The sequence below is a fragment of the Macaca mulatta genome, chromosome 15, assembly GCF_049350105.2.
Source record: "Macaca mulatta isolate MMU2019108-1 chromosome 15, T2T-MMU8v2.0, whole genome shotgun sequence".
NCBI lineage: Eukaryota > Metazoa > Chordata > Mammalia > Primates > Cercopithecidae > Macaca > Macaca mulatta.
In genome coordinates, this window is record NC_133420.1 from 87,880,536 (window position 1) to 87,952,624 (window position 72,089).

Below are 72,089 nucleotides of genomic sequence, written 5' to 3' on the forward strand. Positions count from 1 at the left end.
ATTAATTAAAAACAATGACTACAATTCATGTTTTCCATAATTCCCCGCTAATGAACCTGGCACATGTTCATGCATACCCTGTTCTTTATCCATACACTGAAGTCCTTTTACTTTGCCAAGCCATCTGTAGTCCCAAAGCCTTGTTTATACCATTTACTTCTTGTATTATTTTGTGCTTCTCAAACTGGTGTGCATATTCCTGCAATTTTGGAAGTACAAAACTGAGTATAATTATTTAATGAAGTGGCAGGATAAATATAATGTTATGTCTTAGAATATCAATTTATGTCCAATATTTGAAGAAAAAAGAATAACATGTAAATAATTTTAAATATTTATAAACAACTTCAGATGCACAATATAATACAAAGTGTGAATCATTTTCAAAGTGATAAATGAAATTTTCATAAAATTTCAAATTTACAGGGAGCTATCTGAGCTAAACTTTGACATTGTTCTATGATTGGGGTACTTTGGAGGAAGATTTGTAAAGAGCTTGAAATTTAGTGGAATAACTAAGGGCTTTGAAAGTACCCAGATTTTGTTATGATCAAGGATCTATTTCTCACTAATTGTAAGATAATTTACCTTTCTGAATTTTAGTTCCTTTATTTATAAAATGATAATAGCTGAGCGTGGTGACGTGCACCTGTAATCCCAGCAAACTCGGGAGTCTAAGGCACAAGAATCGCTTGAACCTGAGAGGCAGAGGTTGCAGTGAGCCGAGAGAGTGCCACTGCAGTCCAGCCTGGACAACAGAGTGAGACTCTGTCTCAAAAATAAATAAATAAATAAATAAATAAATAAATAATGATGATAATAATTAATTCAGCAGGTTACTCTGAGCATTAAATATGATGATGAGTGTAAAGTGCCTAGCACATAGTAGACAAAGTATAACTGAGTCTCAAGAAATAATTTATAGAGAATGTCTAAGAAATGATGACTATCCTGTCATCAATATTAATATTGTGTTTATTTCTAAACTAGAACTTTTATAGCTATAGGTTTTCTTTGGGCATTACATTGAGAAAATTTAAAGAACCAAATGTAATAAGAAAGTATATTATACAATAGCTCACATTTAGATGCAAGTTCAAACTCAGTTTTATTTTAACTGAAAGAACTACCATCTGCTTGGTGTCCACAGTCTCTTAGCAAAGGATTAGAGGTTTCAGGTCAATGCTTAAGGGACACAAATGTCCATGATAGGATAAATAGAAGGCTACCACCAGATTTAGCACTCTTGTCAAATACTCTAGTGGAAAGGCCAAGGTTCAAGTGTCACAGAACAAAACTCCTCTCACATTAAGTGCCTGTCTCTTAAGCAAGGCTCTTGAGAGCATTTCATTTCCTTAGAAAGGAGTAGTACAAATCTTTCTACACTTACCATGAGAAAAAAGAGAAATGTCAGGTGATCAAACTAATAAATGAACTGAATAAAATTTTTTTTAAAAAAGGCAAAAGGAGGCTGTCATGCCTAAACATTTCTGAAAACAATTAGTAATAAACATGTTCTAATCAACTCACATGGGGGAAAAAATGCTGTCAAGGATACCCAAATAATTTATTAAAATACATATATAAATATTTTCCTTAGTGTAAAGAATGTTTTAAGTATTTCCATAAACTTTTAAAAAAGAACCATAAAAATTTAGATTGATTAGTTGTTTCTTAAATTGTTTCTCTTGCTTTTTTTTGTGAAATTGGCATAATTCCAAACAGGTAATTTTACCTTCATTTGAAACGGTAATTAATTCTCTGAGAACTTAGAGAAACCATTGTCTTTACTGCTTGATAGTCAGAATCATAAGAAAATGATCTGAAACACAATAATATGATATAAAATAAAATTGTTCTTTGAGTGGGTTTATTTCTTGAACATGCATTTTAAATGAGGACATCATTGAGTATAACAATGACATCCACTGGTAACGTGGAGTAAATTGATTTCCCTCAGTCACTTAACCAACTGAACTATAATTACAAGTGCAGTCCATTAACTGCAAGGGTTTAAATTCTTTCTTCTTGTTGTATATATTCAACAAGGTATGTACGTGAAATTATCATACTAAACAACTGTTAAAGAAAATAATTGCTAGGATTAAAAATTCTTCATTCATTGGGGGTATATTCTGAACGAGGTTTTATGGGATAGAAAAGAACATTACTGGATAGAATACCTGAAAAGAATATTCCTTTTTAATCTCAATGCATCCAGAAGCATGTTTATTCTTTCCAGGAGAAACAGATATTTTGGCGTATTTGTTTGCTTTAAGAAAGGCACAAATATATTTCAAAGAAGAGCTTTCTGACATTACTCTATGATTCACAAAACAACCTCATAACTATGGTCTGGGTATTTAAAAAATACAAGAATTTTCATCAGAAATATCTGCCTTTATGAAAGCTAGTTATATTGGTGGGTTTCCCTAATTTTTTATTTGTTTACTATCTACATTCCAGATGGAATGGTTATTTTGTCATCAAATTCTGGTGTTTTTTTATATTTTTTAATTAAGGTCAAAATAACAATTGCATTCTTTACTCATCAAATTCTTTACTTTTCTCTTTTTGAAAGCATTCACATGCGATGTTACTCATTTAATTAATGCACTGCATGTAGCAGAATGAGCCTTCAAAACGATGCCAAGATAATTGTAGTACCCACTTTCTGAAACTTGGTCCTTAGTCACTTTCTAAATCTGTATTATGATAATAGTTAACATATTATCTTTTTAATTACATAATCTGTGAAATATTTACATGAATATATAATTTATCTCCTTTTATTATATACATGATTGCTGCTGTATTTTTACTTCAGGTTTTTGGGTAAATGTAACTGGTAACATGAAGTTCCAAGTTACACTTATAATTCTTCAATTATTTCTTGAAACCAAGGTATGCCCTTTGCTAGTAAAAGATACAAAAGACTTGAGTGATACTTACTCTTCTCCTGGACATCCTATAACTGAAATACTGTGATCTAAAGTTGGTTCTTATTGATACATTTTATGTTAGAAGATAAGGAAGTAACAAAGGGAAGAAAAAATATTTAATACAGATATTCAAACATATTTATTAAAAATAGGAAAGTAATTAGATAGCAATTATAGTTTTCATTTCCCTAACTGGTCACCTGTTGTTTTTTATAAAAATCTTAACCCACTACCTGTTCTATATTTTCTTTGCCCTCACCAAGCACCTCAGTGGGTCTTGGTCATTTGCCTGGTAGGACCACCAAAACTTTGATTTTTGAAGGGTCTGAATCGTTAGCAGTCCTGCTTAAATTGGGTTGTAGTTTTTCATTGACTTCAATCACAGGACATGGTAGTACTGAGATACTCTAAGGAATGTCCTATATTTCAGACATAATCTTCCTATGTCCTTTGTATGGTAGCATGCTAATTCCTTTTGGTAATCTGAATCCACCATCCCAGCCAGCAGAGTAACTCTTTTCTGTGCCAATTGATTGAAAGGCATGAAAAGCTCCAAGTGACCATGTGGCAGTCTTAACTTACAGCTTAATTAAAGTATTATTATGTCTCATAGAGGAAGCATTCCTTCCTTTTGAATGCTAGGTTGTCTCAACCATCCAGACCACTAAGGTATGTGGTAATGAGGAATGGAGGTAAAAATTGTGCTAGTGTGTCACTAGAAATAGTAGTAAGTGATGCCACTTTCATTTCCATTGTGAAGCAGGTTCACTGTGCATTGGTTACAAACTTGTTTATGTCTCATGAGACAGAATACAACCATAAACAACAAGTTACTTGAAGCAGATGTATTACTCACAGATAGGCAGCAAAGTACAGCAGAAACCTAGAATTCATTGTGAACAGGTGACTCAAGGCTCAGGAAAGCTGCCCAGGGCAGACAGAGTCCTGACTATGCATGTCTCATTTGCGCCTCAGTTGAGAGACCAAGGAAAGCAACCCACTGTAGGGTTTACACCTCAGGGCAACCTGATGCACTAGGCAAAAGCTTTGAAGGACATATTTTTATGAGGGCTGCAACTGAGCCCATGTTGTTTGTCAGGCACCCCTTATCTCAGGGTGTTGCACTCCCAGCACATTCCACGGTTATTCTTGATAAAGACAAGCTAGAAAAGAGATAGAACTGAATCGATCCAAGGTACCCAAATAACTGTACTGCATTCACCCCTTGACTCTTGGATGAGAGAATCCTTGTAATGAGAGAAACAGCCCCATATATTGGACACAAATTTAGAGCACATACACCCATCTGGAGCATACTGTCCGAGCCTTGGAAGGTATTAGCATTGCACAATTTTATCAAGCTAGCTGTTTCAGGATAAGAAATGTGATAATATAAGTGAATTCCTTGTGCATAGACCTATTGTCACATTTCACAGCAAGTAGAATTAATATTGTTTTGCAAGGTAACTACTTCAGAGAAGGCTACTACAGGCAAAGTAGTGTTACCCTTTCTGACAGAAGTAGAAGAGCTACTTCTACTAGTAAAAATAAGACTAAATAGAATTTAAAGGTTCATTGTCTTCAGTTTCATTGACATTTTCCCATATGTGTCCATTCCATTTATCAGGATCCCATTCCTTACCAATTAGTGACTTTCTTTAATAAAACACACTGTCACAGGATTCTTAGGGTGCCCCTTTTCAGGCTGGAAAGCTCTGTGGCTGGTTGCACCTTTGCCAAAGTTTTGATTAGGCCTACTGGGCTCATTCTACCCACTCGGCCTGGCAGGCTGCACTCAGCTCATGTTACTGGCCTGGATCCCATGCATGCCAATGGAGAGCCAGGCATGGAACGGTGAGGTGAGGGGTGTGTAAGTGAGCAAGTGCATAGCCAGGCATGCTGGCTGTTCAGGGTGGGCAGCAACAAACACCAGCATGGGTGCCAGCTTCCTGTGAGGCTGAGGCTGGACCAGGTATCTCTCAAGCACATTTCACAGTTGGCACTGGGGAACACAGTGACGCCAAGAAATTTGAAGACACTGGGAACTGCAGAGCCCCAAAGAGGGTATCACAGTCCTGGCTTGGGTAGCTCCTAGGTTTGAGCTCTCCAGAGGGCCTCAGATCTTCTTTCCTTCTCTCTTCTATCTTTCTTGTTGCCTGTAACATGGTGAGCAAGGGGCATGTTCTAGCCCTGTTTGTGTTACAGCTCTTCCAGCCCCACCATTCGGTAGGTCCTGAGCTCTTGTCCCGCATCCAGGAAGAATGAGGTATGTGAACAAGTGGAGGGTAAGCAAGGCAAAGAGATGCTTTATTGAGTGACAGAACAGCTCAGAGGAGATCCACAGTGGGTAGCTTCTTTCCACAGCTCAGAGGAGATCCACAGTGGGTAGGTTCTTTCCTCACCTAGCTGAGTCTGGAGGTTTTATGGGCTTCAGAGGGGAGGAAGTGCATGGTCATTGGTCCATGGGTGGCCATCTGTAGGCCCAGAGAAAGCACCAGAAGTTCTCATTCTGGTCCACAGAACTGGCAGCACAGCCCACAGGCCTTAGGCTGTCCCCAGCCTGAAGATGGGGTTTTACTGGGGACCAACTCCTTTCTGCCCAGGCACCTGTCTGCTTCCTGCAGCCATTATACTGCCATCCATGGTGCCCAGAGCACCCAGGCTGTTCTTGCTGAGGGTCACCAGCAAGCCTGTGCCACACCATTCTTAGCCCCTGCTTGACCTCCCTCCTTGCTCATCAGTGCCGAAAGTCTAGAGGGGACTGAGGTGGCAAGGAACTTATGTGTCAGCGTTACCCCGAGCATGGGCACACTGGCCAGCTTGTGACAGCACCCAGGCTTGGCCACAACAACTTTTCTCTGAAACCGCAGCAAGTGTCAGGAGCAGGAAGAAGCCAGGCAACGGGAATAGGCACTCCTGATCCTGAGGTGGCAGGAGGGTCCCTGAGAGTGCCCAGGCCTGCAACTGCAGCTAAGCCACTGCAGCTGCACCCAAGAGGGCAGGGCTCCCACCCCTCCACCATGGAAGGGTGTGGGGCTTTCACCTGTTTCTGGCTTGCAGCAGCTCCATGGTGTGTGCAGCCCCAGCCATGCCTCCCCCACTGCAGCTGGCCTCATGGCAATGACTCCAGACTGGCCACTGCTTCTATGAACACCCTATGATGTTGGGAATTCAATTTGTGCTGTAGTGGCCACTATTGGGATGAGACTGGGGTCTAGTTTTCAGAAATCTTCGTGCTATGGCTATAGAAGGTAAGGATTTCTTTCAGGCCATACATAGAAACTTTCAGGTCACTTATTTTAGCACTTGACATGTGAAATTCAAGCCCTAAATTTACCCTTTTCTTCCCCAACATTCTCCAGTGCAGTTAGTTTGACTAAGGAGTATAATGAGTTTGATTGGCTACTCCTAACTGACAAAGTTAGGATTTTATAGTTTGTACTGGACAAAGTCATGATTTTGTGGTTTATACAGTTTTTTGTCAATGTTAGGATAAATGTGATCTTCTTTGCAGCTTTCTACATCATAAGTGGGTAAAGAAGTCTATGTATATAGTCTCTTAATGAAGGCTTTTTTATAATACATGTAAAAGTGTGTTTTCTGGTCTCATCACTCAGTTTGTGATCATAAATACATTTCCATAATCTTCACACTCTTTCTGAAGAAATTAAAAACTTAATATGGTTATAAATCACTCAGTTCAGATTTATTTATAAGTACCAATTATACTAGACAAAATGTGTAAGAGAATTATTAACATGGCACAACAACATGAGAAAACTTATACAGTAATTAGAACATAGTTGTCTTAGATCAATGCAATTACTCCCCGGTTTTACAAATATTCAGTTTAATTATTTTTATGTTGGTGATTTTCATACTATATAGCTGCTGTAAAATAAGTATATAAAAATATTCATTATGAATATTTTGACCCAGGTTTATGAGCATAGGCTGCATAGCATGTATTTAATCTCAGTTGGTCTAGATTGATGACCTGCTTATCTGCAAACCTTCCTGGAGTATAATGACAATTCTTGATTAATTTTATGGAACATGTTATATAAAGAGAAATAATTTTTCTATAACCTTACTCAGCACATAGTTAGAGACTTGGAGAAAAAGTTAATCTCCTGTGATTCAGCAGTGGGAGGATAAAGAGATACTTCACCTTAAGATTGGTGGGAATCATTACACAACTTCCTTTAATATAAACTTACACACAGGTTGTTCACCTATATATTTCATAAAGGTAAGTTCATCTTTTATATATTCCTTGGCAATTGGACTTTTTATTTAAATTCTTTCATTGCCATTCTTCCATATTTACAATAAGGGACTATCTCATTTTTAATAGATAAATAACATATTAAATAAAGACTTAAATATCTGATCCCAATAAACATTGTGTAAAAATTACCATCTCTTTAAAAATCTCACTTTGTATCTATTTGTAAATTTATTTATTTTTTTTAATTTCATTAGCTTTAGAGGTACAAGTGATTTTTGGTTACATGGTTAAATTGTATTGTGGTAAATTTGGGGCTAAAAGCCACACTAAAAGTGTACCCATCACCCAAATAGTGTACATTGTGCTGAACAGCTAATTTTTGATTCCCTACCCTCCCCACTTCTGATTCTCCAATGTCCATTATACCACTCAGTATCTCTGTCTTTGTGGTATTTGATTTTTTATTCCTGAGTTACTTCACTTAGAATAATGGCCTCTGGTTTCATCCAAGCTGCTGCAAGAGATATTATTTCATTCTTTCTTAATGGTTGAGTGGTATTCCCTGGGAGATTATACAGATGAAAATGTGATATCTATCATGTATTCTTTATCCATTCTTCAGTTGATGGACACTTAGCTTGATTCAGTATCTTGCAACTGTAAATTTTACTGCAATAAACATACATGCAGGTGTCTTTTGATAGGATTAATGACTTATTTTTCTTTGATTAGATACCTAGTAGAAAGATTTCTGGATCCAATGGTAGATCTACTTTTATTTATTTGAGAAATCTCCATAATGTTTTCCATAGAGATTGTACTAATTTACATTCCCACCAACAGTGGATAAATGTTGTGTTTTAGGAAAGAACGTTCAACATCACCAATCATCAGGGAAATGCAAATGAAAACCACAATGTAAATTTCAATTACATGCAATGAAAGGGCATGATCAGTAAATTATCTAATATTCATGATGTGAATTGTTTGATTATGGAAAATTAACATAGTACTATTCAATAATCTAACTTAAAAAATTTCATATATTACAGCAAAAAGAAATCATATTGTAGTGTAAAGTAGATAAAATTTGAAATATGATTATGAAGGATCACTATTAGGGTTTGGGTGAATAATATAAGTTTGTTATTTACAGATTTATATTCCATGGTATTTTGAAATTCACAATATGGTAATACTATAGCATCTGATTTATTATTTGCATGATTTGTGTCTTTGGAGATTAAATATGTCCATATTTTAAATGGGAAACAACCCATACTGTAAAATGCATACTAGGTGGTCATTAAATATTGAAAAGGTTATATTTTAACAATATTGTTAGAATGGAGGTTCAAAATAATAAAGTTGAGTTATAAGATGAGAATTATATTCTTATACATACTTCTGAAATTATGCACATTTTAAAGACTATTCTAATATTTAATTTCATCTTAAGGATTTACAATGTGATCATTTATTTTATTTTGGAAATAATAGTTATGCAGCATTGATTTTATATTATCTATAACATACTATATGATAAAAATTAGCATATAAAATACATGCTCAATATTTTAATATGATTCAAAATGTCTATGTCTGCTTTACAGCAACTTCAGATTTTCTTTTTTTATTATACTTTAAGTTCTAGGGTACATGTGCACAACGTACAGGTTTGTTACATATGTATACATGTGCCATGTTGGTGTACTGCACCCATTAACTCATCATTTACATTAGGTATATCTCCTAATGCTATCCCTCCCTCCTCCTCGCTCCCCACAATAGGCCCCGGTGTGTGATGTTCCCCTTTCTGTGTCTAAGTGGTCCCATTGTTCAATTCTCACTTATGAGTGAGAACATGCAGTGTTTGGTTTTCTGTTCTTGCGATAGTTTGCTGAGAATGGTGGTTTCCAGCTGCTTTCATGTCCCTACAAAGGACACGAACTCATCCTTTTATGGCTGCATAGTATTCCATGGTGTACATGTGCCACATTTTCTTAATCCAGTCTGTCACTGATGGACATTTGAGTTGATTCCAAGTCTTTGCTATTGTGAATAGTGCCACAATAAACATATGGCACTATTCACAATAGTGAATATAAATAGTATAAATAAACATCTTAAAGACTGTTAAGAGTGTGGTAAAGTTTCTTATTACTGTTGTGTCTTTATTCATTGTATTAAGCCAGCTCTGGAATGGTCAGAGGTCTAGCTGCAATGGCCACCAATGTCATGGTTTCTTCATGGCAAGTCTTATAATTTGTCAGTCTTATCTTTGTGTTTTTGTCACTTTTGCTTCTATTTGAAAGTGATTTTCACTGAACGTGTGTTTTCAGTCTATGCCATTGTCCCACAAAAGTTAATGTCTGATACAGACCTAATGTTGCTGTTCATGAGATGTAGTTATATGAAAGACACCATTTGGCTTTCTGTACTATTTTTTTCTTAAAACATATTTTGCCTGAAAATGATTTTGCCATCTTTATTCTCTTTTTCTGAATATCCCTGCTGTATGAGTCCCCATCAATTATATCTACACTTTCTGGTTTGGTTAAGTCTTGATTTTGTTAAGTCTCTTGTGTAAGCAGCCTTTACTTAAATTTCTTTAAAAATGTTTTACTATGTAAATAAGACATATTAATTTTAAATAAACAGAATATGCAAAAAGGAATCTCTAAAATTATCTCACACCAGAGAGTAACACTGTTTATATATGGCATATTCTTTCAGATGTCTTATATATATATCCTTATTGCTCATTATATCAAAAGTAAAATCATTTTAGTATTTTTCTGACATTAATGAGAATACCTGTAATATTTCACTAGTAAATAAATACAAAGCATTATAGCCGATTATTAGGGTTTGTGTTTTTTGTTATAATGTTATAATGTTCTTAATTTTATCAATAAATTTTAATGTCGATGTCAGTGATTTGTTTTTGATTATATTTTATACTTTTGAAATATAAGAGCAATGGATTTAATTAATACACTGCCTACTGCTAAATATATTTTATGCCTTTGGATTAAAATCTGCATGTTTAATTAGATATAATTATTTGACATCACTATATCAACTTTTTTAAATGTATTTGGGACTTATGTGTGTGTGTTGTTCATTACTGAGATTGGTCTTTAATTAATGTGGTATTTGTTTCTAGGCTTTATATCAGAAAGGTTTTGTTGTTAATTTTTTTTTCCTCTGTAAACATGTTTTGAGATTATTTCATCTTCAACTTAAATGTAGTAGAGTTTAAATAGCTTAATTTGTAAATATATATAAATTAAGAATATTAATTCTTACAGCTATACATTCTTATATATATTCATTTATCTCTTTCTACATATACATACACATATGTAGATATGTATACATAACCATATACATATGTAGAGAGAGAGAGAGAGAAATGTATATATTCTGAGAAAAGTATGGCCTGAGAACTTTTCAGAACTACACAAAGTTCTTCCTTTCCAATGACATTATCTGGGCTAGGCCAATTTTTGTGCGTGTGTGTGTGTATTAAAACAAAGTAACATAAGAGAATAATAGGTTGAATACAGAAGAAAATATGAAGAACCCAACTGCTTCTATTCAAATACAGATGAAAGAAAATTTGAAAAATGTAAAAGCACGCCAAAATTCATACTACAATTTTTCCCTTTTGGAAAATATATACATTTTTCCGTGGGAAAAAGTGCTATGTTAACATTTAATAAATTATTTAACATATTTTAAAATAAAATAATAAATACATACCTCTGAAATTCAGTTTTAATTTATCATGCGACAACTGTTGATAAATGAAACCTCACATAAATGATAGTCTCTTGGAATTCTCAAAACTGTGTTTAGCCTACGCAGGGTTCTCTGGATCTGTTTGATAATCATTTTGCCAGTCATTAGCTATATCAACTTATTTTTTTTTTTTTGGATTGTGAAATCTTTCCTTTGTATGGAAAAATACATATTCTAGACTGCCTAGGATTTAGAGTTTCAGATGTGGTACAGGTTGCACCAATACGAAGAATATATAAGGAATTTGGAACATAGAAATAAAGCAGCATGAGAAGGAGACCAATCATTTGATGGTTGACCATTCCGCTAGCTAGTATGGTCCACAAGACCTTAGATTTTCTTGTTGCTGCTATATCAGAGATGCTTCGGTAAAACCTCCTAGCTTCATAAAAGGTATGGGAAAAATGCAGAACACCCATTTCATAGTTTAGATCATGGTGAAAGAGGGACAATACTAGAACCAATACTGCATAGCAGTTGATTAAACACTGTCTTGATATATAAAGGCAGAAAACTGTGATATCTGCTGTGACTCTGAGAGTCTTTCCTAAAAGCTCAGCCAAGCTTCCATTTTTTAGTTTTTCAACAAATCTATATTTCTATAAATCAACCAATTTTTAAAAATACATTGCAATTTATAATTCACATACAAATAGCTGGCATAAATTCTGTTTTCTGCAGCTGAATCCCTCAGATACTATTTGTCCTCCCTGAAATATGCTATGTCTTGCACTTAAACCAGTTGAGCCATCAGCATATTTTGAAAAATAAATATGGCAGACGTCTTAATTCATGTATAGCTATCTTTATATTTTGCACCTCTTGACAAATTTAGATAAACGTATCTTTCTAAAAATTTGCCATACATTAGGGCATTTTGGAGTCTGTTAAGTATATTAGTGGTGCTAATTCTGAGTAACTGTGATCAAATTATACATTGTTAGTGTTGCCCCTTGTTTTGCTCTCGTTTAAGTGTTTTTGAGATATACCTGAAAATTTTCTATTATATTAGTCAGTTCTAAGGTTTTGGCTACTTTCAAATGTATCGATTTTGCTTTAACTTTTGCTTTAATTATATTATTGCTCCAGATTCAATATTTTAATGGTTAATTCATGAAATTTTATGAGCTCTTTTGAAATGAATGTAATGATATTAGTTATGTATGTAAAAATGTGTATTTAAATATGTCTGTGTGAATATATATATATATATATATATATATATGTGTGGGTGTTTTTCATTTTATTCCTTCGTCAATGACTGAAAACATTGTGCAGACAACCCATCATTATTTTCTGGTTGTCAATTTATTTTAATTGTTTATATTGTATACATTTTACATATCATTTTAGTGCATACGTATTCACAAAAGATATAGCTTTGCTGTTAATTTAATGTACCAATATAAATATTTTTCTCTTAAGTTTTCTTCTTTTCTGCATTTCTGTGTCTCTGTTTATGTGTATATGAGTAATATATAATATATATTCTTATTTGAGTCCATAGGAAAAAATGAGATAATTTAAAATCACTAAATAGGCCTGTTTTAATAAGTGTAAAATAGAAAAAGAAATCCAATTTATAACAATTTATCAAACCTTAAAATCTTTTTTTAAAGGCTTTATTCCTATATTCGTTCTTTATGCCCTGTGTTTTATTGTTTCTTAGAATCAAGAAAGGCTTACTACTTCATTTTTACAATCTTCATGATTATTATTATTTTTTTTTTTTTGACGGAGTCTCGCTCTGTTGCCCAGGCTGGAATGCAGAGGTGCAATCTCGGCCCACTGCAAGCTCCACCTCCGGGTTCAAGCAATTCTTCTGCCTCAGCCTCCCAAGTAGCTGGGATTGCAGACATGTGCCACCACACCTAGCTAATTTTGTATTTTTAGTAGACACAGGGTTTCTCCATGTTGGTCAGGCTGGTCTGGAACTCCTGACCTCAGGTGATCTGCCCGCCTCGGCCTCCCAAAGTGCTGGGATTACAGGCGTGAGCCACAGTGCCTGGCGAAAAAAAATATTTAATATCTTAATCTTCATTAGTATAATTGTCAGCATTAAAAAAATAGTATATTTTTAGTCTTGCTGTTAAAAAGAATGATTATATACTTTTTATTTACTTGTACCAGTCCTGATTGCCTGAGTAAATTATCTAATGTTTATATATAGTTTAGATTTTTAAACAATATTTTAATATTTTAATAGCGTGCACTTTTTTCTTTAAAATAATTTTTAAAGAATTATTACATTCTTTAAACACGTACAATAATTAAAATAATTTTTTTAATTAGTTAAAAAAATAATTTAATTATTTAATTATTTTAAAAACACCTAAATAATTAAAACACGTACAATAATAATTTTATTATTTTACCAGGCTTGTTGAGAGTCACTATTTGCATTTTATTTTGCTCTTTTTAAGTTCTAATTTATATGTGTACTTATAATAATCAATTTTATCTATCCTTATAATAGAGTAAAAAAGTTGATATTCAATGGTGATGAAAGATGACTTAGTTAATGATACACTTTCATAAACGTGACTATTTTTCTGAAAGCTGTGCTTTATTCCTTCATAGAAGTAGTTGTGGCAACATATCTATAGTACTTTATTTTCTTTAACAGGCTCAAAAATATTGCCCACTTTAAAATTAAAATCTCTTTCCATCGTGCATCAGATTTTTGCTCATTCTTCTAGTTAAACGGATCTGCTTATAGGGTTTGAATTTGTTCTTCTTTATTCTATTGCATCTACAATTTTAAATGCAATTATTTAAAAATTGTACTCACTGTTTTTGCTCAAATATTGAAATGCAATTTACTTTTGATATTGATATCACACCTTCACATTTCTAGAAACAATTAATTCCAATGTCTTATGAATATCTCATATATATATGTCATCTGTAGGTAATAATAATGAAACAAATTAATAAAATAGAACTATAAAATTCTTGTTTTCATTTTTTCTTGTAAGAAGCCTGGAAGTCATCATTCCCATCCTTACAATAAGAAAAGAGATGAACCAACTGAAAATTAACAACTCTTCTTAGATCCATCAGTATGTGAGGTCAACAGCAAATTGCTTCTCCTTATGATGGAAAGATGGGTGACCCAAAGAATCACAACTTGCTGGAGCAGAAGCCTAGGAGCAATATTCTCCTCTGAAACTAGTACCAGAGTAGAAAAGCTTAACATGTAGTTCATGCATTTCTAGAGGCGCCGTATGAACAAGCTTGACAGTTAAGACTCCCGAGAGGCACAGTCTTGGAGAGAGGGCATACTTTCATGAGTTTTATCTCCAGTAGCCCCATAAAGATTTTATGGTGTCATTCAGAGGAAAATCCTCTAGTGCTCCTTACTGAGTTGGGGGGAAATAAACTGACTACCAGGGAAGCAATTTTACCTGAACCTAATTTACCTTGGGTTTTAGCAGAAGTTAATTAACCTGGTGAAAGAGAAATACTCAACCCTAGCCACCTTCAGCGTTCACATGGGGGAAGGGAAGTATCAAATTCCAATATTCTTCTGCTTTTCTATCTGGCTTCGAAGAGGGAGGAGGGAGTAGAAACAGAGAAGCAATTATGAAGGTCAAAACCCAGGGGCACAGACTCACCAAAAGACTGAAGCATAATCACAGAAATATAGAACACTTCCTCTTTCCCAGAATCTTACCACAACATAAATTGGGCTCCTGTATCATAACAGGAATATCATAATAGGAGAATACAACTGTCAGAAATGTATTTCTCAGACCTTACTTAAGAAATAAATCTCTAGGGAAACCCAAGGCCAATAGGGGAGACAAAAACAGGAAAAATGAAGCTTCAGACACTTAAAGTTATAGCAAACAATAAACATAGACTAACTCCTTGTTAAATAACCATAAAATGTCATAGTAAAGTTCTATTTACTGTCATTCCTCTTACTCAGTGTATTATGTCCAGCTTTCAACAAAAATTGACAAGACATACAAACAAGCAAATAAATAAAAACCTCAACATAGTTTGAAGAGACTTAAGCATAAGAACCAGACTCAGATATGGGAGAGGTTGTGGAATCACATTAGGAGTTATAATAGCTGTAATTAATATGCTAAATGTGCTAAAATAAAAATTGGACAACTAAAAGAACAGTCAGGTTACATAAACACAGAGACAAAAATTCTAAGAAAGAATCAAAAGGAAATGCTAGAAACCAAAAACACTAGAATGGAAATTTAAAAATTCCTTTGATGTGCTCATCTGTGGACTTGACATGACTGAGGAATGAATCAGTGAACTTAGAGAAATATCAGTAGAAACTTCCAAAAGTAAAATGCGAACAGGAAAAAAAGTGAAAAAGACACATCAGGATATCCAAGAACAGAGGACAGTTACAAAATGTGTAACATACACATAATGGAAATACTAGAATTTGAAGAAAGAAAGGAAGAATCAGAGATATATTTGAAATACTAAAGACTGAGATTTTCCAAAATTAATGACAAAACAAAATCAAGCAAACAAAAACACAGATCCAGAAATCTCAGAGAGTACTAAGCATGATAAATGTCATGTTATTCCAGGCATACGAGGCTGGTTTAACATTGGAAAATCGATTAATATAATCTGTTTCATCAATTTAAAAAATCACATGAACATTTCAATAAATGAAGAAAAATCATTTCATAAAAATAATATTCACTTACGATAAAAGCTCTTAGCAAACCAGAAATAGAGAGGAACTTCCTCAAATTAGAAAAATCTACACAAAAACATAGAGATAACGTATTTATGATGAAAAACTATTTTCCTCTAAGATCAAGAACAGAGCAAGGATATAATGTTCTTGCCACCGATTTTCAAAATCACACTATCTAAAGCAAAAAGACAAGGAAATAAAAAGTATACAAATTGGGAAAGAATAAATAGTTGTTGTACATAGGTGACAGGATTGTTTATGTATAAAATCCAAAAGAATCTTCAACAACAACAGAAACCTCTTGGGACTGATAAACAATTATAGCAAGTTTTCAAAATATAAATATTATTAAAAAATCAATTCTTTTTCCATATAGCAGCAATAGACAATTGGAATTTGAAATTAAAAAGCAGAATACCATTTACATTAGGACCCTCACAATGAAATACTTAGGTATAAATCTACTAAAATATGTTATCATATCTATATGAGGATAACTATAAAACTCTGAGGAAAGAAATCAAATAGGATCTAAATAAAAAATGAGGAGATAACCTGTCTTGAAGGATAGAAGACTGAATATTGTTAAAATGTCTGTTTTTCCTAACTTGACATATATAAATTCCTTGCCATCTCAACCAAAATCCCAGTAAGTTATATGGTAGATATCAGCAAACTGATTTTGAAGTTCACAATAAAAGTCAAAAACTAGTAAAAATGTCTTTGAAGGAGAAAAACAAAATCAGAGGACTCATACTGCTCAATTGTGATACTTACCATAAAGTTACAGTAATTGATACTGTCATATTGATGAAAGGATAGACAAACAGAACAGAAAACTTGTAAAACAACCCCACACAAACATAGTCAGATACTCTAACAAAGAGCAATGGCAATTCAACTGTCAAAGGATAGACTTTTTAACAGAAGGTGCTAAAATAACCAGACATCCACATAGTAAAAAAAAAAAAAAAAATCTAGATAAACATCATATGTTTTTTGCAAAAAGAACATAAAATTAACAATAGAACTAAATGTTAAATTTAAAACTGTAAAACACCTGGAAGATATTAGAGCATAGGAGAAGATTTAGATAACCTTGGTTTTGGTAAAAACCTTTTTAGATGCAAAGCAAAAAGCATGATCCATAATAAATATTGATGTTTGACTTTATTAAAATTAAAAACTTCTGCCCTGCAAAAGACACTGTTAAGAGAATGACAGACAAGCCACTGACCAGGAGAAAATAGAAAATATTGTAAAATGCATATCTGGTAAAAGACCGAAATGAAAAATACATAGAAAACTCTTAAAACTCAACAGTAAGAAACAAAAGCAAACCAATTAAGAAATGGTTAAAAAATGAGATGCTTCATCAAAAACATACAATGGCAAATAAGCATATGAAAATATGTTTATCTGCGTATGTCATTAGTGAATTAAAAATTAAAACAGCAGTAACAGAGCACTACACACCAATTAGAATGGCCAAAATCCAAAACATTGACACCAAACACTGAAGAGGATGGAGCAATAAGAACTCATATTAATTGCTGGTGGGAATGCAAAACGGTGCTGCAACTTTGGAAGAAGGTTTGGCAGTTTTTTACAAAACTAAACATACTTGTACCAGCAGACTCATTCCTTCTTATTTATCCAAATGTATTGAAAATATGTCCAAACAAAAACATACACAATTGTATATAGCAGCTTTATTCATAATGACTAAAACTTGGAAGCAACCAAGATATCTCTAATTATGTAAATGGATAAATAAACTGTGGTGTAATCATACAATGGAATATTATTTAGAGCTGGAAAAATATGAGTTAGGATGTGGAAAAATCTTAAAAACCTACTGATAAGTGAAAGAAGCCAATCTGAAAAGGCTCTATATATGGTTTAAAATACGACATTCCAAAAAAGGCAAAACCATGGAGACAGTACCCAGGACTTACAGTGGAGTGGTGATGAGAGGAAAAAAGCGGATGAAAAAAGAGATGAAGAATTATTCTGTGTGATGCTGTAATGGTGAATACATACCATTACATATCTGTCAAAACCCATAGAACGTGCAAAACCAAGAGTGAGCCCTAATGAGCACTATGGACTTTGGTGGATAATGTGTTAATGTTGGTTCACTGGTTATAACAAATGTACCATAATGATATGACATGTTGGTGTCGGGGAAGACTGCATGTTGTGGATGTTTGGTGAGAGTATAGGGGAGGATTTGGGAACTCTATATACTTTCTTTTCTGTTTTGCTGTGAACCTAAAACTGCTCTAAAGAATAAAGTCTATCAGTTAAAAAATACAATTATATCATGTTTTATATTAACCTTCACTCATTAGCAATTGTGTGGAATTGTAGTTTTTCTTTTCTTTTTTTTTTTTGTTTTTGTTAGTTCATGTATTTTATTAACTCATACAGTTACTTGTCTTCTGGCTTGTTGAAGCAATAAGTCAGACAAAATTTGCCACAATAATGTCTGTCAAAGTGGCTTGCCATAAAAACCCAGCACCACATTCATCAGACGGGCACTCTCGATGAAGGCGACTAATTTTGCCATTTTCATCCACCTTATAATATTTCAGGACAGCCAGCTTAACCTTCTTTCTCTTGCGCTTATTCTTCTTGGGAGTGGTGTAAGACTTCTTCCTTTTCTTAGCACCACCACGAAGTCTCAACACGAGATGAAGAGTAGACTCCTTTTGAATATTGTAGTCAGACAAAGTACGTCCATCTTCCAGTTGCTTGCCAGCAAAGATCAGTCTTTGCTGATCAGAAGGAATTCCTTCCTTATCCTGGATCTCGGCCTTTACATTTTATATCGTATCTGAGGGTTCAGCCTCGAGGGTGATGGTCTTCCCCATAAGGGTTTTCATGAAAATCTGCATTTTGGTGGCGGCTCCACCGCAGATGGCGGATCGAAAAGCGAATTGCAGCTTTTCTTCAAAGAAAATTGGTATTTTAAAATTTTGCAATTGCTTTTTCAATTGACCTCCAGAAAATATATATAAACCAATGTAGAAAACAGTTAATTGGCTTTCTGAAGTCTTAGTCACATTGAATATTATCATTATTGTTTGATTCTTGCAAAGTAGATAGGTGAAAACACTGTTGTTTTATTTTAATATATTGTTTGAGTCTTGCTCTGTTGCCCAGGCTGTAGTGCAGTGGAGCTATCTCGGCTCACTGTAAACTCCGCCTCCCAGGTTTAAGCAATTCTCCTGTCTCAGCCTCCCGAGTAGCTGGGATTATCGGTGCCCACCACCATGCCTGGCTAATTTTTGTATTTTTAGTACAGACGGGATTTCACCATGTTGGCCAGGCTGGTCTCGAACTTCTGACCTCAGGTGTTCCACCTGCCTCGGCCTCCCAAAGTCTTGGGATTACAGGCGTGAGCTATCGGGCCTGGCCTATTTTAATATTTTTATTAAAACTTTATTTTTCTATTTCCTCTTTCATTTGTTTTTTTGAGGAATATTGTTCATTCATTTTCTACTCCACTATTATAAGTTAATTTTTTTCATAAAATTGTTTGAACTCCTTGTGCATGTAGAATGTTAACATTTTTGTTTTTGTGGAGTGGTTTTCATAATGTTTTATTTATTTTGCAAAATTCATAAATATTTTGACTGATGATTTTGTCCACAACTTTTATCCATATGCAATTGATCCATGTGTATGTTCATGTATTCAAAACTGTTTCTTCAGTGACTACTGTATTATAGGTACTGGAAATATGTAAGTAAAAAAGGAAAGGTGCAAAATAATCCACGTCATGGATTTTAGCTTTTAAATTAGGGAGGCAAATATTATGTGACACAAATAAAATATATGGTATTTTGAAATGCTATCTAATAAAGGGTTGGGGGAATCAGCACACATGGTGTAGACTAGAATTCACAGACTAAGGGTTAGCAGTGAAATAAAAAATAGATTTCTAAAGACTCTTGTGCTACAGAAAGGTGTGCAGGGGCCAGGCTTGCAATTATACAGTTTGGATTGTTTCCAAAAGAGTGCTCTTCATTACTGTTCCGCATTTTGTAAGGACTCTAGGAGACAGGTAGAATCCAAACATATGGCTTCTGGATTTTATAATCATTAAGATGCTTTGCCAGAGAGGTCAAACAACTTTTGGCTGAAATAATCAGATGCCCACGGGAGTTGCCTATCTGTACTGATAACCTAGAGAACTTCATGGAATTGAGGCTAGAAGTAAAGGAGTGGGAGTGGTATGAGGGGACTATGGTCCCTTTAGTGTCTGCCATATGTTGTTAGGCAACCAGAGAGCACTGCTGCAGCCATTCAGTGGAAAGTAGGAAAAGGAGATAGAAGATATCTGAAGGCTGCAAAAGGTTGCTATTTTGAAAAGGGTGCTCAGGGAAGCTTCATTTAAATGTTAAAGTTTAAGTAAAAATTTAAAGTAGGTGAAGGAATAAGTCATGTGGTTATTTGGTAAAGATAATTCCCAGATGATAGAACAGCACGTATTAATACAAGGGCCTCAGTCTTATAAAATTTAAGGACTTTGGTATTTAATCAGAATATGCAGAATATGTAGGGGGATATGATATAGAAGTAATATTCTGAATTACATTTTTAAAAGAGAATTCTAGCTGTCTGGTTAATGAGGATTGTCTGTTGGGGAATAAAAGAGCAAGATCACTTGGAATATTACTTTTATAACAATGGTGTGTTATTCTTGATCTTGTGGGACGCAAGCAGGTTTCAAGACAGGATTCCATGTACAAGAAGGGAATGTCTGTGAGGGAAAATGGAGACGGGACTAGAGGAGGCTGGGAGAGCCAAAAGACCTAGGTTAAGGTCTGACTATCCTGAAAAAGGAAGGAAGGGAGGAAGGAAGGAAGGAAGGAAGGAAGGAAGGAAGGAAGGAAGGAAGGAAGGAAGGGAGGGAGGGAGGGAGGGAGGGAGGGAGGGAGGGGTAGTTGGTCTTCGATTTCGGTACATATCTAAGAAAGTTTGGCAAGGCTGACAGGGAATTCTAGAGTCAAGAACATCTTGCTAGGTGGATCCCACATCTCTGAGAAAGGCATGTGACTTAGATCTTTGTCGTGCTGTCATCGGTGGGGAGCAGCCCATGGAAAGTTTGGCTTTAGCACAAAGCAGCTTTGGATTTCAAAGTGCTGAAGATAGATGTATTAATCCAGCAAGGCTCTTGAAGCAGGAATTCTTTCTTTTAATTTTAATGAGTATATAATTGTTGTATATAATTATGGTATATATGTGATATTTTAATACAGTTATAAAATGTGTAATGAAGAACATTATGTTAAGTGAAATAAGCCAGGCACAGAAGGATATATTTAGCATGTTCTCACTCATATATGAAGTAAGAATTTGAAGCGGCATATTTTTCTAACCACAACATCAGATAAGCAATAATAGCTTAGACAAGAGTACTACCAGTAGGGGTGGTAAGGAAGAAGTAGCAATATGTTTGGAAGATAGAGTAAATAATATCTGATGAAGGATGGTTATATGATGGGAGAGAAGAAAAAAGATCTATAAGAATTTGTTTAAAACTAGCTAAATTGGACTGTAGAAAATGATTGCTGTAATTCCGATATTTCCATTGAGATCAATTTATTACCTTTCTTTTTCATGTATTGTTTTTCATAACTCTCTAGAACTTTGTAATTTTTATCCCATGCAAAATGGTTTTGGGAGGCCCTCTCACTCATACAAAACATGCTGTCTTTTTCTCAAATCTCAAGTTTGCTTGTTTGCAATATGCATATCCCAAAACAAGTAAAATTTTTTTTTCATTTAAAATCTATGAAGTTCTCTAGTTGAAGGTTTTTGTTTGTTTGCTTGTTTTAACCAGTAGCTGCTAAGTTTCTCTAAATTTTTATCTGCTAGAGGCAAAGGTTGTTACTCTAATTATCTTTGTACCTTTGGAGCCTAGGAAAGACCTTGAAGAGGCAACTAAATAAATGTTTCAGACTTGTATTAAATTTAGGATATTTTTCAGGGCTTACAAAAGTAGAATAGGAAGTTAAAAAATAAATTTCTGCAAATAATTTGTATAATTAAAAATTATATTTATAAAAATAAATTTAAATATTTGTTATAGAATCCATACATGTCATTATTACATATACTAGACAGACACACCTATGCACACACATCTGAAGTGCAATCTTGCTAACCCATTGGAATGTTGAGGGTATTTTATTTTCTCTGAAAGTTGTAGGTGAGACACTATCAAAATAACTTTTTCTTCTGAGTCTTTTTTTCTGGTAAAAATTTAAGTACTTTTTGTTTGTTTGTTTGTTTGTTTTTGAGATGCAAGTGTCACCCTGTCACTCAGACTGGGATGTACTGGTACAATTTCAGCTCACTGCAACCTCTGCCTCCCAGTTCAAGCAATTCTCGTGTCTCAGCCTCCTGAGTAGATGGGACTACAGGTGCACGCCAACATGCCTTGCTAATTTTTGTATTTTTAGTAAAGATGGGGTTTCACTATATTGGTCAGGCTGGTTTCGAACTCCTGACCTCAGGTGATCCACATGCCTCAACCTCCCAAAGTGCTCGATTACAGGTGTGAGCCACCGCACCCAGCCTTAAGTACTTCTAATTTTAGTACTTAAGTACTTATTTCTCCTGGCAGTGCAATTCATTACCTAGTAAGTTTTTGTCATTACCTTAGGCTGTCAGAATTCAGTAGCTTATATATATATACACATATATATATACACACACACATATATACACACACACATATATATATATATTTTACCTACAAATAATCTGAGTAACAAAGTAATCTCTATTTTCAACAATCCATTAGTAAATGTATGAAAATTGTCATAGCCCAAATCTATTACTTTGATCTCGTGATCTTACTGTTATTATAGACTAAATGTTTGTGTCTCCTCAAAATTCGTATGTTGAAGCCCTAACCCCCAGTATGATGGTATTTTGAAGTGGGGCTTTTGGGAAGTAAGTAGATGAGGTCATGCAGTCGCTAGATGAGGTCATGCAGTGGATGCTTCAGGATGAGATTAATGTTCTTATAAGAAGAGCAGTAGAGACCCAGGTTTCTCATTTCTGTCCACCATGTGAGTCCACAGCAAGGAGATGAACATCTGCAAGCCAGGAAAACAGTTCTTATCAGGAACAAAATCTACCAGCACCTTGATCTTGGATTTCTGTCTGTGGAACTGTAAGAAATGAATATGGGTTGTTTAGCCCCCTCAGTCTATGGATTTTTATTATGCAGCCTGAGCTTACTATAACATTGTGATTTAAGGAGAAATGTGCCCTTCTTCCCGGATTCCTCTCCATATTATTTCTTATCAACAGCATCAAATAGTAAGTGTGATTGCTGATAAAGCAATCATTACTTTTAATGACAAAAACACAATTACTTTTGTACCAAACTAATAATAAATTAAAAAGGAATGTACACCTGTGTGTATTTAAATTAGATTCAAATAACATAATAGAGATAAATGCATGCAAGCAACATGTGCTTTAATCACTTTGATTTGTGTGCAGTAATTTACACATAGATTTTCTTTACACCTACTCTTGCCTAAAACTTTCAAAATATTCATATGAAAATCTATTGTGTTTGTTTAAACACTACCATATGACAACTAATGGCAGATCACCTGCTGATTTACTATTTAGTGTAAGCTATTTATATATTCTCTAATTTATGTAAATAAACTATATATGCATAAACATTCAAAGTTAAAAACTAATAAAAATGTATAACTATGTACCAGTTACTATGCAACAGGGCAGTAGTTCTCACTAGAGAAAATTTTATTCTTGAAAAGACATTTGGCAATATCTAGAGACATTTTTGGTTGTCAAAGCTGGGGGTTGCTACTGGCATGTAATGGGTTGAGGACAGGAATGTTTCTAAGCATCCTACAATGCACAGGACAGCCCTATAGCAAAAAGTTATACCATTCAAAATGTAAATGGTGCCAAGGCTAAGGCACTCTTCTAGAGGTACAACGATAAGCATTATAGAATTGCTATTTGCTCACATGAAGTGTGTAATTTATAAAATAATATTAGTAATATTAACTTATTAACTAGTAAATATTAACTTACACAATATTCATTCACAATATTGAAAAGTAGTCTTATGTTAAAATAATAGTGAAAATTTATATTGTGATGGGTTTGGAATGGCCCAGTAAATAATATCCCATTTCTTCATTTGAATTTAGGAACTATTAAAATATTAATGAGAAAACATCATTAGTTTTTCTACTGGCAAATATTAGATTGGAGGATGTTACCTAAACATGCAACAACAAAATCTATTTAGCTTATCTTCTTGTATTTCTTCTAGTCCACTCTGTGAATATTGCCATTTGTATAAACCCTTTCCCAGTCTCTACAGAAAAAAATTGAAAACAGCAGGATGATTAAAATTACAATTTTTAGAATATTTTCATGCTATTTGTTATCAATATGACTTGAAGAGAGTTAATTTCCCTTTCTGCAAGGTTTAGCTTTTTTAAATGATAAAAATATCACCTATGTCATATAGGTGTGCAAGGATTAAAAGTAATAACATTACAAAGAGTTTAGAATTAAAACTCAAAATATGTCAGGCACCAAATACCTGTTGGTCACCATCATTTATAGTATCACTTGAAACTAAGAAGAATTTCAAAATCAAATAAGAATTAATTTTCTTTTTATTGCTTCCATTCTTGAGAAAGAAAAACAAATTCTTTAAGTAAGGATATATATTTAAGGAAAGAATACTAATAAACACTTGGAAGGCAGTATACCATCTTCTTTATTTCAAACTTTATATTAGAAACGTAACTTATCAGAAAGAAATATAAGATGTGTATTGTATGTCAAGATTAATAATTACAATTTTCCAAATAATTAGTTAGTTATCCTTTTATACTGAGGTTTTATGAAATAAGCAAAGCTAAAATCCAACTGAAGACTAGAAAATTGGGTGGATGGAGAAAATTCAGTGACTTAGCATGTTACCAATATTTTAATTGCAGTAAGGTAAATTATAATTGTATTTGTTCATTTGATCACATAGACAGAGCACATTTAATACAGATAATTTTACTCACTATTCTGTGAAAGTGGAAAAAAAATTATCATGCTATTTTTTTTTACTGGAGAGAGAATAAGATACCTAAAGAGAACAAATTAGTAGAGAAGATGCAATTGATAAGGCAGACATTCCTAACTGCATCATTCATTTCACTCAGAAAAGAAGTAACAAGTGTTTATTTCATTTACTTTCATTGAAACTCACTTGCTTTTTTAAAATAATTATCTGGGGATTCAGGGAAGTATTTTAATTTTCACATGCCTAAAGTATATGTATCCATAGTTCTTTATCTTAGTTGGTGTTATTGTTTTGTAAACTCGAAAGAAGAATCAATACGATTTGACTTTTAGGCAATTTTTTAAAAACACAAAATCTAGTTTCAGTGATATATATTGTTGTACAAAGTTTGAAACGTATGAGAACAAATGTGAACAAAATATTTTCAGGAAATCTTTAGCTACATTATTACAATACCTTCTGCTACATGCATGTAAGTAGGAATGAATCTTCGAAATAGTAAAACATTTTAAAAGATTAAAAAATAAGACTTGAAATTTAAGATAATAGCTTTAATATTTTTAAATATAGCATAGACATTTGTGAACTCAACTTGATGTTTAATTTTATTTTAAATTGCCTGAAATGTACTCATAAACTGAAGTGAGATAAGAACACAAGGCAAAAACCACTACTCTTGGAGTCCAACTGTACTTTATTCTGCTCTTTTGACAAGAGAGGTTTATTAAACTTTTTAGTTATTTGGCATCTAATTTTTCTTATTGGCAAAGAGTAACTGTCAATAAATTAATATGTAAATATGCTTTTCAAGTGTTTTTGATATGAAATATAGTAGTCATATATTTATGAATTATAAAGCCACAGCTGAACTCAATTGTGATAAAACAATATTTCAGTGTTCCACAAATCTCCACTTCGTGGAATAGAGAAATCTTACCCAAATGAGAAGGTACCCAGAAAACAATTCTGGTACTTTGACAAAGCATGGTTCTTTAACACCCCCAAAAGATCACACCAGCTCACCAGCAATGGATCCAAATCAAGACAAAATCTCTGAATTGCCAGAAAAAGAATTCAGAAGATCAATTATTGAGCCAATCAAGGAGTCACCAGAGAAAGGTGAAGTCCAACTTAAAGAAACAGAAAATATGATACAGGATATGAAATGAAAAATCTTCAGTGAAGCAGCCTAAATAAATTAAAAAAAAAAAAATCATGGCGGGGCGCTATAGCTCAGGCCTGTAATCCCAGCACTTTGGGAGGCCGAGGCAGGTGGATCACCCTGAGGTCAGGAGTTCGAGACCAACCTGGCCAACATGGTGAAACCCCATCTCTACTAAAAATACAAAAATTAGCCAGCCATGATGGTGTGCGCCTGTAATTCCAGCTACTTGGGAGGCTGAGGCAGCAGAATCGCTTGAATCCTGGAGTCGGAGTTTGCAGTGAGCGGAGATCGCGCCACTGCACTCCAGCCTAGGCAACAGAGCAAGACTCCTTCTCAAAAAAAAAAAAAAAAGAAAAAAAACCCCCACAACTTCTGGAAATAAAGGACACGGAGAAATGCAAAATGCACTAGAATATCTCATCAATAGAATTAAACAAGCAGAAAAAAGAACTTCAGATCTTGAAGACAAGGGTTTTGAATTAACCCAATGCATCAAAGACAAAAAACAATAAAAAAATGAACAAAGCCTTCAAGAAGTTCAGAACTCTGTTAAACATCCGAACCTAGGATACTTGATGTTCCCGAGGAAGAAGAGAAATCTACATGTTTGGAAAACATATATGAGGTAATAATTGAGTAAAACTCCCCCAGCCTTCCTAGAGATATAGACACCCAAACACAAGAAGCTCAAAGAGCAGTTGGGAAATTCATAGCAAAAAGATAATTGCCTAAGCACATAGTCATCACGTTATGTAAAGTTAAGACAAAGGAAAGAAATCTTAACGCTGTGAGAGAAAACCATCAGGTAACCTATAAAAGAAAACCAGATCAACAGCAGATTTCTCAGCAGAAACCCGACAAGCTACAAGGGATTGGAGTCCTATTTTTAGCCTCCTTAAACAGAACAATTATTAGCCAAAAATTTTGTATCCAATGAAACTAAGCTTCATAAATAAAGGAAAGATACAGTCTTCCAGAAAAACAAATGCTGAGAGATTTCACCATTACCAAGCCAGCACTACAAGAAATGCTAAAAGGAGCTCTAAATCTTGAAACAAATCCTTCAAATACATCAAAATAGATCTTCCTTAAAGCATAAATCTCACAGACCTATGTAACAATAACACAATGAAAAAAATCATAAAATCAAGGTATTCAGACAACAAATAGCACAATGAATAGAATAGTATCTCGTATCTCATTACTAATGTTGAATGTAAATAACTTAAATGCTCCACTTAAAAGATACAGAATGACAGAATGGATAAGAATTCAACAACCAAGTCTGTGCTCGCTTCAGAAGACTCACCTAACATATAAGAACTCACATAAACTTAAGATAAAGGGGTGGAAAAAAATATTCCTTGCAAATGGACACCAAAGTGAGAAGGAATAGATAAATCTTAATTTGCACAGGGATATTTAATTACTGTACATTAAGTCACATTTTTCTTTCTACCATTATTTACATATTTTTCTAAATATATTTTTGGATTTTATTTTATTTATTTTTGAGACACAGTCTCATTCTCTCACCTAAGCTGTAGTGCTGTGGCCCAACCATAGCTCACTGCAGCCTCCAACTCTCAGGCTCGAATGATCCTCTCACCACAGCCTCCACAGTAGCTGGGACTACAGGCTCACCACCACAAAAAGATGATGAATCAAGAGCAAATAAAAATGTCTTTGGCTTCCAAAAATCTCCTGAAAAAGGAGAGAGTTTTTATCAAGCTCCAAAAGCCACTCAGGTAAAGCCGGCACTTTTGTCAAGGAAGGAGCAGAGGAAAAGGACTAAGGCTTAAGTGACTGGAATCATTTCTACATGATTCTTGGTGGCAGAAATGAGGCATAGTGCATCCCAGACAACTGTAAGTGAAACCTCATGCCTTGAAATAGCCAAATAAATATTACTTGGCCATCCTTGTATGCATCCATAGGATTAATGGTATGAGTTTACTGGTGCAGAGAATCATCGCAAGACTTTACCTGAATAAGAAAATTTTCACTGGTGTCTTTGTCACCCCTGAGGGTCTAAAAACTGCTGTGAATACTAGAACCTTGTGTGACCTATGGATTTCCAAGTCTGAAGCCTGTCCAGGAACCCATGTTGAAAGATGGACAAGCCATGATCAATAATAAACCACCTCTCTAACAGACAACAGAGTAATTGAGGAGCACCTGGGGAGGTTTGGTGTCATTTGTTTGGAAGACCTCATTCATGAAAGTGCCTTCCTGGAGAACTATTTCCAGAGATCTCATGATTCTCATGCCCTTTCCACATCTCCATGGCTCATCATAGCTACCAAGAATAGAGGGGGGCTTCCTCAAGAGATGGGCTCACCTGGCTATTAGGGCAAATGCATTAATCAGCTCATCCACTAGCTGAACTAGAACCAGTATATTGGAATGCACAGCACATTAGTGCATGTGTTTTTGTTTTTAAGTGTTATCAAGTATCCTCAGAGAAGGTTATTTCCAGCTCTATCTTTAAAAACTGGAAGGGAAGTGTTAAAGAAAATAGAGTTGTCTATGATATTTATGGCATGGACTTCTCATCACAGTCTGGATTCAAGGAAAAATTCCAGTGTTTTCTTTGTGGGCTAGTGTCTCCTCTGAAATCAGCACCTGCCATGGAGGAAGGAGTGCTGATTTGCACATCTTCTATCCTGAGGTTTAATGTTAGTGAATGCATAACTCAAGCATTTGTGTAAGACTCCCTAAGACTCCTGCAACAGTGGACCGAGTGCAGGGGCATAATTGAATATGGGGGTTCCTAAAGCTTTGCTTTGAAAAGACTTGAAATACAATTAGGAAAAATGGCAAAAAAATAAATCAAGTGCTCGTTTGTCTCTGATGTGATTTTTTTTTTCTTTTTATTTTCTTTTTTTTTTTTTTTTTTTTTTTTGAGATGGAGTCTCACTTTATTTGCCCAGGCTGAAGTGCACTGGCATGATCTTGGTTCACTGCAACCTTTGCCTCCTGAGTTCAAGCGATTCTCCTGCCTCAGTCTCCCGAGTAGCTGGGATTACAGGCACCTGGCACCACATCCAGCTATTTTTTTGTATTTTTTAGTAGAGACACGATTTTGTCTTGATGGCCAAGCTGGTCTTGAACTCCTGACTTCAGATGAGCCACCTGCCTTGGCCTTCCAAAGTGCTAGGATTCAGGCATGAGCCACCACGTCTGGCCCTCTGCTGTGATTCTGTTTTGTAAATTTTCACTGATGTCTTTGAGAGCTCTCACACTAGGCTGGCTCTAAATGTATCTATCTGATGGCTTTTGTATCCTAGCCTGCATCTGACTTAGTCTTTTTCTGCAAAAGATCAGGATTTGAGAATGAAGGCCTCCTTCATCAGGAAAACATTTATATACTCAAAATTTTGTTTGCAGTTTTCGGGTGTTTAAACCCTTTTTCTCAGGGATCTATGTACCTGTGTGAGAAGTCTTGCTATTGAATTAGAATTGGTCACCCAGGCCCTGATCTTGCTAGTCTGGGGTTCCATGTCTTGTGGAAGGTCAAAGCTTACCGAGAGATAGCCTTTTCCTTTTATGAGGACAGATTTTGTTTTCCTGTGAACCATCTATAATCCTGGGAAATGCCAACCATTTCTCCCCCTGGGTTTCAGGATATAATTTCCTAGTTTCTGATTAATTCTCTCCTAAAAAACCAGATCAGGAAGGAACAAACCAGTTTCTTCATTTGGCATGGATGAAATTAGCACTGCTTTGGCTACCTAGGCTGGCAGTTTAATTAACCTTTCCCTTTCATATTCTACTCTCCAGAATGATTGCCCTTTGTCTTACTGATAATTATATAGCAGATAGTAGACCAGGAACTGGGCTTCTCAGGATTTTAATCCTGCCAAAAGTGGGTCTGGTACTGCTAGTGTTTTTCATCAGCGTCTGCTCCTAAGTGAGCCTTTCCACTACTTCCTTTACTTAGTTACCTTTGCTTGCCACCCAAGCAATTGGCAAGGATGTGCCAGGCCGAAGTTAAACATGCTTGACCATTGTATTCTCTGGTCCTTTCCAATCAGTTTTGCTGGAATTGTGGCTAATGGGGCCCTCAAACAGCTGTGAAACGGAATTAGCAGTATAACAGTGCCTTAAAATGTGCCAGCTTCTAAGATAATTAATTAGGTTGGTTGGCTTCAGAGTAAATTTGCCAGGAATAGATGCTATAGATGTTACTATTACACTGTAAAACATTGTGAAATCAGATTACTTTAAAATGATGTATTACAAAATCATGGAAAAAAGCAATCATGAGTATGGAAGCCCAAGGCTTATGATCCAGCTCTGTGTTATACTAAATATGGGTAAAATGTTTTTATTTTTTGTCTGTAGAATGGAAGCTAATATCTTCTAGCCTGCCTTCCTCACACAGTCGTTAAAAGGATTAAGCAAAACAAGTTTGTAGTTTACAGTTCTATATAAATAGAATATGCAATTATAAGAATAAATAAGTATATTTCCCTGCTAAAGAAAAAGTCATGTAGCTACAAGACATGATAACATAGCACTTAGACCCCAAGGAGATATGTACAATTTTATATATAAAGATAATTTTCAGAAAGCTATTTATTAGATAAGAAAATAGATGATAGAAAAGTAACTTTGGTTTTTATATGGATACACCAAAAATGACCGCTTATTTGACTTACCTTATTATATCAAAAATCCATCTCCACATCAGACTTATTCTCCTACCTACCTGACCCTTTGGTATAATAAAAAGTAGTTGATAATTCAGATTTTGATTTTTGGACTAATGCAGACACTAACAGTTTTGTCAAATAAGGAAATTATTTGAGTTGTATTGAGCAGGTGATATGTCAGCAGAGAGACTGCACCTGAATATATAGATATTTCTGTTCCCAAAGGATTCTTATCTAAAATGCAAATAATACAGTCTCTGTAATTAAAATATTTTCCTGATTTATTATGTAATGCACTAATGTAATAATTACAAAGTAGACAATTTAATTTCTAAATCTTAGTGAAAATATTTTTACATCTCATTTCGATCATATTCACAAAGACATTACCATTTAAAACTAGACGTTTTCCCTTAGGCTACAGGTTTGTACTTTTATCTTCAATCCCAGCTCACTTTTACAGTAAATGAACTTACTCAGATTATTTTATTTAAAGGAGTATTATCTTTTTTGTCAATACTTCTTTAATTCTCAAAAAGTATTAATTCAATTTATAAGCATTGAGTGTTTTGGCTCACACTTTTGCTCAGTAAATCAAAATATCATAGTTAACCTTTTTCTTTCTTGCCTGTTTTTGATATAGAAGCTGGAAAAGCAAAATCCTTTCAGATCACTTTCAAACTAGGGATGTCTAGATGACTGACAACTGGCCAGTATGATATCAACAGAATCTTTAGGGAGGCGTCTTGAGAAAGATATGCTTACATAAAGGACAAATGCTAAAAAAAAAAAAAAACAAAAAACAAAAAACCTTGGTGGCATACTTTCATTCTTGTTTCTGCCTTAAATAAAAATGAGATATTTGACTTTGCAGTGACAATCTTACATTTATTAGGGATAAAGTGTAGGCATAAAAAGCGAATAGAAAAGAGAAACAGAAACAGAATGAGTTTTGGTTCCTTAGGACACTACTAAGTAAGTGGACTGAAATCAGAAAATGCCTTCTTAGACTGTTAGGTGAGAAAAATAACACCTTGATGATTTCAGCCTCTATAGCTCAATTTTCTGTTACGTTCTGCTAAACACATTATTTGAAACAGTACCTCCTATATAACATATCCAATAAACTTCAATAAATAATCTCCACTTGTTATTTTTATTAAAAATCTCTCACCATTAAAGGCACTAAATCTTCTACAGCATGTTAGGGGCCTTTTTTTGTGTATTTATGGAGCTTCTAGACCATTCTCCCTTCCTTCTACTTAGAACACCCTGGTCTTAAATTCATCTTCAACCATTACACCCACTATTTTTACTTCCTTAGACATTCTTCCAACCTTTACCTGAATATTTTGTCTCCTGTATCACTGTCACACCCTCTAATGTTGCTGCTTTGGTTTTCTCTCCCAGGTACAAAATATAAAGTTTTTCTATGGATAATCTAACGAGACAAGCTTAAGTCTTGGGACTATGAGGCACATGAAAAAGAAAGGTTTATGTAAGGATCTCAAAATCGAGAAGTATCTCAAAGTCTGAATATCAAAAAGTCAGAAACATAGTCCCAGATTTACACTTCTTGCAGAATTACAGCAGTCCATTTCAACCGCCTGGAGAGAAATTTATATTTTTTTTTTCCTAGAAAATGAAGTGTTTTCAAGGAAAGGATCTGCATTTTTATAAGTAGGTCCCACAAATAAAAATGTATGTTTGCCATTTCATTCATTCAAAAGTGAAGGCAGCTAAGCTCAGAGGTCCAACTATAGCCATAGACATTCTAATAAACAGCAATATAGTCCCTTTCTCTTAAGTGTAAAATGACAACCAGAGACTACCAGCCCTATGGAGAAAATTTGCAATGTAGATGAAATAGCATAATTTTTAAAAAATGTGCAGAAGGGAAAAAACATGCTCCCTTAGCCCTGGAATAAACAATGATCTCTCCAAGTGAGCTTTGTGGGATACTTCAGGAAAGAGATTCTTTAAGTTATGAATGATTTCAATGTTATATTTCAGAGGACTACATAACTCACATATTCTCTAGGAAGTTCTGATTCATAAACTATTGTGTGTAGCTTACTATAGGTAATTATTTTTACCATGAACATTATACTAAGGACACTTAAGAGGCAAGGTCTCCAGCAAATAAGTATCACTTGACTGCTGTTTGGATAGATATCAAAAAGACAAAAGATAACCAGCATTGATGAGGATGTGAAAAGTGCACTCTTTTACACTGTTCATGGAAATGTAAGTTAGCCCAGCCATTATGGAAAAAAAATATGGAGACTTTTCCAAAAAATTAAAAATAGAAATACCATGTGATCCTGCAGTCTCACTTCTGGGTATACATATCCAAAGGGAATGAATACCCAAAGATATCTGCACTCCCATGTTTATTGCAGCATATTCACAGTAGCTAAGCTATGGAATGAAATTGGGTCCATCTATAGATGAATAAATAAAGAAAATGAATAAATATAAATAATATATGTAGATATTATTCACTCTTTCAAAAGAAGAAACTCATTTAGATAAAGATATTAGACCAAGTCATCTGTCCCCTTTCCCATAGAGGTTTCCACCTGGTAAAGTGAACCTATGGATGGTAGAACAGCTTCTTTTTTTTTTTTCTTTTTTTTGAGACGGAGTCTGGCTCTGTCGCCCGGGCTGGAGTGCAGTGGCGTGATCTCAGCTCACTGCAAGCTCCGCCTCCTGGGTTCATGCCATTCTCTTGCCTTAGCCTCCCGAATAGCTGGGACTACAGGCGCCCGCCACCTCGCCCGGCTAGTTTTTTGTATTTTTTAGTAGAGACGGGGTTTCACGGTGTTAGCCAGGATGGTCTCGATCTCCTGACCTCGCGATCCGCCCGTCTCGGCCTCCCAAAGTGCTGGGATTACAGGCTTGAGCCACCGCGCCCGGCCCCACCAGCCTTCTTATGCTGTCTTGTAAGACATTTGTTAGGCATACTCTACCTCAGAATGCTCACACTTCTTGATTATCCTTCAGGAAATTATTATCTCCTAGATATCTGCATGGCTTGCCTCCACAACTAATCCAGGTTTTAGATAATTATCACCTAATGCTAGAGGCGTTTATTGACCATTTTCTATTATGTAGCCACTCTACCTTTCCTCATTTACTCTCTAACCTCTTACCTTGTAGTTGGTCTTCATAGGATTCGTCTCCATCTGTTTTATGCTGTTCTCATGCTGCTAATAAAGACATACTGAGACTGGGTAATTTATAAAGAATAAAAGGTGTAATGGATTCACAGTTCCACATGGCTGGTGAAGCCTCATAATCATGGCAGAAGATGAAGGAAGAACAAAGTGATGTCTTAAATGGTGACAGGCAATAGAGCTTGTACAGGGGAACTCCCATTTATAAAACCATCAGGTCTCATGAGACATATTCACTACCAGGAAAACAGTATGGGGGAAACCACCCCATGATTCAATTATCTCCACCTAGCTCTGCCCTTGACACATGGGGATTATTATAATTCAAGGTATGATTTGGGTGGGGACACAGCTAAATCAGATCATTTCAGCCCTGGCCCCTCCCGAATTTCATGTCCTAACATTTCAAAAGCAATCATGCCTTCCCAACAGTCCTCCAAAGTCTAAACTCATTTCATCATTAACTCAAAAGTCCACAGTCCACTGTCTCATCTGAGACAAAGCAAGTCCCTTCTGCCTATGAGCCTGTAAAATCAAAGCAAGTTAGTTACTTCCTAAATACAATGGAGGTACAGGCAGTGGATAAATATACATGTTTCAAATGGGAGAAACTGGCCAAAATGAAGTGGCTTCAGGCCCCATGAAACTCCGAAATCCAACAGCGCAGTCAAATCTGAAAGCTCTAAAATTATCTTCTTTGACCCTGTGTCTCACATCCAGGTCATGCTGATGCAAGAAGTGATTCCCATAGTCTTGGACAGCTCCACCCCAGTGGCTTTGCAGGGTGTAGCACCCCTCCTGGCTGCTGTCATGGACTGGCACTGAGTGTCTGCAGCCTTTCCAGATGCACGGTGCAAACTGTCCATGTATCTAACATTCTGGGATCTGGAGGACAGTGGCCCTCTTCTCACAGCTCCACTAGGCAGTGTTCCAGTGGGGACTCTGTGTAGGGGCTGCCAACCCATGTTTTCCTTCCTCACTGTCCTAGCAGGGGCTCTCCATGAGGCCTCTGCCCCTGCAGCAAACGTCTGCCCGGACATCCAGGCATTTCCATGCATCCTCTGAAATCTAGGGAGAGGTTCTCAATCATCAGTTCTTGACTTCTGTGCATCTGCAAGCTAAACACCACTTGGAAGACACCAAGGTTTGCAACTTGCACCATCTGAAGCTAAGGCCTGAGCTCTACATTGGCCCCTTTTAGCCACAGCTAGTTCATAGGGCTCCAAGTCTCAAGACTGCACAAAATAGCAAAGCTCGGGGACTGGCCCACAAAACCATTTTTTTTTCCTTTTAGGCCTCTGGGCCTGTGATGGGAGGGGCTGCCTTGAAGACCTCTGACATACCCTGGAGACATTTTCCCCCTTGTCTTGGTGATTAACATTTAGCTCCTCATTACTTATGCAAATTTCTGTGACTAGCTTGACTTTCTCTGCAGAAAATGGGTTTTTCTTTTCTGTCACATCATCAAGCTACACATTTTTTGAATTTTTATGTTCTTGCTTCCCCTTTAAAGCGTTAAGTTCCAATTCCAATCCATATCTTTGTGATACATAAAACTGGGTGCTTTTAACAGCACCCAAGTCACATCTTCAATGCTTTGCTCCTTAGAAATTTCTTCCACCAGATTCCCTAAATCATCTCTCTAAGGTTCAAAGTTCCACAAGTCTGTAGGGCAAGGGCAAAATGCCACCAGTCCCTTTGCTAAAATACAAGAGGAGGCACCTTTATTCTAGTTCTCAACAAGTTTTTCATCTCCATTGAGATTATCTCAACCTGGACTTTACTGTCCGTATCACTATCAAAGCATTTTGTTCAAAGCCATCCAACAAGTCTCTAAGAAATTCTACACTTTCCCACATCTTCCTGTCTTTTTCTGAGCCCTCCAAACTGTTCCAATCCCTGCCTGTTACCCAGTTCCAAAGTCACTTCCACATTTTTGGGTATCTTTACAACAGTGACTCACTACCTGGTACCAACTTACTGTGTTATTCTGTTCTCACAGTCCTAATAAAGACATACCTAAGACTGGGTAATTTCTAAAGAAAGAAAGGTTTAATGGACTTACAGTTCCACGTGACTTGGGAGGCCTTGCAATTAAGGCAGAAGACGAAGGAAGGCATAGGAACTTCTTACATACTGGTGGGCAAGAGATCTTGTGCAGGGGAACTCCCATTTATAAAACCATCAGATCTTGTGATACTTATTCACTACCAGGAGAACAGTATGGGGGAAACTGGCCCCCTGATTCAATTATCTCCACCTGGCCCCACCCTTGACATATGATGATTATTACAATTCAAGATGAGATTTGAATGGGGGACACAGCTGAACCATACCACCTTCTGATTTAAAATGTAAAATATTAATACATATTTAAATTGTGTTGCATCAAATATGTGTATATTACATATATCATATAAACATGCATTTACAAATAATCGATAAAATTTAATATAAAGATTGTTTGCTTACCATCTACTTATTCACAGGAATGCAAGCTCTATGTTAACAGGAATTTTATCAATTTTTTCACAGTTTTCTCAGTAATTAGAACATTACCTGACATATAGAATAATATGTATTTGTTAAGTGAATAGTTAGCTTTTATGTCAATCATATTTTTAAATACCCTACTAGTTATCTACTTTTATTCTCCTTGTCCTTGTGTGAGTAAATCTTATTAATTTTACTATTATTTGTAAAGAATCTTGAGAAGAGGAAGAGAGAGAGACATGTTTAATCTTTAAACACTTTCAGGAGTCACTTTAAAACACTCTTCTGTGGTCAGACAAAATTTCCCAAAGGAAATGCTAAGCTATGACCTGATTAATACACAGATAGCAACTCGTTAAAAAAAAAAAAAAAAAAAAAGCAGTGAAAAAGTGTGAGTAATACAACATTGTCCATGCTGCTAGAATTTGATAGTGAGATTATTATTTTTCAAAGTGCTATCCCAATGTATTTAAAATCTGATCTGAGAAATGAAACTAGCCAGACTGCTGGGAAGATGTCCAGTTTTTGGTGTGCTAAGCACTGACGGTCATTTATTCACACTTTCATTTTAGTTGACTAAGAATATTGATTTAATTTAAACTGGATGAACTTGTATGTGTTATACTTCAGTGTACTTCACTGAGCTATAAAGTCAACAGTCCACTACAATGGTATAAATGCTATTTACTTTAAATAAGCCAAAGAAAAATAATTATTTTCTGTCTCCAGTTTTTCCCAAGATAAAGTGACCTGAATTATATTACACTCTCATGTCTGATGCTTGCCTTTTGTTTTAAGGCCATTTGTGATTATTGTATTTGTTTTACAGTTCCCAAGTAACTAAAGTTATATGATTACATCAATAAATTATATCAATTTTTGTAGGAATCAGAGATAACCATGACATTTTTATGTCACCCACTTTTATATATGATTTTGGAATATATTTTGCTTCACATCTTGAGAAGTAATCGCTCTGATACATATCTTTTACCACTTCAGTTATTAGTTAATAAGCATTTATTATTGCCAAGCCACCTAACCTCTCCACTATTTACTTTCCTCTTTTGTAAATTAAGAGTGATGATCTCATAAAGCGATTTTAAATTGTACTCATGGGCACTCTTCAGGTTCAACATTATCTTCAGGAAAACTATTTTCTTAGGGTGCCAGAGGGATTAAGGGGAGAAAATGATAAGGTAAGATTTTAAAGCCCTTCAGTTTCCCTTTATGTCATCATGGAGTGCCTGAAAAATACGTCTCCAAACACAGTTTCCCATTTGTGTTTATCTATTGGATTTGCACAGAAGAGTTATTTATTTTGATGTTTTACCTGCAAAGATAACTTTAGTTATCTTAACTTTAACTTTAAATTGGAGACCTTCAAACTGGCAAAAATTATTGATCCTTTATTGCTTCTGATGTTCATAAACACAAAATGCCACCTACTCGTTGTTTTATTGTGGTGGAAATATTTAATAGCGTGTCTACACTTTTAACAAAATCTTAAGTGTACAGTACAGTCTTTATAACTACACTTGGCCCTTGAACAACATGGTTTGAACTGCGTAGGTCCACGGATACACAGATTTTTCTTCCACCTCTGAGATAGCAAGGCCAACCCCTATACTTCCTCCTCCTCCTCAGCCTACTCAAAGTGAAGATAATGAAGATGAAATCTTAATGATGATCCACTTTTCCTTAATTAATAGTAAATACATTTTTTTCTTCCTCATGATTTTTTAAATGCAATTTTCTTTTCTCTAGCTTAGTTTATTGTAAGAATGTAGTATGTAATACATACACAAAATATGTATATGTTTACATTATCAGTAAGGCTTCCAGTCAAAGTAGGCTATCAGTAGTTAATCTTTGGGGAAGTCAAAAGTTATTTGTGGATTTTGGGCTGTGAGAAGAGATTAGCAACCCTAACTCCCATTTTATTCAAGAACCAAATGTACAGGAAAGATACTACAAAAAAGATTTCTAAAACATGTCTAATTTGCACAACTAAAATGTTTTACTTATTGAACAACTCCATATTCTCTCTTACGCCTTTTCGCTCTGCTTCTCCAGTCCCTGGTAACCGCCATTCTGCTTTTTGCTTCTGTGAATTTAGCTAATTTAGATACCTCATGTAAGTGAAATCATAGAGCATTTATCTTTCACTTAGGATAAGAACCACACGTTTCATCCATGTTGTTGCATATTGTAGGACTTCTTTTTTTGTTAAAAATGAATAATACTTTATTTTATGTATATACCTTATTTTCTTTATCCATTTATTCATTGATAGACACTTAGGTTGATTCCATATTGTGGCTATTGTGAGTGATGCTGCAAAGAATATTGCGATGCAGGTATCTCTTTGACATACCGATTTCATTTCCTTTGAATGTATACCCAGAAGTGTAAGCTGCCAGATCATCAGTATTTCTATTTTTAACTTTTTGAGAAACATCTATGCTATTTTCAATAATGGCTTCATGAGTTTATATACCCCTATACAGCATACAAGGGTTCCCATTTTTCTGCATCCTCACCAACACATATCTTATGTTCTTTTGATAATGGCTTTTGATAAAAGTCATTCCAACAGGTTTGAGATGCTATCTCATTGTGGATTTAACTTGCATTTCTCTGCTAATTAGTGTCATTGAGCTTTCTTTTTCATATACTTGTTGGCTGTTTGTATGTCTTCTTTTGAGGAATGTACATTTAATTACTATGCCCATTTTTTGATTGGGTTAATTGGCTTTCTTATTATTGAGGTTTTTAACTTCCTGATATATTTTGAATATTAACTTCTTATAATATATATTACTCTGTTCTCACACTCTTATGAAGAAATAGGCATTGAGTGTCTGCATCCTTTCCAGATGCACGGTGCAAACTGTCCGTGAATCTAACATTCTGGGGTCTGGATGAATGAATCTAGGTAATTTATAAAGAAAAGAGGTGTGATTGGTATATGATTCCCCAGGCTATACAAAAAGCATGCTGCTGGCATCTGCTCAGCTTCTTGGGAAATCTCAGGAAACACTATCATGGTGAAAGGTGAATGGGAAGTAGGCACATATTACATGGCTGGAGCAGGAAGAAGAGAGGGGGAAGGAGGTGCCACACATTTTTAAACAACCAGATCTCATGAGAACTCACTACCACAATACAGTACCAAAAGGGAACTCCACTCCCACCAATCACCTCCCACCCGGACCCACCTCCAACACTGGGGGTTACAACTCAACATGAGATTTGGGTGGGGACAAAGATTCAAATTATATAATTCTGCCCTGATCCCTCCCAAATCTCATGTCCTCCTCACATTGCAAAATACAATCATGGCATCTCAACAGTTCCCCGAAGTCTTAATTCATTTTCACATCAACTCAAAAGTCCAAAGTCTCATCTGAGATAAGGTCAAATCCCTTTCGCCTATGAGTTTCTTTAAAAAAAAAAAAAAAAAAAAAAAAAAAAAAAAAAAAAATTAGTTATTTTTCTAAATACAATGGGAGTACAGACATTGGGTAGATACTCCTATTCCAAAAGGGAGAAATTGGCCAAAAACAGGGGGCTACAGGCCCTACGCAAGTCCAAAACCTAGCAGGGCAGTTATTAATTCTTAAAGCTCCAAAATAATCTCCTTTGACTCCATGTTTCACATGCAGGGTACACTGATGCAAGGATTGGGCTCCCAAGGTTTTGAGCAACTCTTCCCCTGTGGCTTTGCAGGGTTCAGATCCCACAGCTGCTCTCATGGGCTAGTGTTGAGTGCTTGTGGCTTTTTCAGGTGCAGGGTGAAAGCTGCTGGTAGATCTACCATCCCAGGGTCTGGAGAATGGCAGCCCTCTTCTCACAGCTCCACTAGGCAATGCCCCAGTGGGGATTCTGTGTAGGGGCCCCAACCACACTCTTCCCTTCCACACTGCCCTAGTAGTGGTTCTCCATAAGGGCTCCACCCCTGAAGCAGGTTTCTTCCTGGAAATCCAGGCTTTCCCATACATCCTATGAGATCTAGGCAGAGGCTCCCAAGCCTCAACGCTTGCATTCAGTGCACTTGCAGGCTTAACATCACATGAAAACCACCAAAGCTTATGGATTGGCACTTCTGAAGCAGTGGCCCAAGCTATCCCTGAGCCCTTTTGAGCCACAGCTGGAGCTGGGGTGGCTGAAATGCAAGAAGCAGTGACCTGAGGCTGCTCATGGCAGCAGGGCCCTGGGCCTGGTCCATGAAACCTTTTAATCCTTCTAGACATCTATCTGGACCTATGATGGGAGGAGCTGCGACAAAGATCTCTGAAATGCCTTCAAGGTCTTTTCTCCATTTTCTGGGCTATAGGCATTTGCCTTTTTGTTTTTTAGTTATGCAAATTTCTGCAGCCTGCTTGAATTCCTCCTGTGAAAATGGGCTTTTCTTTTCTACCACATGACCAGATTTTTGCAAATTTTCCAAACTTCTATGCTCCGATTTTCTTTGAAAAAATACGTTTCAGTTTCAGATCATTTCTTTGTTCATGCATATACACTTAGACTGTCAGAAACAGTCAGGTGACTTCTTGAATACTTTTCTGCTTAGAAATTTATTCTACCAGATATCCTAAATCATATATCTCCAGTTCAAAGTTCCACAGATTCCTAGGGCAGGGGCACCGTCAACCAAGCTATTTGCAAACATGTAACAAAAGTGACCTTTGCTCCAGTTTCCAATAAGTTCCTTATCTCCGTATGAGACCTCATCAGCCTGTTCATCTCTGTTCATATCACTCTCAGTATTTTGGTTACAACCATTCAGTGAGGAAGTTTCAAACTTTCCCTCATTTTCCTGTCTTATTCTCAGTTCTCCACAGCCTTCCAACCTGTTCATTACTCAGTTACAGAGTCACTTTCACATTTTCAGTTATCTTTCTAGAAATGTGCCACTCTTCAGTACCAATTTTATGTATTAGTCCATTGTTACACTGCTATAAAGAAATACCTGAGGCCAGGCATGGTGGCTCACACCTGTAATCCCAGCACTTTGGGAAAATAGGCAGGGAAATAATTTGAGGTCAGGAGTTCAAGAACAGCCTGGCCAACATGGTGAAACCCCATCTTTACTAAAAATACAAAAATCAACCTGGCATGGCAGTGCACACCTGTAATCCCAGCTACTCAGGAGGCTGAGGTGTGAGAATCACTTGAACCTGGGAGACGGAGGTTGCAGTGAGCTGAGATTGTGCTACTGCACTCTAGCCTGGGTGACAAAGCTAGATTCCATCTCAAAAAAAAAAAAAAAAATACCTGAGACTCAGTAATTTATACAGATAAAAAATGTTTCTTTGGCTCAGGATTCTGAAGACTGTATAGGAAGCATGATGCTGGCATCTGCTCAGCTTCTGGGGAGGTCTCAGGAAGCTTACAATCCTTGTGGAAGGCAAAGGGAGTCAGACATGTCTTATATGGCATGAGCAGGAGGAAGGAGGGGGAAGGTGCCACACACTTCTAAACAACCAGATCTCATGAGAACTCACCATTGTAGCACAGTACCAAGGGGAAATCTGCCCCCATGATCCAATCCCCTTCCACTAGGCCCCACCTCCAACATTGGGAAATACAATTCATTATGAGATTTGGATGGGGACATAGATCCAAAACGTATCATCATATATATGCCTTGCAAATATGTTCTCCTATTCTGAAGGTTATCTTTTCATTCTGTTGATTGTTTTCTTTACTGAGGAGAAAGTTTTTAGTTTTGTGCAATTCTATTTGTCTATTTAGGCTTTTTTGTATGTGCTTTTGGAGTTATAGCAAAAAAAAAAAAAAAAAAAGGTCAAGATCAATGTCAAGAACTTTTTTCCTATGATTTTTTTCTAGTACTTTTACAATTTCAGGTCTTACATTTAAGTGTTTACTTCATTTTGAGTTTACTTTCTATGGGTTGTGATAAGGGTCTAATTTCATTTGACATGTGAATATACACTTTTTCCAACATCAATTATTGATGAGATTATCCTTTCTCCATTGTGTTCTTGGAAACTTTTTCAAAATCATTTTATCTTGGACATTTAAATTTATTCTTGAGCTCTTAATTTTCTTCCACTAGTCTTTGTGTGTGTGTATTGGTGCCATGCTGTTTTGATTACCATAGCTTTGTGGTAAATTTTGAGGTAAGGTAGTTTAAGGCCTTCAGCTTTGTTTTGTTTTCTTTTTTTTTTTTTTTTTTTTTTTTTTGAGACGGAGTCTCACGCTGTTGCCCAGGCTGGAGTGCAGTGGCGCGATCTCGGCTCACTGCAAGCTCCGCCTCCCGGGTTCACGCCATTCTCCTGCCTCAGCCTCCTGAGTAGCTAGGACTACAGGCGCCCGCCACCGCGCCCGGCTAATTTTTTGTATTTTTAGTAGAGACGGGGTTTCACTGTGGTCTCGATCTCCTGACCTTGTGATCCGCCCGCCTTGGCCTCCCAAAGTGCTGGGATTACAGGCTTGAGCCACCGCGCCCGGCCTGTTTTGTTTTCTTAAAATTGATTTGGGTGTTAGTGTTTTTTTTTGTGGCTCTGAACAAATATTTGAATTTTTAATTATTTCTGTGAAAAAATGCTATTACAGTTTTGATCAGAATTTTATTTAACTTGTTGGCCACTTTAAGTAGTATAGATATTTTAACATTATGATTTTTCTCATCCATTAACATAGGATATTTTTTATGTCTTCCATTATTTTTGCCAAAGTTTTACAGTTTTCAGAGTACAAGACTTTCACCATCTTGGTTAAATTTATTCATATTTTATATTTTGACACTATTACAAATGAGATTGCTTTTATAATTTCTTTTACAGTAGTTTATTGTTGATATATAGAAATGCTACTTATTTGTATATGTTGATTTTATCTCCTGCAACATAAATGAACTTATGTCTTAATTTGAACAGTTATTTGGTGGTGTCTTTTGGTTTCTCTATATGCAAAATCATGCCATCTATAAATACAGAGCATTTTATTTCTTCCTTTCTGATTTAGATGCTTTTCATTTATTTTCTTGCCTAGTTGCTCTAGCTAGGACTTTCACTAGTAAGCTATACAGAAATGTGGAGAGTAAGCATCCTTTACCTGTTCCTTATCTTAGAAGAAAAGCTTTCAATGCTTTGCAATAGTGTATGATGTTTGCCGTGGGCTACTAGTGTATATTTATTGTGTTGAGGTAAATCCTTCTATACCTACTTTGATGAGAAATTTTTATAATGAAATGATGTTGAGTTTCATCAAATGCTTTTCATGCATCTGTGGAGATGATTTTTATCTTTTAGTCTGTTGATGTGATGAATTACATTATTGATTAGTCTAAGTTAAACCATACTTGCATCCCAGAGATACATCCTAGTTGCTCTTAATGAGTGACACTTTTAATGTACTGTTGAATTCAGTTTGCTAATATTTGGTTAAGGATTTTTACATCTATGTTCATCAGGAATAGTGGTTCATAATCTTATTTTTTATAGTGTCTTTTCCTGGATAATACAGGCTTTACAAAATAAGTTTTAAAGTATTTTTAAAGCATTTTATCCCTTTTAAGTTTTGGGAAAGTTTGAAAAAAATTGGTATGAGTTCTTCTTTAAATGTTTGATTGAATCTACCAGTGAAGCCATCAATTTACGCTGTTCTTTGATGGAAGCCTCTTTATTACTGAATTAATTTATTACTCATTATTGGTCTGTTCAGATTTTATATTACTTCATGATCCAGTATTGGTAAGTTTTGTTTCTAGGAATGTTTTTATTTCTTCTATGTTATCAAATTTGTTGGCATATAATTGATCATTGTAGTTTTTTGTGATCCCTTGTGATATCAGTTACAATCTCTCCTCCTTTATTTTTTACATTAATTATTTTAAACATTTTTATTTTTTCTTATTTTAGCTTAAGATTTTTCTATTTTTAGCTTTTAAAAAACCAATTCTTCATTTCAATGATCTTTTCAATTTTTTTATAGTCTCTATTTCATTTATTTCTGTCCTGACATTTATTATTTCCTTTCTTCTACAAGCTTTGGGCTTAGTTTGTTCTTCCTTCTCTAGTTCCTTTTTCAATTTAGTTATTGGATTTTTCAACTCTATGGTTCCTCTGTGTATTCTTTTCGGGAATTTGTATATTATTCATACATTGTTTTCTTGTGCTTGATCTACTGCTAGATCTTATCCATTCTAACTATATTTTTGTACTTACTAACCATGCCCACACCCCTTCACTACCACTCCCAGTCTCTAGTAACCATCATTCTGCTCTCCATCTCAATTAGTTTACTTGTTTTAAGTTTTAGCTTTCTAAATGTGTGAAAAGGTAAACAGTTTGTCTTTCTGTGCCTGGCTTATTTCATAATGCCTTTCAATTCCATCCATGTTGTTGCAAGTGACAGGATTTCATTCTTTTTATGGCTTAATCATACTCCATTTTATATATATGTACCATGATTACTTTATCTATTTGTCTGTTGATGGACACTTAAGTTGCTTCCAAATCTTGGCTATTGTGAATAGTACTACAAAAAAACATGAGAATGCAGATATCTCTTCAGTGTACTGATTTCACATCTTTGGGGAACGTACCTTGGAATGGAATCACTGGATCGTACAGTACCTCTATTTTGAGTATTTTGAAGAACCTCCATACTGTTTTCCATAGTGGTGTACTGAATCACGTTCCTACCAGGAGTGTAGAAGTTCTCCCTTTTCTCCACATCCTCACCAGCATTGTTATGACCATACTTTTAGATATAAGCCATCTTTACTGGAGTAGGATAATGACTTATTGTAGTTTTGATTTTCATTTATCTGATGATCAGTGATGTTGAGCACGTTTTCATATACCTGTTTGTCATTTTTATGCTAAAATAGTTGCAGGATTGGAGAGAATTGAATCCAAATTTGAAATAATGCTACCATGGATAAAATGCTATCATATAGCATTGCATGCTACAGAGAAACCTTTCATGAAAGAAAGAGTTGATTGATGTGGCAAACTTTATTTTTGTCTTATTTTAAGGAACTTCCACAATCACTCCATTCATCAGCGATCACCACTCTAATCAGTCAGCAGCCATGAACACTGAGGCAAGACCCTTTACCAGCAAAAAGTGTATGACTTGTTGAAGTCTCAAACAGCTATTTGCATTTTTAGCTATAAAGCATTTTTAAATTAAGATATGTGCATTGGTTTTTCAGATATAATGCTACTGCACGTTTAATGGATTATAGTATAGTGTAAACATAACTTTTTATGCACTGGGAAACCAAATAATTCATGTGACTGACTGTTATTGCATGATTGCTTTATTGCACTTATCCAGAACTGAACCCACAATACTTCAGAAGTATGCCTGTGTTTATAATCGTGCAAAATCTTCTATTGTTTTATTTGTTCCATTTTACAATTTTGTTTTGCCTCTTTTTAAAAACACTGCTAGCACAACTGTGGTTTATGACCATGTGTTTGATTCTAAATTTATTTTATTTACATAAATTTAAACTACAGTATTAAGCAAATTATGCCTCACATTTTCCCTATACAGTATTAATATTCTTATAATTGATGCCATCTTTATTTGTGCATTGCATAATAAATTCTCCCACACTTTTAATTAAGGCAATTTATACTGTTTTATCTATGTTTAGATTAATTAATGTTATTAAATTTGGTTTTTAAATCTTGTATCATTTATATTTAGTCAAAATTATGACAATATAACTGTGCAATTTTTTATTCTTTATTTGTATATATTACATTCATTTTTTCACTGCTTATCCCCCAACTGCTTCAGTGATGTTGATTCATGCAGTTTTAATATAGCTAGAATCTCTCGTCATGTTTTGAATTCTTTCCTGTGACCCCCCTAACTCCTAAAGGAGTTTTAAAATGTGCATTCATTAGGGTTAACGCTGTGTCGTAAAGTTCTATAGGTTTTGAAAAATGAATAATGCTATATATCCACATTTTAGTATCATGGAGAATCATTTTCACCACTCTAAAATCCTCTGTGCTCAATCTGTCATTACATACATATCCCTTGTGTTTCACACATTATTCCAAAGCTCTAGCAACTACTGATACGGTAGCTAATTCTATATCCGGAGTGTCAAAAAATTATAATCACACTGCATGTAGCCATCTCAGACTAGCATTTTTCACTGGGCTATATGCATTTAAATTTTCTCCATGTCTTTTCATGATGTGATAGCTCATTTCTTTTTATCGCTATGTAATATTCCATCACATGGATTTGCTGCACTGTGTTAATACATTTACATATGTATAAAACTCTTGGTTGTTTGGGAAATTGTGACTTTAGCAGCTATAAACATTTATGTGCAGGTTTTTATGGAGATATAACTTTTTAACTAACTTGATTAAACACCAAGGAACTACTACTGTGCAGTATTATTTTTATTTGCAATTGCCCCACTATAAATGATATTGAGCATTTTTTTCATATTTTCCTTTTTTGCTGAGGTATCTTTACTGATTTTTGTCAATTTTTTTACTTGAGTTTTTTTTTTCTTTTTGCTTTCTTATTGAATTGGAAAAGTTCTTTGTATATTTCCCATATAATTTCTTAATTCGATATATTTTACAAATATTCTCTCCCAGTCTGTGGCTTGTTTTGCAACTCTCTTAACAGTATCTTTCAGAAAGTATATTTTAATTTAGTGACGTGAAACTTATCAATGTTTTTATTTCATGGGTTGTACTTTTGTTATTGTAGTAAAAACTCATATGTAAGCTTTCAACTTTCCAAATAGAAATTTACATTCTTGTGTTTATTCCTTAATGTCTTGATTTATTAACTCTTATTCAAAAATCTTATTTTTTAAAAGAGCTTAAATGTTTTTGTTTTTCAATCTTATGTAAGTCAATGTTATTGATACAGACTGGAGAAAGGGAAATGCTGGGTAGAAGAAGGTGGTTCCCAGGCAAAGGCCCCACCCTCAAGCCTGGATACCTGCAGCCCTAAATGAAAACAGGCATTCCTGTTTTCATGCCCATAAAGTTGCCTTTTGACCTGCCACGTCCCCTATTCTGTACCCATATAAACCCCAAATCCCAGACTCCGGAGCAGACCAGCAGACAAGGAAACAAGACAAGCAAATGAATGGGCAGAACGACGTGGCAAAGAAAGAGAGAAGAGGAGGAACAAATTGATCACTGAGAGGATTTTGGCTGCAGGACAGCCCAACTTCAGGGGAAGATCATCTTCTCCCTATCTCTCCCTTTCTGGCTCCCCATCCGTCCTGCTAAAAGCCATACCACCACTCAATAAAACCTTGCATTCATTCTTCAACTCCTGTGAAACCTGATTCTTCTGGGACGCAGGGCAATAGCTCAGGATACAGAAAGATGTCACACTGGCCCTCTGCCCTTGGGAAATCACAGAGGGTCCATTGAGCTGATTAACACTCAAAGCTGTCTGCAGACAGCAAGGCTTATAGAGCATTGTAACATTGGGGGTTGCAGGCACCCAGACCTACACACTATCAACGACTGGAGTCCAAAGCACTTGCCCCAGCCACTGCAACTGCCCGTCTATGTGCTCCCCCTTCTACAAGGGGTGTGAGCAGCAGCTTTGACCAGATAGGTGACACACCCCTGTTGCACTTCCTGTAAGGGGAATCAGGAAATTCTCCCATTTTATCATTGTTGACTGAATTATGTTCCCCTCAAAATTCATACATTGAAGCTCTAAGCCTTATTACCTTAGAATATAAATTCTAAGGAGACAGGGCCTTTAAAATATAATTATGTTAAAATGAGGCCATTAGGATGGGCTGTGATCAAATCTGACTGGTGTCCTGACTAGAAGGTTAGAACGTGCAAAGAAGGACACCAGCGATGCTCATGCACAGAGAAGAGACCACGAGTGAGGAAAGAGTAAGACAGTGGTCATCTGCAAGCCAAGGAGAGGTGGCTCACGAGAAACCCAGCTTACCAACACCTTGATCTCTGGATTCTAGGTTCCAAAATTATGAGAAAATAAATTTTGGTTGTTTAAGACACCCAATCTGTGGTAAAATACAAAACGATTTTGTTTGAAAATCTTATATGAATATTATTTTAATAAAAATATGCCTGAATTTTTATCTCTTTCTTTTTCACCAGTTTTCTTTTAGATCCACAATTCCAGTTTTTGATACTCCCGTGCTCTAAAATAAGTCTTTACTTTTTTGTTTTTGTTTTCATTAGGAAGAATCCTACATATGTATTTCTTTTTGACTAGATATCTGAGAATGCTTTTTTATTAGTTTTATTCAACAGCTTTATCTCACTGTGGACAGTCATCTCTCAGTATCCATATCCATAAGGGATTGTTTTCAGGAACTCTTGCTGATACCAAAATCTGTAGATGCTGAAATCCCTGATATAAAATGGGGTATAATTTCCATAAAATGTATGCACATCCTTTAAATCATAATTTAAATCTTCTCTAGATTACTTATAATACCTAATACAATGTAAATGCTATGATAATATTTGTTATTCTGTATTTTTTAGAAAATAATGACAAGAAGGAAAGTCTGTACATGTTCAGTACAAGCACAAATGTGTTTCCAAATATTTTTGATCCATAGTTGGTGAAATCCACAGACACGAAACTCAAGGGTACCAATGGTTAACTTCATCATGTTTCATTGTCAAAACATTTCTCAAAAAAATATAATTATAGAAGATAATTCCTTTTTTTCTTTTGTAGCTTTGTAGACTCCAACCAAATCAACACCATACCAGGAGACTTAATGTGTGGATTGTCTATTTGTTCATCCTTGTTTGTTTGACAGCAAAGAAGCAATATTTTCTTGCTGAGAACACAGACTAAATATATTATAAAAATTGGTATCACCTCTTGATTTAAATCTATTTGCAGAAATATCTTAACGTTCTCTGAATATCAGTTTTTCCCATGATATCCAGGATAGGTACATAGGTTTTCTGATTTTATCAGTGTGCTTATTCTTTAAACTAATTAATTGTTTTATTACCATCCATTAGTTAATAGTCCAGGAGGAATTCTTACCCAAAACCTTCGAACAAGAGCTATAGATCTACTTTCCATAGAGAAAAAACTAACTTATTAAGCAGGCTGTCTGGAGGATAAGACAACCACTGACGCAGGCAATTTGTTTCTTTCTGTCTCTCTAATTCTGAATGGAATGGGAGTCCTATTGAATGAACCCTTCAACTTTACTTGATTTTCAGATTTGTGTCCTACTACATTTCTTGTGCAGATTTTATATAACCATACTTTCAAAAACAAAAGAATTTCAATTCATCTGTTTTCAATTAGTTTCTACCTGCCCTTGCTCTGTGTGTGTGTGTGTGTGTGTGTGTGTGTGTGTGTGAATTTGATCATGCATTAACATATGCATGTCGGGACCGGTATTTTCAGGGAGAGTAGGAATAGTCTATGGATTCCATTGTATCTAACCTTACACTAGAACATTGTTCAAATTTTCATCTGTTTTTCTCATCACTACATTTTTGAACGCTGCAGATAGAGTACACATATGGTGAAGAGAACCAAGAAGTTGCAAAATAGGTAAAAATAATTATTGAAATCAGATATAGTAAGTGAATGAGAGTCAGGGAAAAAGGAAAAATATATAATTTGATTAGATTGGGTTATCCACTGAACATTCCTTACAGGGTTTTCTAGGCTAAAATTTCTGTAGACTAACAAAAAATGGCTGATACATAACTGGCAACTATAAAAAAAGTATATTGTATAAAAGAACATGAAATAATATGTTTACTAAAGATGTTTTATAAAAATAATAAATTGCTTTTGAAAACAGTTTTATTTATTAATTTATTAATTAATTTATTTATTTATTTGAGACGGAGTCTTGCTCTGTCACCCAGGCTGAGTGCAATGGCCCGATCTCAGCTTACTGCAACCTTGGCCTCCCAAATTCAAGTGATTCTCCTGCATCAGCCTCCCAAGTAGCTGGGACTACAGGCGTGTGCGCCACTCCTGGCTCATTTTGGTAGTTTTAGTAGAGACAGGATTTCACCATGATCCTAAACTCCTGACCTCATGATCCACCCAACTCGGCCTCCCAAACTACTGGGATTACAGGCATGAGCCACTGCACCTGGACTGTTTTATGAACTTTTATGCAGTACAAACACAGAGTTTTCTTAAAAGAAGACAAGGTTAGACATTGCTAGTTTCACTTTTTTTTGTATGTAAATGAATAATTCTTTTACCTTTAATTTCTTATTCTGATTCTGTTTGATTTATGTAGAATCTCCATAACATTTTAATAAACTCTTTTGTTAACTTCATCAATAGTCACTCAAAAACAGTCATTCACCTTCTATCTAAATGTACCCAGTGGAAAGAGGAAAACAATTTTGTTGACACGAGCTTTTGATTTAAAACTCTAAGAATAACAACTTGAATTTAGTAGACCTTCAATTTCAAAGTGACAATGTACAGCCAGCTGTCTCCCAAAAAGTTTAATCCTTCTCCCTCTCTCTTTCTCATCTGCAATAAATAAATAATCGAAATCCTTCAGATACTACATGTGAAAACTTCAGTTTCTGGAAAAATCAAGGTTTTTCCCTGGATGTTTCTAACAAATACATTTGGCTACAATTGGATATAAAGTTTCTTTCTAGAGACAGTCCTTGGGGGTAGACAGTGTGTGTGTGTGTGTTGATAGGATTGAAATTTAAATCAGATTACTCATTCCACTAGCATCCTGAATAAGTAAAAGCAAGTCAAAGGGCTGTGTTTTAATATTTTGAAAGTGTATAAAAGAGTTCAAAAGTGAGTAGGTTGGGGTTTCAAATTTTTTAAATATTTTGCCTATTTTCAAACCTAGCAACAGCAAGAGGAGATAGGAATAAGTTATATAATGGTGTATAGAATTGTCATAAAGAATCCTAAAGAGGAAATGACAACTATGTGATGACACAGACTTTAAATTATTCTTAATATTCTTTCTGGTCACCAGTTCAACCCAGTTTTTCTATCAGTACTGCCCCTGGGGCTAAATAATTTGGAGGATATCCTATAATTCTGCCATTTCTCAGCCACCATCATTAGAGTTGTTTAGAATATACACTAGAACTCTGACTGAATGCGTCATCTCTTTCTCTTTCATAAATATCACTAAAGTTGAACAGATTCCTGACCTAGAGATAAACAAACAAATGAAAACAATATGAACACCAATGAACTCAACCAACAATGAAAACAGTAACAATAACAAAACAAAGCTGCAAGTTGGAGGTCAGGGAAGGAATGATGGAAAAAACTCAGACAACATTTTTTTAATAGTCATTTGCTTGATTTCTGGAAAAATATGAAGAATAAAATATATTAGCAAGTGTTGACATATAATCTCAACTGTGTAGTAACATAAAAGAAGGAAAAATTGCCAGTTCAACCCAACAAATCTCCTGGACTCAACCTCCTTCTGTAACTTTTACAAATCCTATTAAAGGGCAAAAAGGCTTAATGGTAAAAACATTACTATAAATTCAGAAACATCTTTCTGATGAAAGTAACTTAATATTCGTTATAGACAAAATCAGGAAATATAAGATACCAAAGGGTATGAGGTGGCAATGACAATAAAATGTAGTACTACCCTACAGAGATAAGCACTGCTAATATTTAATTTTATATCCTTCCAGTGTCTCTAATTCTATTCAGATTCTATTTACTAATTGAGTGCTGAACATGTGCCATAGACAATTATACATTCTCTGCATGTATAAACTCATTAATTCTGTTCAAGAAACTTTTGAAATAAATACTACAATTTTTCTCATTTTCATAAATAAAGAAACTAAGACAAAATATTTAGAGAATAGCAGAACTTTTTAGACAGCTGTGGTACACATCAAATATTAAAAGGAGAGATAAAGTTTTAAAATAAAACACTAATATAAGAATAAAAAAATAGAAAACAACCTAGTCTAGATTATGTGGCAGTTCTGACTCATGCTCCCGTTTAATCAAACATAGTATATGGCCCCTAAGTTTAATTCAACCACAAATTTTTCTATCATCCTACCACCTACTTCTCCACCATCACCTGTTCCTCCTCCTCCTCCTCCTCCTCCTCCTTCTTCCTCTTCTTCTTCTTCTTCTTCCTCTTCTTTTTCTTTTTTAATTTGTAGAGTTTTCACCATGTAGCACAGGCTGGTCTGAAACTCCTGGGCTCAAGGGATCTGTACACTTTAGCCTCCCAAAGTGCTGGGATTACAGGCGTGAGCCACCATGCCCGGCCAGTATTCTACTTTTCATCAGTACTATTCTCCATGGAATTCCTTAGCACCATGAGTGCTGTGATTTTTCCTTGTATTTGGTCTTTCTTTGTCTCTCTTGCCCTGCCCTCCTCATGCATTCTTCAGCAACTTCTTCCACCAACATGCACATGTGTAACTGCAGAAACATGCATATGCACACATTCATTCCCTTATAAATTTACACCTTCAACTGAGGTCTCTATTCATCATTGGTGGCTATATTTTGCACACCAAAGGAGGTAACTCTTCTCTCACTCTCTCTCTCTCTCTCTCTCTCTCTGTGTAAAATAAATTATATACATACATGTATCGTATAATTCTTGGTCATTATTTTCATGTAATTGCTTCCAAATCTATTTTGTGATCTTCTTCAGTGCAAAGATATAATTTTGGTGCATCAGTGATACTCCATTTATAATTTATAAATAAACAGCTTTTTTGCTCATTTGCTTTTTTTTCTCAATTGAGTAAATACAGGCCAACAATTACGAATTATCAATAGTTCAGGAATTATATCAATGTTCTCTTCAAAAGAGAAATGTTAAGGAAAACATAACAAATGAAAGTTTCATTAATTAGTAATTATTGGGAGGTTCATACTTTTTGGTCAGATGTCTAGGCTATGAAAAAGCCTTTGTATGTAATTCCTAATCTTTTTCTTTTCTTTTTTTTTTGAGACAGAGTCTCACTCTGTTAACCACACTGGAGTACAGTGGCACAATCTCAGCTCACTGCAACCTCAGCCTCCTGGGTTCAAGTGATTCTCTTACCTCAGTCTCCCGAGTAGCTGGGATTACAGGTGCCCCCCACTATGCCTGAATGATTTTTGTATTTTTGGATTTGGCCATGTTGACCAGGCTAGTCTCCCACTCCTGACCTCAAGTGATCCGCCCGTCTCAGCCTCCCAGTGTGCTCGGATTACAGGTGTGAGCCACTACACTCAGCTGGCCGTATTCAATTTTTATAATACTGGTCAATTTCCTATTATTTTTATTATAATATTCATACTGCTATTATTAGTCATTTAATGGATTTTTACCGTGTTATTAGTATATACGTGTGTGTAAATGCATATAATCCCTTTCAAACTAGTGTACTCAAACTGATTGTAAAGGCAAATTTTCTCTTTTTTTAAACTTCCAATCTGTTGTGAAGCTAGCGAGAATTTTTCAATCAAATTGTAAGTCCTTTGAAGTCACTCAGATACTTGGATTTATTAATATGTTATTAATATAAAACAAGTAATGCCTACCATAGGCCAATGGATGTCATGTGCAACCAAGAAAATAAAGAATAATACAGTAGATACCACTTCATGTGATTCAGATAAGGCTTAAAGTCTTTTTAAAACCAGACTGGTTTACAGAACTAATAAATTTTGGGTTTAAACTACAGTGACTGTTTCCTTTTTATATAAAATAATAATGAATTTAAATTTACATCATCTCTGTTTATTTTCATTTCCCAAGTTGGCTGGTGTCAGAATGCATTTTCTTTTTAATAACAGCTTAAATTAAGTAAATCTTTATTGTTTTTTACAGAAAAGTCATATTGCTAATAATAATGTTTTGATATTATGGAAAAATATTTGAGGTTGTAAAAAGTTAATATGTCAGTGCTTCAAGTGTAGAAAAATATATTTGCAACTTACATAAGAGGTATAAAAATAATCTTGTAAAGCAAAGATGTTATTTTTGAATTGTTCCTAAGAAACATTTGCTTAGTTCATTTATTAAAATGATCCCTCAAGTTATTAATGATATTTAATATGAATAAATGAGATTTTATGTCATTATATTTGCTTAGAGTATCATGAAGTTGTTTTTTTTTTTTTAAATCTACAGTAGTGGAAATGTAGTGAGCACTTTGTTATTGTTAGATTTTGTTTTGAATCTGGTAGTAAATCAGTAATTGAATTGTGCAGAGTTTTCTTTAATAGTTTACTTTAACAGTCTTTAAAAGTAAATGAAACATTGGAAAAACATTAAGAGATTCTACTACATTTTAAAATACGAATTATGTATATATACACATATAAAATTTATATACAAATATAATATATATATTTAAATATGAAATATGTATATATAATCCTTTTAGAAAAAAATTATGTTGAGTAGCCTTAAGATGTTTAAGAAATTGAAGGGGCAGTTAACTATAATAGACTTATTTAAATAAATGCAATTTTTAATTTGGTATTATTTTTTAAAATACAGAATTACAAATAAACTGAAATTGATGGTAGTAAAATTGAAAATTTAACCTAAAACTCAAACCTCTTGCCAGTGTCCCTTGAAAAGGGACAATTACAGTGGTGTTTGTTGCAAGATTTTGCTTTGCTTTTTTTTTTTTTTTTTAAACTCTAAAAGCTAGAAAACAATCTAAATATCAATGATAGTTTTCAAACAAAAGAGTATCATGTAGGAATTTAAAAGAATGAAGTAGATCTTTATATATTAATGTGGATAGATATGCAAAACAGAAGTTTGGTGAAGAGAAGATGATGATTAATCCAAACAGATTAATGCAATTTGTAACAAAAATTAAAACACTTTATGCAATCTTATACATTGCTTATGAAAGGCCTATCTAGTCATCCACATATAAGTTGTAGATTGAAGAGGTATGCATATAATTTTTTCTTTTTTTTTTTTTTTTTTTTTTTTTAAATTCTCAGGACTTTATTTTAAATAAGCTTTCCCCATTTACATAGCATGGCACTGATGTTGCTGACAAATTCCAATGTAGCATGCAACAGTGGTTCCTAATTGCTTTAGCATTTATCATGCACAAGAGACAGGAGGGAAGTTGTCTCATTTTGTACAGCTCAGTTGCATTTCTTTTTTTTTTTTTTTTTTTTTTTAATTTATTTATTATTATTATACTTTAAGTTGTAGGGTACATGTGCATAACGTGCAGGTTTGTTACATATGTATACTTGTGCCATGTTGCTGTGCTGCACCCATCAACTCGTCATTTACATCAGGTATAACTCCCAATGCATTCCCTCCCCCCTCCCCCCTCCCCATGATAGGCCCCGGTGTGTGATGTTCCCCTTCCTGAGTCCGAGTGATCTCATTGTTCAGTTCCCACCTATGAGTGAGAACATGCGGTGTTTGGTTTTCTGTTCTTGTGATAGTTTGCTAAGAATGATGGATTCCAGCTGCATCCAAGTCCCTACAAAGGACTCAAACTCATCCTTTTTTATGGCTGCATAGTATTCCATGGTGTATATGTGCCACATTTTCTTAATCCAATCTGTCACTGATGGACATTTGGGTTGATTCCAAGTCTTTGCTATTGTGAATAGTGCTGCAATAAACATACGTGTGCATGTGTCTTTATAGCAGCATAATTTATAATCCTTTGGGTATATACCCAGTAATGGGATGGCTGGGTCATACGGTACATCTAGTTCTAGATCCTTGAGGAATCGCCATACTGTTTTCCATAATGGTTGAACTAGTTTACAATCCCACCAACAGTGTAAAAGTGTTCCTATTTCTCCACATCCTCTCCAGCACCTGTTGTTTCCTGACTTTTTAATGATTGCCATTCTAACTGGTGTGAGATGGTATCTCATTGTGGTTTTGATTTGCATTTCTCTGATGGCCAGTGATGATGAGCATTTTTTCATGTGTCTGCTGGCTGTATGAATGTCTTCTTTTGAGAAATGTCTGTTCATGTCCTTTGCCCACTTTTTGATGGGGTTGTTTGTTTTTTTCTTGTAAATTTGTTTGAGTTCTTTGTAGGTTCTGGATATTAGCCCTTTGTCAGATGAGTAGATTGCAAAAATTTTCTCCCATTCTGTAGGTTGCCTGTTCACTCTGATGGTAGTGTCTTTTGCTGTGCAGAAGCTCTTTAGTTTAATGAGATCCCATTTGTCAATTTTGGCTTTTGCTGCCGTTGCTTTTGGTGTTTTAGACATGAAATCTTTGCCCATGCCTATGTCCTGAATGGTACTACCTAGGTTTTCCTCTAGGATTTTTATGGTATTAGGTCTAACATTTAAGTCTCTAATCCATCTTGAATTAATTTTCGTATAAGGAGTAAGGAAAGGATCCAGTTTCAGCTTTCTACTTATGGCTAGCCAATTTTCCCAGCACCATTTATTAAATAGGGAATCCTTTCCCCATTTCTTGTTTCTCTCAGGTTTGTCAAAGATCAAATGGCTGTAGATGTGTGGTATTATTTCTGAGGACTCTGTTCTGTTCCATTGGTCTATATCTCTGTTTTGGTACCAGTACCATGCTGTTTTGGTTACTGTAGCCTTGTAGTATAGTTTGAAGTCAGGTAGCGTGATGCCTCCAGCTTTGTTCTTTTGACTTAGGATTGTCTTGGAGATGCGGGCTCTTTTTTGGTTCCATATGAACTTTAAAGCAGTTTTTTCCAATTCTGTGAAGAAACTCATTGGTAGCTTGATGGGGATGGCATTGAATCTATAAATTACCTTGGGCAGTATGGCCATTTTCACAATATTGATTCTTCCTATCCATGAGCATGGTATGTTCTTCCATTTGTTTGTGTCCTCTTTGATTTCACTGAGCAGTGGTTTGTAGTTCTCCTTGAAGAGGTCCTTTACATCCCTTGTAAGTTGGATTCCTAGGTATTTGATTCTCTTTGAAGCAATTGTGAATGGAAGTTCATTCCTGATTTGGCTCTCTGTTTGTCTGTTACTGGTGTATAAGAATGCTTGTGATTTTTGCACATTAATTTTGTATCCTGAGACTTTGCTGAAGTTGCTTATCAGCTTAAGGAGATTTTGGGCTGAGACAATGGGGTTTTCTAAATATACAATCATGTCATCTGCAAACAGGGACAATTTGACTTCTTCTTTTCCTAACTGAATACCCTTGATTTCTTTCTCTTGCCTAATTGCCCTAGCCAGAACTTCCAACACTATGTTGAATAGGAGTGGTGAGAGAGGGCATCCCTGTCTTGTGCCAGTTTTCAAAGGGAATTTTTCCAGTTTTTGCCCATTCAGTATGATATTGGCTGTGGGTTTGTCATAAATAGCTCTTATTATTTTGAGGTATGTTCCATCAATACCGAATTTATTGAGCGTTTTTAGCATGAAGGGCTGTTGAATTTTGTCAAAAGCCTTTTCTGCATCAATTGAGATAATCATGTGGTTCTTGTCTTTGGTTCTGTTTATATGCTGGATTATGTTTATTGATTTGCGAATGTTGAACCAGCCTTGCATCCCAGGGATGAAGCCCACTTGATCATGGTGGATAAGCTTTTTGATGTGTTGCTGAATCCGGTTTGCCAGTATTTTATTGAGGATTTTTGCATCGATGTTCATCAGGGATATTGGTCTAAAATTCTCTTTTTTTGTTGTGTCTCTGCCGGGCTTTGGTATCAGGATGATGTTGGCCTCATAAAATGAGTTAGGGAGGATTCCCTCTTTTTCTATTGATTGGAATAGTTTCAGAAGGAATGGTACCAACTCCTCTTTGTACCTCTGGTAGAATTCAGCTGTGAATCCATCTGGTCCTGGACTTTTTTTGGTTGGTAGGCTATTAATTGTTGCCTCAATTTCAGAGCCTGCTATTGGTCTATTCAGGGATTCAACTTCTTCCTGGTTTAGTCTTGGAAGAGTGTAAGTGTCCAGGAAATTATCCATTTCTTCTAGATTTTCCAGTTTATTTGCGTAGAGGTGTTTATAGTATTCTCTGATGGTAGTTTGTATTTCTGTGGGGTCGGTGGTGATATCCCCTTGATCATTTTTAATTGCGTCGATTTGATTCTTCTCTCTTTTCTTCTTTATTAGTCTGGCTAGTGGTCTGTCAATTTTGTTGATCTTTTCAAAAAACCAACTCCTGGATTCATTGATTTTTTGGAGGGTTTTTTGTGTCTCTATCTCCTTCAGTTCTGCTCTGATCTTAGTTATTTCTTGCCTTCTGCTAGCTTTCGAATGTGTTTGCTCTTGCTTCTCTAGTTCTTTTAATTGCGATGTTAGAGTGTCAATTTTACATCTTTCCTGCTTTCTCTTGTGGGCATTTAGTGCTATAAATTTCCCTCTACACACTGCTTTAAATGTGTCCCAGAGATTCTGGTATGTTGTATCTTTGTTCTCATTGGTTTCAAAGAACATCTTTATTTCTGCCTTCATTTCGTTATGTACCCAGTAGTCATTCAGGAGCAGGTTGTTCAGTTTCCATGTAGTTGAGCGGTTTTGAGTGAGTTTCTTAGTCCTGAGTTCTAGTTTGATTGCACTGTGGTCTGAGAGACAGTTTGTTATAATTTCTGTTCTTGTACATTTGCTGAGGAGTGCTTTACTTCCAATTACGTGGTCAATTTTGGAGTAAGTATGATGTGGTGCTGAGAAGAATGTATATTCTGTTGATTTGGGGTGGAGAGTTCTATAGATGTCTATTAGGTCTGCTTGTTGCAGAGATGAGTTCAATTCCTGGATATCCTTGTTAACTTTCTGTCTCGTTGATCTGTCTAATGTTGACAGTGGAGTGTTGAAGTCTCCCATTATTATTGTATGGGAGTCTAAGTCTCTTTGTAAGTCTCTAAGGACTTGCTTTATGAATCTGGGTGCTCCTGTATTGGGTGCATATATATTCAGGATAGTTAGCTCTTCCTGTTGAATTGATCCCTTTACCATTATGTAATGGCCTTCTTTGTCTCTTTTGATCTTTGATGGTTTAAAGTCTGTTTTATCAGAGACTAGTATTGCAACCCCTGCTTTTTTTTGTTCTCCATTTGCTTGGTAAATCTTCCTCCATCCCTTTATTTTGAGCCTATGTATGTCTCTGCGTGTGAGATGGGTCTCCTGAATACAGCAGACTGATGGGTCTTGACTCTTTATCCAGTTTGCCAGTCTGTGTCTTTTAATTGGAGCATTTAGTCCATTTACATTTAAGGTTAATATTGTTATGTGTGAACTTGATCCTGCCATTATGATATTAACTGGTTATTTTGCTCATTAGTTGATACAGTTTCTTCCTAGCCTCAATGGTCTTTACATTTTGGCATGTTTTTGCAATGGCTGGTACCGGTTGTTCCTTTCCATGTTTAGTGCTTCCTTCAGGATCTCTTGTAAGGCAGGCCTAGTGGTGACAAAATCTCTAAGCATTTGCTTATCTGTAAAGGATTTTATTTCTCCTTCACTTATGAAACTTAGTTTGGCTGGATATGAAATTCTGGGTTTAAAATTCTTTTCTTTAAGAATGTTGAATATTGGCCCCCACTCTCTTCTGGCTTGTAGAGTTTCTGCGGAGAGATCTGCTGTTAGTCTGATGGGCTTCCCTTTGTGGGTAACCCGACCTTTCTCTCTGGCTGCCCTTAAGATTTTTTCCTTCATTTCAACTTTGGTGAATCTGGCAATTATGTGTCTTGGAGTTGCTCTTCTCGAGGAGTATCTTTGTGGCGTTCTCTGTATTTCCTGGATTTGAATGTTGGCCTGCCCTACTAGGTTGGGGAAGTTCTCCTGGATGATATCCTGAAGAGTGTTTTCCAACTTGGTTCCATTTTCCCCCTCACTTTCAGGCACCCCAATCAGACGTAGATTTGGTCTTTTTACATAATCCCATACTTCTTGCAGGCTTTGTTCATTTCTTTTTCTTCTTTTTTCTTTTGGTTTCTCTTCTCGCTTCATTTCATTCATTTGATCCTCAATCGCTGATACTCTTTCTTCCAATTGATCGAGTCGGTTACTGAAGCTTGTGCATTTGTCACGTATTTCTCGTGTCATGGTTTTCATCTCTTTCATTTCGTTTAGGACCTTCTCTGCATTGATTACTCTAGCCATCAATTCTTCCACTTTTTTTTCAAGATTTTTAGTTTCTTTGCGCTGGGTACGTAATTCCTCCTTTAGCTCTGAGAAATTTGATGGACTGAAGCCTTCTTCTCTCATCTCGTCAAAGTCATTCTCCGTCCAGCTTTGATCCGTTGCTGGCGACGAGCTGCGCTCCTTTGCCGGGGGAGATGCGCTCTTATTTTTTGAATTTCCAGCTTTTCTGCCCTGCTTTTTCCCCATCTTTGTGGTTTTATCTGCCTCTGGTCTTTGATGATGGTGATGTACTGATGGGGTTTTGGTGTAGGTGTCCTTCCTGTTTGATAGTTTTCCTTCTAACAGTCAGGACCCTCAGCTGTAGGTCTGTTGGAGATTGCTTGAGGTCCACTCCAGACCCTGTTTGCCTGGGTATCAGCAGCAGAGGCTGCAGAAGATAGAATATTTCTGAACAGCGAGTGTACCTGTCTGATTCTTGCTTTGGAAGCTTCCTCTCAGGGGTATACTCCTCCCTGTGAGGTGTGGGGTGTCAGACTGCCCCTAGTGGGGGATATCTCCCAGTTAGGCTACTCAGGGGTCAGGGACCCGCTTGAGCAGGGAGTCTGTCCCTTCTCAGATCTCAGCCTCCGTGTTGGGAGATCCACTGCTCTCTTCAAAGCTGTCAGACAGTCGTTTGCGTCTGTGCAGAGGTGTCTGTGTGTCTTAGTTTACTGTGCCCTGTCCCCAGAGGTGGAGTCTACAGAGACAGGCAGGTTTCCTTGAGCTGCTGTGAGCTCCACCCAGTTCGAGCTTCCCAGCAGCTTTGTTTACCTACTTAAGCCTCAGCAATGGCGGGCGCCCCTCCCCCAGCCTCGCTGCTGCCTTGCCGGTAGATCACAGACTGCTGCGCTAGCAACGAGGGAGGCTCCGTGGGTGTGGGACCCTCCCGGCCAGGTGTGGGATATGATCTCCTGGTGTGCCTGTTTCCTAAAGCGCAGTATTGGGGTGGGAGTTACCCGATTTTCCAGGTGTTGTGTGTCTCAGTTCCCCTGGCTAGGAAAAGGGACTCCCTTCCCCCTTGCGCTTCCCAGGTGAGGCAATGCCTCGCCCTGCTTCAGCTCTCGCTGGTCGGGCTGCAGCAGCTGACCAGCACCGATCGTCAGGCACTCCCCAGTGAGATGAACCCAGTACCTCAGTTGAAAATGCAGAAATCACCGGTCTTCTGTGTCGCTCGCGCTGGGAGTTGGAGACTGGAGCTGCTCCTATTCGGCCATCTTGCTCCGCCCCCTCAGTTGCGCATATAATTTTTTCGTAGTATTTTCCATATGCAAGGCAACTTCTTAAAACATTTCTACCAAATAAAGTTGAGTTTGGGTTTGGATTTGGGTTCTGTTATGGAGTAAAAAGCATTTTGTTGAAATTCATACACGAAATAATTGAAATCTAAAAATAATACCAGGTCACAATGAGTAAATTACCGAAAGGGGAAAAATGACTTTAGGGGTAACTCATCTTCAAGAAAGTCTATAGTCAGATTGCTCACTGTGCACCTTTTCACACTTTGGATGCACTTCATAATCCAAAACAAGATGTCACCAGAAATGCTAATATTTGCCTTGGGCAATATGCTTGAGCAAGAGAAAATCTGATCCCCATGCTAAACTTGTGAAACACTGGAAACACAGATATTTTGTATTATAACAAATAAACTAGACACACTATAAAAATTCCAATATTTTTGAAATGGTCCTTCAGGACAGAATCTCATCCTTTATGTTCCTGAGACAAGAAGCTTGGCTCTCATGAAGCATAAGCAATCTGCCTCTCAAACCGTGAGAGGATAGAGCTTATTTAAGATCTGCCAACAGCATATTGCTTGGACTATATTAGTTTTTGCCCTTCAGGGATGAGTGTTTCAACTCAAAGTAATATTTATTCCAAATACTACACTAAGTATCTTTGCAGCCTTCAAATTGATTTTGAGAGGAATTCCTGTCTTGAACCCATCAGAATAACTTTTAGGTTAAAGGGAGCCTTGAGAATCAGGACAGACCAAGGTACTCCATGAAACAACATGACTTCAGAGGAAAACGGTTCAAATAACGAATTGACTGCAATAAGGACAGTGAAAGAATTGTCTAAGACTCACAAGAGAAAACTGAGCCTGTGGTAATGAAACCACTTTGTCTGCTGCTATAAAACTGTTCAGTACAATCTTCAGATCTCACTGCCCTTATTGCCCATAACAGGGTCAAAGAATGCCTGCTATAAAGAGTAAGTAATTTCTCAATTATGTTTTTATCAAACTTTGACACATATATGAAAGAACCTAAAGAAAATATGAACACAGATTTTTTCAGTAAAGACACTTTAAGCCTTTACAAAATCTATATGATTGAACTTTTTCAATTAAAATATACTAACTGCATGTTTGGGTCATGCTCTTAATTAGAACTCTGGCTACATAAATCTCAGCCAAGCTGCTTTTGTTTCCAAATTGAGCTTTGAATAAAAAGACGTATTGGACTTCATTAGAGTAATCTCTAGACAGGAACACTACTTCAACTCTTCTAATAAATAAATTAGTAATAACAATAACATTAAAAAAATTATAATGAGTGTCCATCTTGCTATTTTGTAGGTGTACAACTTTGTAAGAAAACAACAAACGTAGGGCTGGGCGTGGTGGCTCACGCCTGTAATCTCAGCACTTTGGGAGGCCGAGGCTGGCGAATCATGAGGTCAGGAGATCGAGACCATCCTGGCTAACACGGTGAAACCCCGTCTCTACTAAAAATACAAAAAATTAGCCGGGCATAGTGGCGGGCGCCTGTAGTCCAAGATACTTGGGAGGCTGAAGCAGGAGAATGGCTTGAACCCGGGAGGCGGAGCTTGCAGTGAGCCGAGATCACGCCACTGCACTTCAGCCTGGGCGACAGAGCGAGACTCCGTCTCAAAAACAAAAAACAAACAAACAAAAAACAAAGAAAAGAACAAACGTATTAATTTTAAAATAAATTTCTATCTTTTTTCCAAAAGGATAGTTTTATTAATGGCTTAATATATGTAAAGTGGTTTCCATACAAAAGGCAGTAAGTTTCAAAATGTCATTGTTGAGAAAGAAGAGAATTGCTAAGTTTCTAAAGATATATTAATGATGGCAGACCATCAGGGTCTCATTTACTTTGCTGAGAAAAGGTTAATTGGAGAAAGATACTCTACTGATCAAAACCAATAATGAATTTAACAATATGTGCACTGATATTCTTCTCAGCCATTGGAACACTCATTATATGGAACCCCAGTAGTTTCTCCAGTTACTTTACCTGACTGGATCTGGATTTCCAAGGCTTTCAGTCTGTTGAACTCACAACTTTATTGAACTTGTATTGCAGTCTTTAAAATTCTGTTAACAGTTTGCCATTTATTTTATCCAAATCAAGAATAGGACACGACTCATCCATCGTCAACTTTTATTTGAAACTCTCTTTTTTAAAAAATAAGACTTCGAATCTCGTGCTGTGTTTTACTGCTATAAGTGTAATGCTTGTAGAAAAAAAGCTTCCTGTTTTAATGGCATGTTTGTTTAATTTTCCTTTCAGGAATTTATCTCAACAAGCACTTCGCTCAGGAATTTCTAAATTCCCTCCATTTGGCAGCACTTTTATTTTTCCTGAAGCAATGATGAATTATTGGTATTATCGATTGTAGTTTTAATATACATTTCTCTATCTTTAAGATCTCTCTTCTAAAATATCCAAGGCTTTTAAAAGTTCAATCACATTATTTTTCACCTCTGACTGCTGAGTTCATTTTTTTTATTTAAGCATAAAATGTTTCATGTTCATTTTCTTATTTAAATCTATTTGCGTGTGTGTGTATATATTTGTATGTATACACATACAGGCACACATATACATTATATACATAGACACACTAATGAAGAAATTATTTATATAGCTATGGAAGATCATAAGATTACTCTTTTTTTGAGAATAAGACTCAAAAAGATACTTTCTTGTTCATTTGTCTTAAATACATTCTAGTATCCTGGTTGGAACACATTGACTAAGTATTATGTATTTATTTGCTTTAGTAGAAGTTGTTTGTTTAAAAATAACCTGGATACCACTTTGATTTTCATTTTAATTGTATTGTTCTTCAAATCTCATCCAAATTCTGGATTAGGACAAACTATAATAATCTAAAATTAAGAGAGTACTTGGTAAGCAAAGTAAATAGGCCTGCAATCGCCTCATTTGGAGGAAAAAACTGTTTGTTGTTTTATTTTTGTTAATAAATGATCAAAAGAGTACTTTCTGAAACTAATGTTGTGTATTTTATTCCCTTCATAATGGACTATGTGATTTAGTTGACATACAAAAAGTTAAACATACAATTTAGATTTTCTTACACCACAGTAAAAATCAGTCCTGCTTCTCTCTTATCCCTGCAGAGGCTACTATTCAATATAAATTTAACATGTTTTAAATTTCAATTTGAGTAGGATGTCAGTTAATTGCTATCTTATATGCCATAAAATGCACATTTAATTTACGTGTAAACAAAAATGTTGATATTTCTGAAACATAGTAAATATATGATGTCTTCGTGTGGACTTAAAGTATGAGAGGTGTTCCATTTATATATGATTTTTAATATTCATTTTCTTTTGACTGTGTATGCAGTCATAATCAGCATTTAAATTACTGTCCTGGTGATAACATCATGCAAGTCTGTTCATTTTATCTTGTAAACTACAAGTACAACCAATTCTGACATTTGGGTGAGCTTCACTGATTTTCACTTTGATCTTCTGTTTTCAGACGATGTGAAATATTAAGGAAAAGCACCAAGCACAGCGCTAAAATAATTTTGCTTAAAGATTTTGCCTCAGTCCAGTCAGAGTTCTAGAACAGTTCCACACAACCCTCTGTTTGAGGAAGAAAGAAGGAGAGAAAGAATATATGTCATTAGTTATTTGAAAAACATTGTCTTAAATAGATGGAGTATCAAACACGTATTTTAAAAGGCCAGGAATGTATCATAACTAATAAAAACTCCATTTTCTCCTTATTTTATGTGTAGTTTGCATTCAAATATCAATGAAGCGTTCCTGAAAAATGTACAGGGCAATAACTTTTAGGCAATCATATCAGTGTGGCTTTTATAATGATGAGGAAATCAGAGTAATTCAATCAAAGCATCTTGTTATTTTTTCATGGCAATTAGAGATACATCATATAGTTTGAATTTCTCTGCCTAGCACAATACCTGGGAAATGGATGCATTCTACAAAGGTTAGTTTCAATGAGTCAATAAATTCTCTGCCATGGAAGAAGATATTAAAAGCAGATTTCTTTTAAATGCACTCTCATTGTGGAAGCGTTGGAGGCCTCTGAGCAAAAATCTCCTCTTTAGAACACACACTGCTCCTTTACTATAAGTGGCTCTGCATTAATGACACACTTATTTTTCTTTTTGGTTAGGATACATAACCACGATTACTAATAAATCTTTCATTAGTTTACCCGCATTCCAGTTTTGGCATGTTTGCTGTTGCAGATCCCTGTAGTGACAGTAATAACTCTAATGGTAGTGAACAGTTCTGATATTTGTTTGTCAGTTGTTTTGTCATTTGTTTTTCATATGTTTTGTTCACTTTTTACAAAGCACATTCATGTATAATTTTGAAAATCATTTTTAGGTATGCACAGCAAATGTTAACATTCACATTGTAAAGTAATTCAAACGACATTACAATTCCACTTGACTGCTTCAACAATTCAAGGTACTTCTAAAAGGATAATCCTTTTATCAATTTTTGAGTGAATATTTGTATGCATTTACATACATAATGAATATCTATAAAGACAGTTTTCATTATATATTGCTTATTTTTTTAAAGTCCTCTTATTGATTATCTAAGCAGTGTTAGCTTGTAGCTGTTTTTTGGATTGTTGGGTTCATGAATGCTCATATATATGTATGCATATATATGTGTATTTACTTATATATTTATAACAATTATTCTGCCTTGGTGATACTGAATTCATATTCTCTTAAACGGATGTATAATACTCTTTAGTACACAGTAACAGTTGTCCTTTTCAACCTCTCAATTGGATAATCTTACCCTTCTTTGGTAGCCATAGGAAGCAAGAGAGTGTCTTGGAGACAAGAAGATTCTGCCATGATCAACCACAACGATGCTAGGCTAATTTGAAAGCTGTGCTAGGTAGTGAATTTCCTGGTCTCCTAGACTAAATAAAATTCCTCACATCAGGAAATAGAATTGGTGAAAAAAAACCCCAATTCTGCTGATACTTTCTTTCTTCTGATTGGCAAATAGATCAGTGGGAGAAACGACAGGAATCCCATGTTTTAATTTTTTGAAATATAGCCTTGGAATTATTTGTTTAAAAGAAACTTCAAATCCTTTATACTTAGTTCCCTCCTTTTAACCTAAGATTTCGTCAGAAAATACCTTGCAATGATTTGAAAAACCTTCAGTGTGACCTTACAGTGTTACCTGATTCAAGCACCAATTAGTTTTATAAATTTGTTATTTTGTATTACATAATATGGAAAGCAGTTGTTTCCTGAGCTATGTGTTTGATAGCTGCATACCCTGTCATTGGTGATAAAAATACTACTAATTATTTGCCTTCCATGGGTATGAAAACAATATTCTTCTTCTATCCAAATTACATATAGAGCTGCGTGTTTACATACAAATATATCAGTTGGTAATAAACTGACCCATTTTTTCATTTCTCTTAGATTTTCTGCCACAGTTTTGTTGAGGCATACCTGACATACAATAAACCGTACATATGTAAAGAGTTATAATTTGGTAAGTTTTGATGAAAGAATATACCTGTGAAAACCTTGCCACAATCAAGATAGTGAACATATGAAAAGGGAGCACAAATTCCCGGGGCAAGATATACAATTTGCAGTAACCAGTGCATAGCAAAAATGTGGGATCCCTGTGGGGTGCAGGGAAGTCAATCTCCTCTTCCTACGAGTTCATAGTCCCGTAATCCCATCTTGGTGGTCCGGACACCTCCAAGGAATGCGACGTCTATCCTGCAACATGCTCTATTGCTGGATCTAGATAGCTAAGAGATTCCATATGGTTCGCCTTTCAAATGTGCTGGGGTGCTGCCAACCAAAAGAGGGTGATCTTCTCTTTACCCTTCCCTAAGACGCCTCTTGGCCACACCGGCCCTCCCTCTCCCCTCTCTGCCCATGCACGCAGGCTCCCACAGGAGCAGAGGGATGCAGCTGCACTGCATACAGCCTCCCTGCCCAAGCAACCTGGTCTCCACTCCTGACTAAAGGTGGCAGTGGTCCTGCGTAGGGTCCCAAGGTGCCAGAGTTCTGTGAGGGGGCAGCCAAGAACCAGTCCTGGTCACAGTAGACAGTGGTATCAGGGGCTCCCTGTGAGCCAAGGCTCCAAACTCCTACCACATGTTCCGTTGTCACACATGTTCCGTTTTATGATTCCATTTATAAAACAAAAACTCAGAGATAAAATAAGAATTTCAAGAGGGTTACAGCATCACATTAAACTCCAAGCACAGGGCAGATCTGAACATGGGCTCTGTGCATCCATAATGGTTGTAGTTCCATGAAGCCACCTCTGCATTTCCCTTTGGAATCCCTTCTTGTAGCTTGTCGGCCTTTTGGCTAAGATGAAGTGTAATCCCTTCTTTCCCCCTCTTCCCAGCAATTGTCTGTTTCTCTATTGACAGTGAATTGCATTTTCTAGAATTTCATAGGCATTGATTTTATAGGACATATTCTTTTAGGTTTGATTTCTTCCACACAGCATAATTATTTTGAGTTTCATCCATGATGTTGTACTTATCAATAGTTTATTCTTTATTACTGCTGAGCAATGTTCTATTGGATTTATATACCTGACCTGTTGATGAGCATTCATTGTTTGTTTTCCAAGTTATTAGCTATTACTAGAAAAGCTGCAATGACTATGGGTATACAAGTCTTTTTACCAACAGATATATATATATATATATATTTTTTTTTTGAGGATACCTAGAAGAATGATTGGATCATATGTGATAAATTTGCCAAAATTTTTAAAAAATTACCAAACTGATTTTCAATGTGATTGTATCATTTTATATTCCTACCAGGAGTGTATAAGAATTCCAGTTCCTACATTTCCTTCATGGTGATTTAATATGGCCAAACTTTTAAATCTTAGCCATTATAATAAATGGGTTAGCATATATTATCTTATAAATTTGCATTTCCCTAAACACTAATGATGTTCAGCTTATTTACAAATCTGTGCTCTATTTTTGATATATTCATCTTGTGTCTGTTTTATTTTCTCATCCTCATATTTATTAGATAGCTTGTTTAATTATTGCATTTTAAGAATTCATTATGTATTATGGATATAATTCCATTTTCTCCACTCTGTGGTTTGTGTTTTCCTTCTTTGAAGAGTGTATTATGGAGAGCAGACATTTTAAATTTTGCTGAAATTTAATCTTTTTTTCTTCTTTTATGAATTGTGTTTTTGATGTTCAAACTAAGCTACTTTTTTTAACCAATAGCTGTAAATATTTTCTTTTAGCATTTTTACAGGTTTAGGCTTTACATTTAAGTAAATAACTGATTCATTTTTAGTTAATTATTATATAATATTTGAGATAGGAATCAAAAGTACATTGTTTATACATATCTCCAACTTTCCTGGTACCATTTATTAAAAATATCTTTTCTCCTCTGAATTCTCCTTGCATTTTGATGTAAAATCAGTTTACATATACATGATTTGGTCTATTTCTGGCCTATTAGGTTCTATTGATTTACTAGTGCATATTTATGACACTACCACACTATCTTGATTGTTGTAGTCTTGTATCACACAGTGTTACTCTTCCAATGTTGTTCTTCTTTTTCAATGTTTTAACCATTGTATGTCTTGCATTTCCAAATGAATTTTAGAATCAGCTAGCTAATTATATTAGAAAAGCCTGGTAAAAATTATATTAGATTTTGTTGAAGCTATATATCAATTTGAGATATATATCAGTATATCAATGTATCAATTCTACATCTTAACAATATGAAGACTTTAAACACATGAACAAGGTATACATATTTTTTAAATGTTTCATTTCTCTCAGCGCTCTTCCTGGTTTTCAGTGTGTATCTTTGGTTGTATTGGATTCATGGATCTTTTGTTGGACCGATCCCTTTGAAGGTGTGTTTTATACTATTTTAAATTGGTTAGGTGTTTTTGTTTGGATTTCTGATTGTTTGTTAGTATACAGAATTTCAATAGATTGTACTGTATTTATTTTAGAACCTGCAATATCTAAACTTATTTATTTTAGAAGCTGCTTTTGTTTATTTGCTTTCATTTGTTTTTTGTAAACTCCATAGAATGTTTTTGAAAAAAGAATAAATTCATATGAGAATTAAATTCTAATTTTTCCTCTCTAACCTGGATGCCTCTTGACTAATTGCATGACTAGAACTTCCAGTTCAATACTGACTAGAAGTGGTGAGACCTCACATCTCCACTGTTGTCCTGATATGTGGAAGAAAGTATTCAGTGTTTCACTATTAAATATAATGTTTTTTGTCAGGGTTTCATAGATGCCCTTGATCAGTTTGAGATATTTTCTATTTCTACTTTGCTTAAAGTTTCTATCAGAAATGAAATTTGTATTTTTCCAAATGCTTTCTATGTGTCTATAAGAAATGATCAGTTGTTGTTTCTTCCTTAATCTGTTAATGGAGTGAATTACATTGATTGATGCTTATATATTAAAACAGTCTTAAATTGCTGACTTAACTGTTCGTGGTCATTCTTCATTATCCTTTTAACATATTATTGGATATGATTTGCTAATATTTTGTTAGAATTCTTATATCTGTACTCACAAAGAACATGTATCTGTACTTTTCTTTTTATGAGTTTGCTTTATTTTGCTATCTATTTTCTAGCCTCAAAGAATAAGCTGAAAATTAATTCCTCCTCTTCATTTTTGGGAAAAGTTAATGAATAATTAATGTTTTTAACATATTATAAAATTCCCTGTGACTGTATCTAAGTTTAGAGGTTATTTTGTTCAAAAATTTTATGTCATCAATTCAGTGTTTTTAATTGTAAGTAGCTATTTAGGTTATCTACTACTTCTTGAATGAGCTTTGGTAGTATGTGTCTTTCAGGATATTTATCCACTTCTCATAAGTTGCTGAGATTATTGACATGGAGTTGTTCATAATGTTACCTTGTCTGTCTTTAAATATACATACAGAATCTGTGGTGATGTCACCTCTCTTGTTCCTGCTGTTAGTAAGGTGTGATTTTCTATCTTTTTTTCTTAATCTGTTAGATTAGAAATGTGTCATTTTTATTGATCTTTTCAAAGCGATGCCTTTTGTTTCATTGATTTGCTCTACTGTGTTATGCATTCTAATCATTGATTTGTACCCACATTATTATTATTTATTTTATTTATTTTGAACTTTATTTTCTCTATTTTTCTAATTTTATTAGGGCATTTGCTGATGTTATTAAATTGAGATATTTCCTTTTCTAATATAGGTGCTTCATACTTTACATTTCTGTCAATGTTCCTTTTTTAATTTTTGTACTTTTTGTAGAGACAGGATTTCACCATGTTGCCCAGGCTGGTCGCCCAGGCTGGTCGCCCAGGCTGGTCTCCAATTCCCGGGCTCAAGTAATCTGCTTGCCTTGGCCTCCCAAAGGGCTGGGATGACAGGCATGAGCCACCTCCCCGACCTCAATACTTCTTGAATGGCTTTATGCAAATTTTGAAATGATGTGTTGTTGTTTGCAATCAGGGTAAAATACTCTCCAATTTGATTTTTTTCCTCTATAGAATTTTTTAGAAGTATATTAGTTATGTTTCAAGCATTTGAACATTTTTTTTTTCTGGTATTGATTACTACTTTAATTCCATACTGGTCTGAAAACATACTTTGTATGAGCTGAATTATTTTAAATGTATTTAGAGTTGTCTTGTGGTCCAGAGTAAGCAATCTTATTAAATATTTCATGTGCACTTAAAAAGAATGTTTATTCTGCTGTTGTTGGATAGAGCGTTCTGTAAATGTCATCTCTGATTATAACTCTGAAATTTCTATTTTTCCTAACTTCTGTAAGTATTTTTTAGGTACTTTTAAATTTTGTCATAAGGTATGTGAATGTTTATGATTGTTATGCTGTCTTGATAAGTAAACTCCTTTATCATTATAAAATGCCTTTCCTTATTCCTGGTAATATGCTTTACTCAGAAAACTACCTTATCTGATAGTAATAGACACACTCCAAGTTACATTTTTTTAGTGCTACTTGACATATCTTTCTGCATAATTTAATTTTAACATCTGTGAGTCTTTATGTTTGAAACATATTTAAGTAGCAGGTAGCTGGTTATTGTTTGTTATTTAATTGACAATCTCTGCTTTTTAATTGTATTATTTGTACCAGTTACATTTACTATGATTATCGATATGCTTAGAATTAATCTATAATCATGATATTTGTTTTCTGTTTTTCTTTACTTCTTTCTCCTTTACCTTCTAATTTTGCATTCCTTTAGATTAATTGAGTAGTTATGATAGAACTTTATCTTCTTTATTGGCATATTAGTGATAACTATTTTTTGTTACAGTAGTGACTAGTCTAAAATTTATAACATTTACTTTGAAATTTTCCTAGTCCCCTCTTAGAAGTGATACCACTTCGTATATAGCACAATAACCATACAAGTATATACTTCCTTTTTCCCCTTTTGCCCTTTAT

General features: G+C 35.3%; 1 pseudogene; it reads right to left on the bottom strand.

Moving 5' to 3' along the window:
- Positions 1 to 18,085: 18,085 nt before the first annotated feature.
- LOC714700 (ubiquitin-ribosomal protein eS31 fusion protein pseudogene) lies at positions 18,086 to 18,602 on the bottom strand (annotated as a pseudogene).
- Between the last annotated feature and the right edge of the window lie 53,487 nt (positions 18,603 to 72,089).